The sequence below is a fragment of the Nicotiana tomentosiformis genome, chromosome 12, assembly GCF_000390325.3.
Source record: "Nicotiana tomentosiformis chromosome 12, ASM39032v3, whole genome shotgun sequence".
In the NCBI taxonomy this organism is placed as follows: Eukaryota; Viridiplantae; Streptophyta; class Magnoliopsida; order Solanales; family Solanaceae; genus Nicotiana; species Nicotiana tomentosiformis.
In genome coordinates, this window is record NC_090823.1 from 91,599,744 (window position 1) to 91,662,903 (window position 63,160).

General features: G+C 36.0%; 3 protein-coding genes and 1 long non-coding RNA gene across 5 annotated transcripts; 2 read left to right on the forward strand and 2 right to left on the reverse strand.

The window, feature by feature from the left end:
- Window positions 1-20,545: 20,545 nt before the first annotated feature.
- Window positions 20,546-23,839, reverse strand: LOC104107175 (cyclin-D4-2-like). Of its 2 annotated transcripts, none has more exons than XM_009615907.4 (6): window positions 23,298-23,839; window positions 22,351-22,437; window positions 22,176-22,274; window positions 21,706-21,907; window positions 21,462-21,586; window positions 20,546-21,310 (listed from the first exon to the last, which is right to left on the reverse strand). In XM_009615907.4, the coding sequence occupies exons 1-6, from the start codon at window positions 23,607-23,609 to the stop codon at window positions 21,065-21,067; spliced, it is 1,071 nt and encodes a 356-aa protein (XP_009614202.1). In that variant the 5' UTR covers window positions 23,610-23,839; the 3' UTR covers window positions 20,546-21,064. The 2 variants fall into 2 exon arrangements, with proteins under 2 accessions (XP_009614202.1, XP_033514809.1); XM_033658918.2 differs by having other exon boundaries at window positions 22,176-22,271; window positions 23,298-23,838.
- A 3,062-nt stretch (window positions 23,840-26,901) lies between these two features.
- On the forward strand, window positions 26,902-28,325 carry LOC138903034 (uncharacterized). Its single transcript, XM_070190942.1, has 3 exons — window positions 26,902-27,209; window positions 27,866-28,055; window positions 28,155-28,325. The coding sequence occupies exons 1-3, from the start codon at window positions 26,902-26,904 to the stop codon at window positions 28,323-28,325; spliced, it is 669 nt and encodes a 222-aa protein (XP_070047043.1).
- A 4,539-nt stretch (window positions 28,326-32,864) lies between these two features.
- Window positions 32,865-35,112, reverse strand: LOC138903035 (uncharacterized). Its single transcript, XM_070190943.1, has 2 exons — window positions 35,037-35,112; window positions 32,865-33,241 (listed from the first exon to the last, which is right to left on the reverse strand). The coding sequence occupies exons 1-2, from the start codon at window positions 35,110-35,112 to the stop codon at window positions 32,865-32,867; spliced, it is 453 nt and encodes a 150-aa protein (XP_070047044.1).
- A 20,662-nt stretch (window positions 35,113-55,774) lies between these two features.
- On the forward strand, window positions 55,775-60,692 carry LOC138903668 (uncharacterized). The gene is made up of 2 exons (XR_011413006.1): window positions 55,775-55,961; window positions 59,007-60,692. It is a non-coding gene; the product is annotated as an uncharacterized lncRNA (long non-coding RNA).
- The last annotated feature ends 2,468 nt before the right edge of the window (window positions 60,693-63,160 follow it).

Consider the following 63,160-nt stretch of genomic DNA (forward strand, 5'->3'; position numbering starts at 1 on the left):
CTTGACTGAAAGCGCTCTCTGATGCCACTGTTGAAGCTTGAATAGTTAAAATATATAGGGCCATCCTTGAAAGAATCGGAAAGTGTTTTTCTTTGTCCTTCCACCATTCCAAAATATTAAAGGAGCCGTCGGGATTCACTTCCTCAATTCCCTGTGACAAATAAATTTCAAGCTCATTTAGTTGTGAAAAATCACTAGTACTAGAACCTTGAGAACCCCTGAACCCTGCCCAAGCACTAAGTGCTCTTACTCCCGCAGTTCTTTTAGATTATTGAGAACTAGAAGAAGAAGAAGGAGTTGGAACATTTGGTCTAGCATGATCTAATGCAACTTGATAAGCATTATAAATAGTTTGAACATTTATTTTAATTGAGGCTATTGCGTTTGGAAGTTTAGACAACTCTTCATCTTCAAGTGCTAAACCATTATAAACAGTTTCATACCAAAATTGAGGATCTCCTAATTTCATAGTAGGATTTAACAATGCAGCAATACCATAAATAGGGGGAATAGGAAAAAAAATATTTTTTAAACTTTTTTCTTATGGAATCAATAGCAAGTTGATAAATTTCCCCACCATCTGAAAAATGATCAAACAAATTTGCAAGTTCTGCAATATAAACTAAACAGTTAGAAATAGTAGGATAATATTGCCCAGAAAATTCATTTGTAGCAATATGGAATTTTTTTAAAAAATTTACAAGCATTTTAACATTAGCCCAATCCACATTTGTAAGGTGCTCATCATCATCACTTACATGAGCATTAAACGTTGAGTTTATGGGGTTTCTATATTCATATGCAATAACTAAACTTTCATACATGTAATTCCATCTAGTTGGACAAGGTTTAGGAATCTTTCTTTCTCTTAGGCCAAATTCATCGCATCTTTTAAAATATTCTCTAAGTTTACTTCTACGATTTGAATAAAAAAGCCAATTAAGAGCCATTTTAACTTTTTCAATTTCAACATTTAAAATTCGCATGCCATCACCCACAATTAAATGGTAAATATGACAAATACATCTAACATGAAAAATATTACTAAATACAGGACTTAGTATCGTGGTAAGCAAGGCTACAGCATTTGTGTTACTAGTAGCATTATCCATTGAAACTGATATTATTTTATCACTAATGCAAAAATATCTACAAATATCCGCAATCGTGCTAGAAATAAACTGCCCTGTGTGACGTGAATTAATTATTCTATAAGCAATAATGCGCTTTTGCATTATCCAATACTCATCAATCCAATGACTGGTAACAGTAAGGTAATCACAGTCATTACCACTTCTACCAATATCAGTTGTAATAGCAAGACGACAATTTATATGAGTAAATAAATAGCACAAATATTATTCATATTCATGTTTATATTTATAAATATCACTCTTTACGGATGTGCGAGGAAAACCTTTATAAATAGGATTATAAAATTTTCTAATATAATACACAAAGTGGGGGTTAGAAGGAAAACTATAGGGTAAGCACATAACAGTGACCATTTTTGCCAATTCTTCCCGATCTTTTTTTGGATCATAATATAAAATACCACCGGTAACAGTATTAATTTCCGGTTGAAATTGATTTGACCCGGTACTAAGGTCAGCCTGACTAGATGCACTTGTCCCCTCAGCCAAAGCTTTCATACAAAAATATCTAGCTTTATCTTGAGGGTGTAGCAATATGTGTCTAGTTAAACTTCCCGTCCTCCCCACCCTCCCCTCCCCTCCCCCGACTTCCAACATATTGAAAAACTAACTTGTCAAACTAACTCTTTGCCACAAGTTTTACACTTAGCCCTATTTTTTTCTCTTAGTTGAGTAAAAAATTGCCAAACAAGAGATGTTTCTACCCGTTTACGAGATTGTCTAGAAAAAGTAGGGGCACTAATAGGAGGGTCAGATGGGGGATCATCTAGATTATTATTAGTTGGGTTAACTTCAGGAGCAGGACTAGTGGGTGTATCATCATCCGGTTGCGTTTCATCAAAATCTATTTCTTCATCATCATTTTCATCAATAGTTGGATTACCATAAAGAGCATTCATATATTCATAGTTTAATTGTTCACCGGGTGCTATATTATGGAAAAATTGACTCTCGGTAAATTGTAATAAACTATTATCGCTATCAAGAATAGGTGGTGTAGGACGGGTAACATGTTTGGATTGTGGAGCCGGGGGAAGTGGAGGAGGAACATATTGGCCACTAGATTCACCACTCTTCGATTTTCCCTTATTTTTACTAAACATATTTTTTAAGGAATAAGCCATCTTAATTAATCAAGCAAAGTAAATAAAACAAACAAAATTATAATATTAAAACTTAAGAGTTGGAACGAATTTACCGAATTGACGAACAACTTGTTGGAAATTGATTATCGTTGAAGACTTCAATTCACCAACTTCACAATTGTTTCACAAATTGTAATAATAAAGTAAGCAATAGTAGAAATAAATTAGAGAGAGATTGTGATAGATTGATGATTTTGTAAGAAAAAATAAAATAATGATGGGGTATTTATAGTTGAAAATAGGGAAAAAGTGTAATTATAAAAAGTTTGGGATTAAAACAAAGTTGAGGGGTTAAATGGCTATTTCATAAATAGCCAACGGCTATTTTTGACAGCCCAACGGCTATTTTTGACAGTCCAACGTTTTTTTTTTTTTTAAAAAAAAGAAAAAAATAAGAAGTGTGGTAACCTTTTTTAAAGTGCAGTCCATTGCAGCAAATAAATATGTCAGTTTACTAACATCAAGGGTAGCTTATCTGGTTCAAGTGTATCTTAAGCCCAATAATCAAACGGATGACATTTTTATCCTCAGAAAATTTTTGACCCTACTTGTAATAGATGGTAATAATTGTAGGTCTCAATTTATATCATTGGTAGGAAAGTACTCTTTGGGCCAAATGATATGGTCGAATGGACATTTTCGGCCCAAAACTTGTTTTGTTTGTTTAACTGCCCGCGTCTCATTTAAGGGAAATTTTCATAATTACTGATGAAATAAAAAAATATTCCACAATCTATAACTATTAATTAAATAACATATTCTACAACATAACCATAGTAAAGGTATAAAAGTTAACCCTCAGATAAGCGCAGATTTCCTATTAATTAGGAAACTGATTCTAAAAGTATCAACTTAAAACAAACACCCAAAAAATAAGGGAGTATCCTTATTTAGGGTAATATAAAGGAAATCAATATCAAATGCAGTCAATTATTTCCTAAACAATTTCCTTCTCCTTTGCTTCCTTTTCAAGCTATAGTTCTACGTACCTGTATTTCAACTCCAATATCTCCTTCTCCTTAAAATGATAGGGTATTTTTTATATTATATACGTATATGTCATCAATATATGTTTTACATTTGAAGTAATATATCACATAATCTATTTATAATTTTATATACAAGTATACATAATATATATCATTTATATTAGCACCAATATATAGCATTTATTCATTATATTTGTATACCAAATATATATATATATATATATATATAGTATACTATACCTATAGTATATATAAATATATTATGTGTATTTACAATATACTATATATAAATACGGTGATGAAGTAATATCATTCATTGAAAGACAATTCAATGAATTTATATTCATTCCTCCACCATGGAATTTAAATGAAGCATAGGGAAGTTAAGTTCAAATTTTTTTATTCCATGGCTGGAAAAGACCATGAAAAATAGTTGAAACTACCACTATTTGAAGAAAATAGAAAATCAAGTTTAAATCTACAAGTTTGGACTGGGTTCGATAGTGCTCACAAGAATGAAGCCCCATCGGCAAGCTCTAGGAAAAACCTTGAAACCCCAACTGAAGGGATTGTTGGCAACAACACCACATCACGATAAAGTGGATATTGAATGAGATAGAATTTTGATAAATTTAAAGTAAAAGAAATCCCTAATTCTATGTTAAGTGGAGGTACTTTAGGAGAATCTTAGATAATTATGCATTTAAGATTCTCATAATTGTAATCACAATCCCTATTTTCACGTTTTAAAATGAGATATTTAAGGAATATAAAAGTAGTATATAATCTAATTAAGAAGTTAAAAAATTATATTAAATTGTATATACTGTAATTAGTTTAAGATAGTTGTAACTCTAATAAATAACTCTTCAAAACATTGTATTTCGGGTAAATTTCTCCTCATTTAATGAAGCAATTATCACTTATAGCCATCCGAAAAAAACTAATGACAATCGATAGCCACAAAATAAACCATACAATTAATAGCCCAAAATCAATTACAAGGGTTAGCCCAAAATCACTCCCACTCTTCCCCCTTCAAATTTCAAACTTTTCAACTCCGTAACCACAAAATGCACCCTAGTTAAAAAAAATCAACTACATATCCCAATTTTCACTCCTTTTTAGATAATTTTTAGATAAAAGATCACACGGATTTCCCAGTGATTTGCCTGAAACAAAATTTGAGAGCAATATGAAGCATTTAAGTGAAAAGCCGCCGGTAACATCCCGAAAATATTTGTATAGGGTGGAGAATACGATGACGCCTCACGCGGAGAATCCGGTTCTGTGTGTGAAACCGGTGACGAACCGAATTCATCCATATGCAAGGTTGTTTATAATATCAAAAGCCCCAAAAACAGTAAATAAAACGAGAAGAAAGAGTCGCCGGATTTAATGAAGGGTCGTCGGTATTTGAGTTTCCGTCCAGATCTAAAGCCAACGAGATCGAGCACAGTGGGTTAGACTGACTGGGTTTTGATTTCGATTTCACGATTTGCGGTGAGGTCGAAACTGGAGCCTAGACACCATTAGTATTAATACTACGACTGCTGAGATATGACAAATCTTGTATTCAATTCTTGAAACCCTCAACTTAAAGACATGAAAGAAAATTACTCCAAATCAAATAGTAGTCCCAAAAGTTTGACCAATATAGAGGTAGACCTCACGTCTTATATTTTTAGACTATGTATTAGACTGGGGAGCATTTCCTTTGAATATTGGTATATTACAAAATATATAAAATAGACTGTCACTATACAAAAATTATACAAAATAGATTGTCACTATACAATTTATATGCAATAGACTATCACTGTATAAAATATATACAAAAATAGATTGTCATTTATACAAAAAATATACTAAATAGACTATCACTATACAAAAATATACAAAATATACTGTCACTATACAAAAAATATACAAAATAAACTGTCACTATACAAAAAATATACAAAATAGACTGTCACTATACAAACAATATGCATAATAGATTGTTACTATATAAAACATATACAAAAATAAATATTTTGGGCTATTAAATGTAATATGTTTGGGCCGAAGAGCCATTTTGTGTCAATGAAAAAAAATAATGGCTATTAAAATTTGGAGGGGCTATAGAGGGTCATTTTCTAGGAACTAATTATCCAAAGGGCCATATCAGCTTAGGGCCTTCATAATTCAATGGGAACCCAGCTGGCGAAGCCCAAATAAATGAGGTGTCAAAAAGGCAAAAGAAGAAATTAAACTGTAAACATAAGAACCGAGAATTCAAGCAAATTTGTTTGACATCCAAGTAAAAGTAACATAGCACTAACTTATTTTAAGGAAAACTACTTTCATTTTCCCTCGTGGTATTTTTAGCATCCAAAGGATAAGAGTCATTTTCTAAGAACGAGCAAATTTCATTTGTAGCTATCCGGGAAAAATTAATGACAATATGTAGCTTCAAAATAAATCATACAATTAACAGCCCAAAACCAATTAAAGGGTTAATCCAAAACCACTGCCACTCTTCCCTCTTCAAATTTCAAACTTTTCAACTCCGTAACCTACTTTAATCCGTACCTTCCCCTTACTCTGCCATCTACTTAGAGAAACTCGAAGTAAATTGTTTGGTTTAAAAATGAGTTTTTTCTCACTTGGCACTTGAAAGCTACTCCTATCTTGTTTTTATTTTTATCGCTACTTACTTGTTGTTCACTTTCGTAAATTGCAGTTCACAAAATTGTGGAAAACTTTTCATTACGGAGCAATGTCGAGTTCCTTTAATGTGTTTATGATATTTCAAATAATCATGTGTTAGGATTTTTGGCTCAGCAATTTTTTCAAAAATAAAAATATGACCTTTTTTATTTGCTTTTGTCTTGAATTTGATGGATCTGCTATAAGGTGTTGATTCTACCAATCAGGTGACAAACTTGACTTTACTGACTATCAGCAAAAGCTTTTCAACATGGATTTTTTTACAAGAGAAAATGGTCAAATTTATCCTAGAACTATGCAAAGTGATTTCAGATTTTGCTCTAAAAATAGAATAACAAAAATAGTAAAACTTAAATTAAGTTTGGAATAACAAGTCTATTGTATATAAATTGTATAGTAACAATCTATTTTATATATATATTGTAAGAGTGACAATGAATTTTTTAAGTGTCACTATACAAAATATATACAAAATAGACTGTCACTATACAAAAATATACTAAATATACTGTCACTATAATAATTTATATACAATATACTGTCACTATACAAAATAAACTGTCACTATACAAAATATATACTAAATAGTCTGTCACTATACAAAAACTATACAAAATAGACTGTCACTATACAAAAAAATATACAGAAAAGACTGTCACTATACAAAAAATATACAAAATACATATTTCAGGCTATTAAATATAATATGTTTGGGCCGAAGGGCCATTTCGTGTCAATGGAGAAAAACGTAGGCTATTACAATTTTGAGGGGTTATAGATGGTAGTTTTCTCCATTTAATGGATGTAAGGATATGATGGCCTGGTTTGTAAAACAATTAGAGAAATTTACCCGAAATACAATATTTAAAGAGTTACTTATAAGAGTAATAACTATTTTTAAAGAAGTACATATACATTTACTATGTTTATGTTATATAAAAGGGTGAAAATTATTTTGATCCCCTAGCTTCATTTTAAAAATCAAATTTCTCCTTCAACATTAAATAATTGACATTCTGCTCATTGAAACTCAATTGTATTTTTAAAATACCTATTTTATCCTCAATTTTATCATCGTTGTTCGATAATTTTTTTTACTTTTTTAATATCACGATATTTTTCTTAATATATATTATGAATTTACCTATAGTGAAAATTATTTTAAAAAGTGAAAAATGATAATCAATCATATATAATTTATTGAAATCGGATAATGAAAGAAATGGGCAAAATTAAAATATTAGAGCAAAAGATCGTGTTAGTATCAATCAAATAAACATGGCGCAGTAGTATAAAAATAATAATATTTATACCTTGGATGTTCTTTAAATTACAATTTCAAATATATTTTGTTAATAAAAATAAAAATTCATAAATACATACATGTGTGTGTGTGTATATATATATATATATATATATATATATAAAACTTAAAGACTTAATATTAAAGTAACAATAAAAAAGAGTAACGATGAATTTTGTTAAAGTACTATTCTAGTTAAATTTTATTGAGATTTAATTATAAAAATCATAATAAGATATTTAGATAAGTATTTTACCAATTTAAATATAACAAAAAACTTATATGCATAGAGGAGCAATTGAAAAGTCAAGAGTAAAATCGACAATGCATATGATAGGAGGAGCAGGATGTCTATTGTTTAATGTTAGTGGAAGAGTTTAATTTTTTAGACAGACTTGGGGGATCAAAATAATTTTCACCCTTATAGAATATGTTATTTAATTAATAGTTGCTAATTATGGATTATTTTTTATTTCATCACTAATTATGAAAATTTCCCCAATTACTACTATCAATATGCTTCTTGAGCCTAGAGCAATGGAGATATGAAGGGAGAAATTTAAAAATAGTCAAATTTATAAGTGGTAATTGAAAAATAGCCACAGTTTCAAAAGTAATCGAAATTTAGCCACTTTTCATGTAAAGATAAATCTGAACGAAAACGCTGTTCAAAATTCGGAAAAAATATTCCAGCATAATATACTGGAGTTCCAGTATAATATACCGGTCCAGCATAATATGTTGGAAGTTCATACACAATTACTCCAATCTCCAGTATATTATGCTGGAACTTTCCGTGTGTTAGAGTTCCAGCATAATATGCTGGAAGTTCATACACATGTGCACCAATCTCCAGTATATTATGCTGGACCGGTCCGTATTACAAAAAAATAGTGATTATTTTTCAATGACTTTGCAAATACGAAAACTGGCTAACCCGTGCTATTTTTACAGATATGAACCTTGTTCTATCACATGGGCTAAGATTTTGGGCTGGGCCATGACAAATCTTCATCATTCATTTCCCTACGCTATATCCAACTATGTTAATTTGCTGCAGTGTTTAATTTTCATATGCTTCTTTTCTTCATCTTAAATATCACATATCCTAGTTTTTTGTTTCTCTTTTTTCCCCACCAAAGTTTCAAGATGTGGAACACATGAGGTTTTTTGAAGTCAAATTTAAATCCGTTTATACTGTGAGCACCTAATTTTTGATCATACTTGTGATTTTTAAACACTTTTTAGTATGTAAATAATTTTAAGTTTAATCTACATATTTTAACCTTAACTTCATTTTTAGTAGGTTTATTTAAGAAAATTAAAAATCACAAAAATTATATGTTCATGTTTTTAAAATATTTAGCTAGTATTTTTATTCTACACTCTTTATATATATATATATATATATATATATTAATTAAAGCAAGAGTCAATGAGTCATTTCCATGTGACAAGATTCTTCCTTATCTTTTGTAACAAACTCACATGCTCTCTCTTAAAAAATGCACATGCCCATACACACTCTTTTTCTTGGCCACCAATTAATCCCTATACCTACACCTATATATTTTTCACTCACCCAACACACAAAAGGGAGGGACACCTGAGCCGAAAAAAATAGAAAAGGGGATAGGGTCTGAAGAAAAAAAAAGGATTTGGGGGAACTAGCACCCGATAGACCAAAAAGAGCTAATAGAAAACGGAGAAGCAAAAACTCGGGTCTTCCTCTTTGCAAGAGGAATGCGTCAGAAGCTAACTAAAATCACATCCCAAGCTCCATCAAAATCAGCTTCTTTTACCCTTTAAACTACCCAAAACCAACCATTTTTTTTCCGTCCATTTTTCACTCCCAAAACAGTCCCAAACTCCATTAGAAACCTCACTTTCAAACACCCTTTAAACCCAATTTCCAAACATCATATAAGTCACAAAAGTCACTAATTTCCCGTCCAAAAATACGTCGGAGTCGAGCTAAGGAATTCGCGGAGTTACGAGATTTCCAGCGAAGTTTCCTTTAGAGAGGTCCGTTGAAGTTTCCGATCTAGTTTCGGTCAAAGTTTTCAGCTTTCTCGGTTCGAGCTCATCCGCCGTTGATTTTAGATGCTGTAAATTTTAATCAATTGAAAGAATTTTATTTCGCTCAAAGGTTTATTTTCTTCACCTTATGCTATGAATTTTTATTTCTTAATTATTGTTGTTGTTTCTCATTAGTTAGACATTTTCCTTTTATGATTTGTTAAAATATTGTTTTTTCCTGGTTATTCTCCTTTAATTGCTTTGTTTATTCTTTTGATTTACTTAGTTTATTTGAAGCTAGATTAACAAATGCTTGAAACTGTGAGTTGTTCACTTACACGCTAAATGTGAGCATGATATTTCGATAGCTTAATAATTCTCTTTTCTAACCCATTTGATGTTATCTTGTCTGATCAGTTGTATTGATACGACTATTGTGTTATTCTGAGATTGGAGAGGGAATAAGAATGAGGGATTTTCATTTAGTTTGGGAGTAGGATGAGCCACACTCTTTTAAGATATTCTGTTGGGTCTTGGATAAATTAGACAAGGATTTGGGCTTAAGTCACTTTGGTTGGTTAACGTTTTATAGGCTTCTAGGCTTGAACGTATTAATCAAAACTATTCCCTTTCCTTCGTAACAAATAGTTTCGAATAGCTAAACCATAATGGGGCCTCCAACTCATTCAATGTCCATAATCCGTGACCTTACAATAATCTTAAATTAGCTTTAGAAAAATAACTTATAAACATTCGTAGTAATTTTAGGCACGATTAATAATAAATCATCACGGCTATGGGTACGGTTCTCATGGCATGGTCGTGATATATAATCCTCAATTCGAGTGTGTGTTTCACGTGACTCGATCGTAACTTCAAACAATAATAAAAATAAGCATGTCGTAAATCGCGGGTGCATTTCATGTGGTGCGGTTTGCGACGTGTGCCAAAACGACAAGTGTACGACATCGTGACTTGTTCCAGAAATAATTTTATAAGTAATTAAAAGCGGTTAAAAAGCTAAAATGCACAATAGGTTATAAATATGTATTAATCGGATAATTAGGCCAATTATTAATAGTTGAGCGACTGTGCTAAAATTACGGAATTCGGGAGTGCCTCACACTTTCTCCCGGGTTAACAGAATTCCTTACTAGGTCTTCTGTGTTCGTAGACCATAAATAGAGTCAAATTTCCTCGATTTGGGATTTAAAATAAACTGGTGACTTGGGACACCATAACTTATTCCAAGTGGTGACTCTGATTTTAATAAATAATTTCATTTCGAATATTGTCACTTTAATTTGAAAAACTCCCTTCTCCCCGCTCCCTTCGGAAAAAAGGAGGTGTGACAGCTCTGGCGACTCTGCTGGGCATCGAACCCAGAATCTCTGGTTCAGAATTCGAGCTTAGAATAACTGTTATACTTGGTTTTTGTCTATTATCTGATTTTTACGTGATTGAGCCTAATGTGCTAAATGCCGCTTTTTACCGCTTTGATATTGTTTGAACTGTATATAAACTGCTACAAAACCCTCCTTCTCTCTGAGTCTTCTAAATCTTCTAGGGAGCGTGCGCTTCGCGTGACTTCTTTTCTGTTAGAGTCATATCCTAATTTTAGAACGAGGTTCGGACAAGTTGCAAAGCCGGTGAAACTTCTGTATTCCCGGTACGCTGCCCTCCCCCCCTCCCGGCTCGAGTTGTCCGCTCGGGTAAGCCAGGTCTAGAAAAATACACCCAGGATTTAAAACTTAGAATAACACAGCCTCATGCCCGATCCCTAGTAGGTACGTTTGCTTGCATCACGTGCATTTGACTTAGGGGACTCAACACACGAGTTGGGTCCGTCTAGGATAGGTGCACCCGAAAATCAAAAGACCATCCTGATGCATTCTTTACGTGCTACTTGTGCATTAATTTGCTTGGTTTGTATGTTGACCGGCTTCTAGAGTAAGGAAAGAGAATTAAGAAAAAAAAAAAATCAAGAGTGAGGTAGGATAGAAAAATGCTCGGTTTTGATAATCCCGATATTCAAAAATCCCGTTACTCTGCCAAAGTTTCAAAAAAAAAAAGAAAAAGAAAAAAAAATTATTTCAAAATAAATCATATCTTTCTGTGCATCAATATGGACCGAACTACGCGGGTTTGATTCTCACCGGATGTGAGATACGTAGGCAACCCTCATCGGGTCCTGCCCCGTTTTTGCAAAATAACCAGAAAATATGAAAATACGTCATTTTGTCATAAATAAATTTAGGGGATGTCATTTTCTGTCCAAATAGCCAGAAACGTCCCGACGGGACGCAGGAAGTTTGTTTTACCAGAATAGCCACCTATGGCTCTTTTCTTAATTTTGGCCACTTAGCAAGCACATCTTTAAAATATTCATTTCTGAAGGGCTGAAGGGCCGTATTTGCAAAGGTGGCCTTGAGTTGTTTGAGTTTTATTTTGCAAAAAAATAATCTTTCTTTTGGGGTCAAAAATAAAAAACACACATAAAAAGTCACTTGTTTTTCACCAGTCGCCTTAAATAAAAATGTGCAGGATGAGCACTGTTGAAAATATACCTTTTCGAGTCGTAGACGAGATTCCACTAGGACTCCATATATGGTGGAACGACCTGGGGGAGGTCAGCAAACGTTCTGTGACAAAGGCTTTAGGTGGGCTCACTGGTCTTCTGGAGATTAAGCCAAGGGTTGATATAATCGAAGCTTTGATACCGTTTTGGGACCCGACACATAATGTTTTCCACTTCTCTGATTTCGAGTTGACCCCTACACTAGAGGAAATAGCATGCTGGTTTCGAAGGGAAGCTAAGGCATCAATATCCAGTAGCACCAAGAACTGTAACCCCTCATAAGTTTTTGGACCTCTTGAGTATTAGCCGGCAGGTTAAAGATGAAAATTTAGCCAGAGGATTCTGCACATTCCGTTTCTTATACAGCCGGTATGGGGACCCCCATGAATTTGAGGCTCCGGACACTAGTTTGAATCATCAGGGAAATAAAGACAAATGGGAAGCACGTAGGGGTTTGGCCTTTGTGGTGGCATTTTTAGGCACTCTGATATGCCCAAGGAGTGACAGACATATAGAATTGGGGCTCGTAGGAGTGGCCGACTTTATGATCAAAAAGGCCAATGGCACTATCATACCGATGATTCTCGCAGAAATCTACCGAGCTTTAACCGCTTGTCGAGCCGGGACAAAGTTTTTTGAGGGTTGCAACTTGCTTTTACAAATGTGGTTGGTAGAACATCTTTGTCATCGCCCAGGTTACATGAACTACGGTTTGACTGGACTCAATTGCATCGAAGAATATGAAAACCGAGTAAACGGTCATGAGTTGCCAGAAGGTACTAAGGCATGGTTCGAGTATTTGGGTTCTTTAACCGCAAATCGAATTGAGTGGACTTTCGGTTGGCTCCCGGTCGATAAAGTTATTTACATGTCCGCCGGAGTGTGCTTTCTTTTATTAATGGGTCTTCGGAGTATTCAGCCATATGCCCCGCATCGGGTCCTACGCCAATTGGGCAGATACCAAACAGTCCCCTTTGATGAAGATTTGAGTCCACAGGTTATTGAACTATGTCCAAAAGCTACACTTCCAGAAGAAAGGGTTCGCCAGATTTGGCACCAATGTAGGTTCCTGGAGCCACAAACTCAAGTGCGGGATTTGTCCATGGGTGAAGTAAGATCCAACTACGCCACATGGTATGGTAAAAGAAGTCGGGTCGATCAAGAGCCAGAATAGCCCGCCAAAAGGCCCCATGTCCAACAATTCACCGATGGAGTACGAGAGCAATGGGCTTGGTTAGCTAAAGAAAAGGAATACCGGATTTCAAGTTTTAAGTCAGCAGGCGCCCACCTGGAGAATGAGGGAATTTATTTCAGTTTTAAGTCATCAGGCACCCACCTGGAAAACGAAAAAATTTATTTCAGGTTTTAAGTCGCAGGCGCCCACCTGAAGAACGAGGGAATTTTTTCACTTTTAAGTCAGCAGGCGCCCACCTGGAAAACGAGGGAATCCATTTCAAGTTTTAAGTCAACATCAGGCGCCCACCTGGAGAATGAGGAAATTTATTTCTGTTTTAAGTCAGCACAAGCGCCCACTTGGAGAACGGGAGAATTTATTTCAAGTATTAAGTCAACATCAGGCACCCACCTGAAAAATGAGAGAATTCATTTCAAGTTTTTAAGTCAGCAGACGCCCACCTGGAGAACGAGAGAATTTATTTCAAGTTTTAAGTCAGCATCAGGCGCCCACCTGGAGAACGGGGGAATTTATTTAAGAGTTACTTCAAATTTCAAGTTAGTAGCAGGCGCCCACCTGGAGAACGAGGGAATTTATTTCAAGTTTTAAGTCAGCATCAGGCGCCCACCTGCAGAACGAGGGAATTCATTTCAGAGTTACTTCAAATTTCAAGTTAGTAGCAGGCGCTCACCTGGAGAACGAGGGAATTCATTTCAAAATTCATTCCAAGTTTAAAGTCAGCATCAGGAGCCCGCCTGAAGAACAAGGTCAAGTTTCAGTTTTCAAGTTCATGTCAGAGACGACAGGATCCCGCCTGAAGAATAGGGGCAATCTCCAGTTTTTATTTTCAATTCAAATCAGAAGTAGCACAAGTTGCTTGAGGAATAAGGTTTTTACCTCGAGGCACAAGGTTCAAGATGACCAAAAAAGAAGTCTCAATCCAAAATAAAGAAAAGAAAAGGAAAAGAAGTGAATCCGATATGCAGAAGCGGATGAAAGGATGTGGATTGCTCAAGACATGGCTGAAGTCACAAGCTTTGCATGTCGCGTCTTGATCCGAAGAAACCATAGAAGAATGAACTAGCACCTGCAGCTAGCAAGCATCAAGGTTCAAATCAAAAGTCTGCATGAAGAACCATTCAAGACTCAAGATCAAGATTCAGAAGACTTATAGATAGGAATCTTGTAACACATAGCTGATAGGGTTGTTTAGTTCCTTTAGATTTTGATTTTTATGTAATAACAGGACCACGGACCGGAGCCTTGACCGAACCTCACTCGATCCCTCAACCCATCATTCCATCACTCTCCTTGAACTACATGCAACCCGATTCCCTTATGACCCAGGATATGTAGGCTGTCCAAAACCAAGACTCGGTTGCACCCTTTCCTTTGTTTATTTTCTCTTTTGAACAAAGATTTGGTCAAAAAATTAGTCACACGGCTCACTTTGTCTTTGCCTGAAAACTCTTCATGTTCCCAAGCAAAGAGGGGCAGCTGTGAGCACCTAATTTTTTACCATACTTATGATTTTAAAACACTTTTTAGTATGTAAATAATTTTAAGTTTAATCTACATATTTTAACCTTAACATCATTTTTAGTAGGTTTATTTAAGAAAATTAAAAATCACAAAAATTATAAGTTCTTGATTTCAAAATATTTAGCTAGTATTTTTATTCTACACTCTTAATATATATATATATATATATATATATTAATTAAAGCAAGAGTCAATGAGTCATTTCCATGTGGCAAGATTCTTCCTTATCTTTTGTAACAAACTCACATGCTCTCTCTCAAAAAATGCACATGCCCATACACACTCTTTTTCTTGGCCACCAATTAATCCCTATACCTACACCTATATATTTTCCACTCACCCAACACACAAAAGGGAGGGACACCTGAGACGAAAAAAACAGAAAGAGGGATAGGGTCTGAAGAGAAAAAACGGATTTGGGGGAACTAGCACCCGATAGACCAAAAAGAGCTAATAGAAAACGGAGAAGCAAAAACTCGGGTCTTCCTCTTTGCAAGAGGAATGCGTCAGAAGCTAACTAAAATCCCATCCCGAGCTCCATCAAAATCAGCTTCTTTTATCCTTTAAACTACCCAAAATCAACCATTTTTTTTCCGTCCATTTTTCACTCCCAAAACAGTCCCAAACTCCATTAGAAACCTCACTTTCAAACACCCTTTAAACCCAATTTCCAAACATCATATAAGTCACAAAAGTCACTAATTTCCCGTCCAAAAATACGTCGGAGTCGAGCTAAGGAATTCGCAGAGTTACGAGATTTCCAGCGAAGTTTCCTTTAGAGAGGTCCGTTGAAGTTTCCGATCTAGTTTCGGTCAAAGTTTTCAGCTTTCTCGGTTCGAGCTCATCCGCCGTTGATTTTAGATGCTGTAAATTTTAATCAATTGAAAGAATTTTATTTCGCTCAAAGGTTTATTTTCTTCACCTTATGCTATGAATTTCTATTTCTTAATTATTGTTATTGTTTCTCATTAGTTAGACATTTTCCTTTTATGATTTGTTAAAATATTATTTTTTCCTGGTTATTCTCCTTTAATTGCTTTGTTTATCCTTTTGATTTACTTAGTTTATTTGAAGCTAGATTAACAAATGCTTGAAAATGTGAGCTGTTCACTTACACGCTAAATGTGAGCATGATATTTTGATAGCTTAATAATTCTCTTTTCTAACCCATTTGATGTTATCTTGTCTGATCAGTTGTATTGATACGACTATTGTGTTATTCTGAGATTGGAGAGGGAATAAGAATGAGGGATTTTCATTTAGTTTGGGAGTAGGATGAGCCACACTCTTTTAAGATATTCTGTTGGGTCTTGGATAAATTAGACAAGGATTTAGGCTTAAGTCACTTTGGTTGGTTAACGTTTTATGGGCTTCTAGGCTTGAACGTATTAATCAAAACTATTCCCTTTCCTTCGTAACAAATAGTTTCGAATAGCTAAATCATAATGGGGCCTCCAACTCATTCAATGTCCATAATCCGTGACCTTACAATAATCTTAAATTAGCTTTAGGAAAATAACTTATAAACATTCGTAGTAATTTTAGGCACGGTTAATAATAAATCATCACGGCTATGGGTACGGTTCTCGTGGCATGGTCGTGATATATAATCCTCAATTCGAGTGTGTGTTTCACGTGACTAGATCGTAACTTCAAACAATAATAAAAATAAGCATGTCGTAAATCGCGGGTGCATTTCATGTGGCGCGGTTTGTGACGTGTGCCAAAACGACAAGTGTACGACATCGTGACTTGTTCCAGAAATAATTTTATAAATAATTAAAAGCGGTTAAAAAACTAAAATGCACAATAGGTTATAAATATGTATTAATCGAATAATTAGGCTAATTATTAATAGTTGAGCGACCGTACTAAAATCACGGAATTCGAGAGTGCCTCACACCTTCTCCCGGGTTAACAGAATTCCTTACCCGGTCTTCTGTGTTCGCAGACCATAAATAGAGTCAAATTTTCTCGATTTGGGATTTAAAATAAACCGGTGACTTGGGACACCATAACTTATTCCAAATGGCGACTCTGATTTTAATAAATAATCTCATTTCGAATATTGTCACTTTAATTGAAAAAACTCCTTTATCCCCGCTCCCTTCGGGAAAAAGGAGGTATGACATATATCAACCAGAAAATAACTGTGCTTTTGATGGCCAAATGTCGTAAGTCCTACAAATGAATTGTTGCAATTTTTGTCGAGAGAGTCGAATGAAAGACCTTTTATTAGGATTTGTTATGAAAAGACATGGATTTCATAAAAAAGCCACAAATCACGCCTTGCTATTGAAATAGGAGTCGTTTCAACAGACAAGCTTTCTAATAAATGATTCGTTACAATTTTTTATTGAAAGATACGAGTTTTTGGTCAATATTGTCCTTTATCTTTGAGGGTTGATTGGTCCCTCAAATATAATTCTGAGCATATTTAGTTCCTTAAGTATGTTAAAGTGGAGCACCTTTAGTCTCACTCACACAATGTGTTCAAAAACTAAAGGTGCTACCCAACTTTTATTCATGAAGCAAATCTTCTGTTACGAAGCAAAACGTTTTCTCTCCTTTTATTGGATAACGCAAATTATCACTTTAATTTCTTATTTTTAGATAATGTCTTTTAAAATGTTGACCTTGAAAATATCCCCTTCTGTGCCAGTTTTCAATGAGAAAATGATAATGTATAGCTGCTGTAAAAATAATAGCCGAAAAAATATATAAAATTTATATATTTTTTGAATATATATATATTTTGTATGTTAATATATAAAAATTATACAAATTTTATATACTTTTTCCGTTACCAGATGTAAATAGTTTCTGGCACATGCTAAAAGTGATAATACAACCTGGTTATTCGTTTGTTTCAATAATATGCCTAGAAGTGATCCTGACAGCTCTATTTTATTTTTTAAATTTTAACTTTTCTTTTTGAAAAAATCAACCGAAATATTTAAATGTATATATATACAAATTTTATACATTTTTTCGGCTATTATTTTTGCAGCGGCTATACAGTGTCATTTTCTCATTGAAAACTGACACAGAAGGGGATATTTCCAAAGTCAAAATTTTAAAAAGTCATTATCTAAAAATGAAGAATTAAAGTGATAATTTACGTTATCCAATAAAAGGAAAGGAAACATTTTGTTTCAGAGCAGAAGATTTGTTTCATGAATTAGAGTTGGGTAACACCATTAGTTTTTGAACATATTGTGTCAGTGAGACTAAATGTGCTTCACTTTAGCATACTTAAGGGAATAAATATGCCTAGGGTTATATTTGAGGGACCAAAATAGACCTACCCTTAAAGATAAGGGACAACATTGGTCAAAAACTCGAAAGATACATCTGATTAAGAATTGTTACGAACAATATGAATCTTATCAAACTATAAATGCATTGTTATTTAAATAGGAATTGGTTCGACATAAATAATTTTAATTAATATTGCATTAATTTTTATCAAAATATTTTCATTCTTGTATTTTTTAAAATTATTATGAAAACTCTTTTCTTGAGCCGAGGGTCATCGGAAATAACCTTTCCATCTCACACAAGGTAGGGGTAATATCTGCATATATACTACTTTTAATTTCCAGACCCAACTTATGAGATCAAACTAAATATGTTATTCTTGTAGTACCTCTTCTAATTATCTTTATCCCTGGGAAGATACTAAAATTGAGTACAAGGAAGCATGAAAATTATCAATCCAGTTGTAATTGTGAACAGGAAACAAAAAGTATATTTCAATAGAGAACCACTATACATAGAATGAATTGGTATCCACACTTACTGATTTCGACAAGAGTGTGTTGCTCTAGTGGTGAGCATCATCCACTTTCAACCAAGAGGTTGTGAGTTCGAGTCACCCCAAGAACAAGGTGGGGAGATCTTGGAGGGAGGGAGCCGAGGGTTTATCGGAAACAACCTCTTTACCCCCAAGGTAGGGATAAGATCTGCGTACACACTATCTTCCCTAGACCCCACTCGTGTGATTATACTAGTTCACCTTTTATGGTGATGTAATAGATAGTAGTTATTAAAAATCGTTATAAAGAGACAATATCTGACATCGAATTAGTTGTAATGTAAAACCTAACAATCTACTTTTGTGCTCTTATAATGTAGTGAGTTGTCAATGGTTTAACATAGGAATAGAAAAATACAAAATTTATGAAGGTCAGATTCATGTTTATAATTCACATTTTCATGTACGACTGTGTTTATATAAAATTATATTAATTGGACGATAGCTACTCACATTTTCATGTACCACTGTGTTTATATAAAATTATATTAATTGGACGATAGCTACTCAAATTTTCATGTACCACTGTGTTTATATAAAATTATATTAATTACGTCCAACTGTGTTTATATCAAATTATATTAATTCAGAAACTTCTCAAAGGAAAAGAGAGAGGGTCCAGTAAATGTATTATTGGATCACAGAAGGGACATTCAAAGTTGCCTGCTTGGTTTATCTAAGGTCCAAAGGCACTCAATTTCAGTGACAAAATTTAACGACTCTCTTGAACAATATTTGTGCATATTAATATTGTACTTCCACTAATATATATCCTTATATTATGGCAGCTAATAATAGTTTAAATGTCACAATGCAAGTCAATAATATGCATTGTCAGTTTTGATCTAACAAATCTCACGAATTGTTCCCTAACCTATTCCATATCGGACCAAAAAAGCGCACGATCAAGTAAATCAGTATAGTAATATACGTATAATTTTATGCAAGCGATTATCAATATTTAAGGAAGTGAAAACACAAACAAATTAAATCACTGCAACAAGATTGGGACATAGAGAGCAATTGATTGCACATTGCTTTTAATCCTTCGAACTCAGAACCATGCAACTTAGCTCTCAATTTTTTCGACAGTTAAAACATCATCCAGAAAAAGGAACAACATGAAAACAAAATTAAATATTGCAAGTTGAGCATAGTCCCAACTAGCCGCCTAGAGAGAGATGATTATTATAGTAATAAATTAAATAATAGTAGAAAAACTTTGATCTATAAAGGGGGCAATGTATGTTATAGTTAAAAGAAAATTATATTATACTGTCCTCTGCTTCATCTATTGTCATATTTAGGTAGCTTTAATATCTCTAGTGGCCATACGTGTTCTCTCATTTCTCCATTTTAATACTAATAATGTTCAGGTACACCGACTGAATTTCACAAATGATATTATTTTGCTTTGGTTAGAAAAAGAAAAATTATCATTATTTGCAGTCCAAAAAAATATTTATATGATTTAACTCCTGCAAAGGTCATTTCCTACGAAAAAAAAACTTAAAGCCAGGGCCTTTTCTTGTTGTTAGTAGACCATGAGAAAGATTCGATGGAATTGATTCCAAAATTAAAGTTGAGAAATCTTTACAAAAAACATCAAACAGTATTCCGAGAATCGAGCAGAATCTGTTACACTTTGCTGTATATTGGTCCGAATTCCAACTAATCTAATTTCTCAAAGTAAGAGTTATAACACTCCCTATTGAAAGATTATCTATTCTAAGAACTCAATCTGAAACTTTTAATAGAGAAATAATTTATGATAATTTCTATTAGGCATAACGGCTAAACCTGAAGTCTGTCCAGACAATCAGTCAAACAAGAACTTATCACATGTGATTCCGAAAGGTACATGGCAGTGGAGCTATTTTACTCTTCATTTAATACTTGCTAGCCACTAGAATAGGTAAATGACCAAATATTACTATAAATCCTAAAATAAACCATGTTGGAACTTGTGAATGCAAACGATTCTATTAAAAAAAAGAATTCATCGGTCAGGATGGCAAAATGAACCGGAGATTAAAAATTCATGTATTTCGAAATCTAAGAAGTCATGAGTTAATCCGACAAATGAAATAAGGATGGAAAGAATAAATATAATTTGGCCGGCGAAAATTGTTTTTTATTACAAAATTTAGGACAATACAGTAAAGGACAAAACAAGGATTGCGTATAATAATACATTCTTTGTATATTTCTATTTATAAGACTTTAAATATAGTTATCTCTTCAAACAAGATATAAAAAGTATAGATTGAACGAAATCTCAAAAAGTCCCACGTTTACTCAGTAAAATTCTCCGAGTTCCCTCATACTAATGGCATAAAGTTGCCTTCTTGACATGAAGTGCTCGCAAATTGGCTTGAACACCACTTTTACAAAAACGTGGCATCAAATTCTTTGGCGTATGATAAATTATCGACCTCCAAAAACGATCCAACTACTTGCAATCTCTTCCTCACAAAATTTTATTTTTCTCCATATTATTATCTTATTATTATTATTATTATTATTATTATTATTTTTTATTATTTTTTAAGTTCTGTTTGGGGATGCAGATTCAAGTATCACACCATAACTCTCATTGCATCAAATCCTTTTGAAAGGGGTAAAAGGCTTTCACTCATTTATCCATTCCTTTATGTCCACTGCATAGGTTCTATTCATCTTTCTCCTCTTAGTATCTGGGCTATTAGGTGTGGAATTTGCACATGACTCAGCTCCTGAATCATCACTTCTGTAACTTAGGCATTTAGCATCCAACACACCAATTGGACTTTGAGGAACAAAAGGGGTTAAACCTTTATCAAAATCACTTAGCAAAGATGATTCTTGAATCAATTCAACACACTTCTTTACTCTATCCTGCAAAATAGTCACAAAAAGAAAGGAGAAAACTTTACCATTTTGATCAAATGTGAAGTTAATCAACATGAAATGATAGGATTGAAAAGTAATAAATGATCTATAGTACTACATTTCATTTGCCTTAGCCTTTTGGACCAACAAATTTTACCTTTTGTACTTGCTTCACTAAAGCAGATAATGCTTTCTCAATGTCCATTGTCTCAGTTTTCACCACAACAGAGATTGCTACTGCTGCTGCAATCTCAGAGTGCTTGAATTCTAAGAAGTGAATTCCTGCATTCAATTTTCACCCACCTAAAGTTTCAGTAACAATCTTCCGTTTTCACTTTCTATAGTCAAATTTTGCGAAATTCAATCGTAGATAGGATAATCTCAATCAAGGTTAACTTTACCTTTAAGTGTTCTTAATATAACTTTTACTGCTTTAGTGATTAAAGATCTTGAAGCAGTTTGATCACCATTTATCTTCTTAATGAAATAATCAATGAATGTGAATGGAGTGATTGCATGCATTCTCCATTTCAATGTGCTTAATACATGAAGCTCCATTCTTTGTATGGTTCTTGCTTCAAATACAAATTTTGCTTCCTTTATCTGTCATTACAAATTATTAGATCAGTACCAAATTAATAAGATTAAAATAATCAAGGTTGTCTTGGCGTAACAGGTAAAGTTGTTATCATCATGTGATCAGGAGGTCACGGGTTCGAGCCGTAAAAACAATCTCTGGTAGGAATTCAGGGTAGGGCTTCGTACAATACACCCTTATGGTACGGCCCTTCCACGGACTCCGCGCACAACGGGAGCTTAGTGCACCGGGCTGCCCTTTTTATTCAAACTTAATTTTGATGTAAATGTTCACCTGTAGATCTAGAGATAGAGGAACTATAGTCTCTTCCATTTTAGCTGCCAGAGACAAACAGGCTATAGCCAATAGCTGAATCATCCATGCTTTTCCCTTCTATAAAACAAGCAAATATTATTAGGAATGTGATTAAATAAAGCTAAAAATAAAATCTTGATAATCAAAAACTTACAGGTAAATCATAGGCAGAAAGAAACCTATCAAGGTAGTTCACAGATAAATATAAACAGAGTGGCCCAAAATTGAAATGTGAATGAACCTGCATGCAATAACAATGTTTAATCAAGCATTTTACAATGTGAAACTAACTCTATGTTTTACCAGTCAAGCAAAACAAAACTAAGAATAAATGTGAAAAATTCAGTCAAAGACAGCTTAGAATTAAATGAAGTAGGAAAAAGGTGAAGTATATAGAAACATATTTAACGTACCAAATTTACCTGACAATTCAACAATAAACAAAAAGATCCTACCAAACGTTCATTTCACATTTCTTGTAAATAATAAATATACTGTGAGTGGTTTTGCAGTATAAAGTAAAAGCCAAGAATTATACTATCATCATATCCCTTTTCCCACCCCCTTCAACCCCATCTCCCCTACAAATTACAATACCAAAATACAAAATATAATACTCACATGATATCAACCTCCTCAATTATTCTTTTTTTTTACTATTTTTTAAGGATTTCCTTGATTATTCTATCGGATACATGCTGTTAGGATCGGATCTACCATGTTAGCTATAGGTTAACATGAATCCAGTAGCTTTTACCTATATATGTATCAAAAAATTCATTAAATATCTACTATAAACATTTGACTGTAGATCCAATTATTACTATATATATAAACTTGAGATCGTCGTAAAAAACTCATAAACTCCAGATCCTGAATCTGCTGCTTCTACCTCCCATAAATAGCTTTGCCTCCGATATCAACCACCCCTTTTGAAACAAGAAAATACATCATGTAAATTTTCATTCACTATTCACTACCGATCTAAACTTTAAAGTGAGATCTACTTAACTAAAGTAAATAACAATCACTGATGAAAAATTCGCAGTAATTAATCATCCAAGATCTGAATTATAATGGATTAGTAAAAGACCAACAAACCTTGCCAATCAAATCAAGAATCTGCTCTCTAATCTCAATATCCAACTTCCCATTTCTCAACTTGTCAAGGTAATCACCACAAGGCATATGTTGATTCTCTTTCTCAATCATCAAATCCACACACTCTTCACTCTGTAATTGCATAACAGCCAAAAAATTCTCTTCCCCAAAAAAACTATGGTTTTGCTTACTGCTTTGATTATTCTTAAGATACCATTTTCCAACATCATCGTTATTGTCATTGCCAAAAATGATATTGTTATCTTCTGCACAAAGGAGGCTAGAAATTGCAGAATTCATATTGGCTGCCATTGAAATAAATACCTTAAAGATCGTATGTTTATATATATAAATATATATACTCTCACCCTCAAAACAAGTATATTTAATGTATGTAAATCGATCTCTAGTTTAATGAGACATTGCAAATAAACAGAAAGATGAATTTCTAGTAGAATAATAATGAAAAAATGGAAATAAAAGAGGAGAAAATGAAACAAGAAAATGAAGCAGTGAAGTTGTTTTGGTGATAGAACTGTGAAGAGATATAGCGGCAAGAACAAAGGGTGTCCTTTATATAGGATTTTAGAGAGAGAAATATGGGGTGGGGTTTAAGGGGTGGGTGGGAGGTTTATTTAAATTTTTATTTTATTTTAAATCAGTAATGCAAGAGGAAAAATGGGGTGGGAAGATACAGAAATGAAGACAGGGACCAACGTAGATCTATAGGTATGAGTATTGAGTACCCAAAATCAATAGCTTTTACTTGGGTCGTACATTGCGTTAAAAATTTGCTAAACAAGTATAAATAATTAATTTCAAACAAATTAAATTAAATGAGTTGTGATAGAATTCTGATTATAAGGTTAAAATTCTGGATTCATCTCTGCATAAAGAAGTGAAAAACATAAAACTAAAGAGCAAATTGTTTGGACATTATGTCATATAGCTAAAATAATATTTGTAATAAACTACAAAATAATAGCATAAATATTTAAAAAATAGCCATTTAACACCCCCTCCCAACTTAGTTTTAACCCCAAACTTTTTATTATTACACTTTTCCCTATTTTCAACTATAAATACCCCTCATTCTTTCATTTTCTTACAAAATCACTATCAATCTATCACAATCTCTCTCTAATTTTCTTCTATACTTGCTACTATTGCTTACTTTATTCCAAAAATAGTTAAAAAATATTGAGGTTGTTACAATTTATGAAAAAATTATGAAGTTGGTGAATTAAAGTCTTCAATTCTTCAACGATAATCAATTTTCAACAAGTTGTTCGTCAATTCGGTAAACTCATTCCAACTCTTAAGTCTTAATATTATAGTTTTGTTTATTTTATTTATTTTCTATTACTTGATTAATTAAGATGTATTCCTTAAGAAATATTTTTGGTAAAAATAAGAATAAGGAAAAATCCAAGATTGGCGAATCTAGTGGTACTGATATTCCTCCTCCGCTGCCCCCGGCTCCCCGAACCAAACCACATACCCGCCCTACACCTGCTATTCTTGAGACTGATAATAGTTTATTATAATTTATCGAGACTGAATTTTGCCATAATATTGCACCCGGTGAACATTTAGACCATGGATTAATGAATGCTCTCTATTCTAATAATTATAATACTATTGATTAAAATGATGATGAGAAAATCGATCTTGATGAAACTCAACCGGACGATGATACACCTACTAGTCCTACTCCTGATGTTGACCCAACTAGTGATAACACTGCTAATCCAAATGATGACCCATCTGATACTCCCGTTACTGCCCCTACTTTTTCTAGAGAACCTACAAAACGGCAGAAAATATCTCATGTTTGACTATTTTTTACTCAACTAGTTCCAAAAGATAAGGCTAAGAGTAAAACTTGTGGTATGGAGTTAGCTTTTAAATATTTTGGATCGCGGGACGGGATCTTTGGCTAGACACATAAAAAATACCCTAAAGATAACGCTATATATCAAGGTCTGAAAGCTTTGGTCGAGGGGAAAAGTGAACCTAGTCCTAGTCAGGCTGACCCTAGTACCGTTTTAAATCAATTTCAACCGGGAATTAACATTGTTACCGGTGGTATTTTATATTATGATCCAAAAAAAGATCGGGAAGAATTGGCAAAAATGATAACCGTTATGTGCTTACCATATAGCTTTCCTTCTGACCATGCGTTTGTGCATTATATTAGAAATTGTTTTAATCCTACTTATAAAGGTTTTCCTTGCACAACCGTAAAGAGCGATACTTATAAATATAAGCATGAATATGAACAATATTTACGCTATTTATTTACTCATATAAATTATCGTGTTGCTATTACAACTGATATTGGTAGAAGTAACAACGATTGTGATTACCTTACTGTTACATGTCATTGGATTGATGAGGATTGGATAATGCAAAAGCGCATAATTGCTTATAGAATAATTGCTTCACGTCACACATGACAGTTTATTGCTAGCACAATTACAGATATTTGCAGATATTTTTGCAATAGTGATAAAATAATATCGGTTTCAATGGATAACGCTACTAATAACACAATTGCTATAGACTTGCTTACCACTATGCTAAATCGTGTATTTAGTAATATTTTTCATGTTAGATGTATTTGTTATATTTACCATTTAATTATAGGTGATGGTATGAGAATCTTAAATATTCAAATTGAAAAGGTTAAAATGGCTCTTAACTAACTTTTTCATTCAAACAGTAGAAGTAAACTTAGAGAATATTTTAAAAGATGCGATGAATGTAGACTAAGAGAAAAAAAGATTCCTAAACCTTGTCCAACTAGATGGAATTACATGTATGAAAGTTTGGTTGTTGCATATGAATATAGAAACTCCATAAACTCAACGTTTAATGCACATGTAAGTGATGATGACGATTACCTGAAGAATGGGGATTGTGCTAATGTTAAAATGCTTGTTGATTTTTTAAAAAAATTTTATATTGCTACAAATAAATTTTTTGGGCAATATTATCCGACTATTTCTAACTGTTTAGTTTATATTGCAGAACTTACAAATTTGTTTGCTCATTTTTCTAAGGGTGGGGAAATTTATCAACTTGGTATTGATTCTATGAGAAAAAAGTTTTAAAAATATTTTTTCCACCTTATTTATGGTGTTGCTTTTTTGTTAAATCTTCGTATGAAATTAGGAAGTCCTCAATTTTAGTATGAAACTGTTTATAATAGTTTAACACTTGAAGATGATGAGTTTCCTAAACTTTCGAAAGCAATAACCTCAATTAGAATAAATGCTCAAACTATTTATAATGCTTATCAAGTTGCATTAAATCATGCTAGACCAAATGTTCCAACTCTTTCTTCTTCTGATTCTCAATCTTCTAAAAAGACTGCGAAAGTAAGAGGACTTAGTGCTTGGGCGGTGTTTAGGGGTTCTTTTGGTTCTAGTAGTAATGATTTTTTCACAACTAAATGAGCTTTAAGTTTATTTGTCGTAGCAACTTGAGGAAGTGAATCCCGACGACACCTTTAATATTTTGCAATGGTGGAAGGACAAAGAAAAATACTTTTCAGTTCTTTCAAGGATGGCCTGAGACATTTTAACTTCAAGCTTCAACAATGGCATCAAAGAGCGCTTTCAGTCAAGAAAGACTTCAAATCAGTGATTATAGAGCGTCTATGAGGGAGAGCTTGGAAAAATCAGTACTTTTCAAAGATTGGATCCGCTCGAAAAAAAAAAGAAATTTTGGACTTGCTGAATCACAACCAGAGGATGACGAAACTTACGAAGAAATGCTAGCTGAATTTGCTGAGGATGCTGCTTCGCCCGACAATGAAAGCGGCGATGACCAAGCTACTTTTCCACCACCACCAACGGAACTTCGTCTGAACCTTGACGGACTTATGAAGTTTGTAAGAGATGGAATGTAACTTTTATGAACAAAAATTAATATGTATTATGTAACTTGTATTTTGGCATATCTTGATTAGTTCCTTTTTCTTCTCAATGGTGGTATTAGCACCTTGTTGTGCTCATCTCATAGGGGAGGAAGACTAAGAAAGATATTGCCATATTTTTATTGCTATAATAAAATTACAAGGCATTACTTTGAATATCTTTTTATAATTTTTTATCTTTAAATTTGAATTAAAAAATTAGGTCGCAATTCTATAATAAATTTACAAGGCATTGCCTTAGATATTTTTTTAACATCTTTTTATCTCTAATTTCTATTTAATTTTTTTAAAAAATCATTGCTTAGCCGTTGGGCCCATTTAGTCTGTTGGGACCGCGGGCCCGACCTGTTTAGCCTGGGACCATGAGTTTGTGGGCCTGGTCCCGGGCCGATTCCTACAAAAAGACTGTTTAGCCCGAGACTGTTTATTTAAGGACTGGGACCGTCCCGGGACCGCGGCCCACGAGACTGGCCTGTTAGGCCCGTATAGGGCCCAACCCACTTTCCATCCCTAGCCAAGAGATTGGCCCTCTTAGGGTTAAATTTGACGAAGCCAGGGCCAAATGGGTTAAAGTCCATAACATCGTTCTTGCTGAAACATAACATGAGGTTGCTTCCGCTGAAAGAGTGATTAACTTAGAGGCAGCCTTGAACTCCAAAATTGAAGAGCTTGCTGCAGTGGGAGCGAGACACGCCCAGTTGGAAGAGAAGTACATGAAAACTATCGAGCATAATAGGCTCTTTAGTTCAACTGTTCGCGACCTTGATATCAGTCTCAAATCTGCTAGGTCCGCCCGGAAAAACCTTTCTGCCGAGGTAACCCAACTCAAATAAGAACTCAAGCACCGAGCGGCTTCCCTCGTTGTTGAAAAAACCTATGCCATGTACAACATGATGAGAAAAACCTTGGAATAGTCCAAAGCTGGTGTCATTGATTTTGATGCCGAAATTGCTAAGGCCCGAGAACTTGAGTTAGCTGCTAAAAGTGGACTCCCATCGAGTTCTGATGCACCTAGTCCTTCTAGTTCCGGTTCCGAGTTTTCGGGAACTGAAGAAGAATCGGAGGATGATGATGTCGAAGGCTAAACTGGTGAAAATATTGAGCCATCGGTGGATCCATCTACTTCTTCCGGGGATGAGGACACTTCTATTCCTCTTGGTTCTAGAGACAATGCAGTTTAGTTTTTCTTTTATTTTTTCAGTTCTCGTATCTATGCCATTTTGTCATGTTTTTGTAAATAAAAATATCTTTTGCTCAAGTATCGTTTGAGTCTTCTCATTGTTAGAATATTCATACAAGACTTTAATCTTTGCATTTTCTTTAAGAATTTTGCGTAGACTTTTTTGCATCTTATTATGTGAAACTTTTGGATGCATTCTCCCCGAAAGTATTTTTGGCTCGGCCCATCAGCCCTTTTCCGTGAGGCCTTTGATAAGTATTTGCGCAAATTTACTTTGGGGGTTTTTTTTCGTGTGCGGCTTCCCGTGTATTTTTCTCCGATGGCATTTTTGATTCCGGGCATAAATCCTTCCGGAACCAGCCCTTTACCGTGAGGGTTTATATAAGAGAGACCCCTCTTATGTTTACGGTGCTCTTGAAGAGGATGTCTCATGTTCATTACGACACTAGCATTTGAAGTACTAGTTTAACTTTCAAATGACAAAGTTAATTCATCGTTCAGACAAGAAACAAGATAAAAACAAAAGGATTTTATTTTATTCCTTCTATTTTCAAAAAATATATAAGCATTTGCTATGCTAAAAAGAAATTGCCATTACTTGTGACTAACTTGTATAACTTGTTTTTACGGAGCTGTTCGCGTAGTCCTCGGTCCCGATGATGCAATTATATTTTCAATCGACATGGCAGTCATTGTTGTCGTATCCTCATATCATTCCCCCTAGTGTTCGAATGCGAAGAATGTGAATTGGAACACTGGAAGTTTTGTATCTTCGAAGATTCCACTAATGCATTGCTAGGTAATCCTTGACTTGGTAACACACTTTACTTCCCCTTAGGAATATATGCTATCGAGCGAAGAACTATCTAAAAACTCTCTAGTGGTTTGTGCTCGTGTATGATCAGATAACCTTTGCTCAATAGCAAACTTAACTTCCCGGTGAAAATTTACTATAGAGCAAAATATTATCTAACCATTCCCAAGTGGATCTCTGCTTGTGTGACTTGCTATTAAAGGTCTTATTGTTGTTGTCTTCGTAGTATGCTTTCTGTCACTGCCTCGTTAAAAACCTTGCCAGAAAATTCCAATTAGGAAAAAAACTGAACGAAGGGAAAAAGAGCACACCACATACTTTCTGATCGGATAATGTTCATCAACATTAATATCTTTTGAGATGTGCCACATTCCAATTGTTGGGCAACTTCTTTCCATTTTGGGTTTCCAACTCGTATGAACCTTTTCCAGTGATAGCTGAAACCCGGTAGGGGCCTTCCCACGTTGGACCTAGCTTCCCCGTGTTGATATTCCGGGTATTGTGAGTTACTTTCCTTAGGACCTAGTCACCTACTTTGAAATAACTGAGGTTGACTCTTCGATTATAATACCGCTTCATTCTTTGCTTTTGAGCTACCATTCTTCCATATGCCAATTCCCGACGTTCATCGAGCAGTTCCAAGTTGACAAACATTGCTTCATTGTTCGATTCTTCTTCTGCCTGGAAGTATCTCAAGGTCAATTCCTCTACTTCCACCGGGATTAAAGCTTCTGCATCGTATACGAGGGGAAAAAGGGTTTCCCCTTTGCTCAAATTGGCCATAGTTCGGAATGCCCATAGAACTCCGGGTAATTCCTCGGGCTAATTTCCTTTAGCCGCTTCCAACCTTTTCCTAAGGTTTTGAATAATTACTTTGTTCGTCGATTCCGCTTGACCGTTTGCGTTTGGATGATAAGGGGAAGATGTGTTCCTCTTTATTATCAAATCTTGGAGGAACTTTGTAACTTTTGCGCCGATAAATTATGGTCTATTGTCGCATGGTATCTCTTTTGGTATTCCAAACCTACAAATTATATTTTTCCACAAGAAATCCACCACTTCACGTTCTATAATTTTCTGATAAGGACCTGCTTCCACCCATTTAGAAAAATAGTTAGTTAAAATTAAAATAAATCTTACCTTTCCGGGAACCGGTGGTAATGGTCCGACGATGTCCATTTCCTATTTCATGAACTGCCTCGGAGATAGGACCGAATGTAAGGGTTCTACCGATTGATGCACTAGTGGCGCGTAGTGTTAACACTTATCACATTTCCGTACGAAGTCCTTGGAGTCTTGTTCCATGCGGGGCCAGTAATATCCTGCCTTTACCAACTTCAACACCAAGGAATTTGTGCCCAAGTGGTTGCCGCATATCCCTTCGTGAACATCTCTTATGACATAGTTAGCTTCGGACGCTCCTAAGCATCCGGCCAGCGGGCCTTGGAAAGATTTTTTATACAATTGGCCTCCCTTGAAGCTATATCGCGTTGCTTTGGCGCGCAACGCCCGGGATATTTTGGGGTTTTCAGGTAGCTTCCCATGTTTGAGATAACCGATAATTTCATTCCTCCAGTCCCAGACTAGACTAGTTGAATTTAACTCGTAGTAACTATTTGTATCCAAGACTGAGTTCATCAGTTGTACTACTGATACGAACTCCGATCCCTTTGCTTCTATTGATGATCCTAGGCTTGCCAATGCGTCTGCTTTTGCATTTTCTTCGCTTGGGATATGAGTAATTAAAAACTCTCGGAATCGCGCCAGCAGAGCTTGAACCTTTATCACATATTGTTGCATGCGCTCCTATTTGGTCTCGAAGATCCCGTAGACCTGATTTACCAGCAGCTGTGAGTCGCATTTGATTTCGATGACCACGTAGTCAAGTTCCCGGGCCAACTCGAGTCTTGCAATCAAAGCTTCATACTCTGCTTTATTATTAGTTAAATGGACCGTCCTGATAGCTTGCCTCAGGGTTTCCCCTGAAGGCGTGATTAATACTATACCGAGCCCGGACCCTTTCACGTTGGAAGCTCTGTCCATAAATAAGGTCCAAACCCCTTATGTCGATTCTGACATCATCATTGCTTCCTTGGTTGCCTGAGGCAATAATCCCGAACTGAAATTGACCACGAAGTTAGCCAAGACTTGCGATTTAATTGCAGTCCTCGATTTATATTCTACGTCGAACGATTATGGAGGACGTTCCGCAAAGGGAAAGTAGACACCACGACTATCGGGTGGCATTAGAAATAGGGCCTCAGCTTTCAAGCGGCAACTACAAGAGCTAAGGCCAATTATTCCAAATGTGGGTAACAAGTTTCTTCTCCCGTTAAAATTTTACTAACATAATAAATGGGAGATTGCATAACTTCGTCTTCTCGGACTAAAACCGCATTTACCGCAACTTCCGAGACCGCGAGGTAAACCAGCAACGTTTCCCCTTCTATTGGTTTTGAAAGCAATGGAGGGCTTGACAAGTACTTCTTCAAATCCCTCAAAGCCTGCTAGCACTCCGGGGTCCATTCAAAATTATTTTTCTTTTTGAGCAGTGCGAAGAAACGATGACACTTTTCTGACGATCGGGAAATGAATCTGCTCAAAGCTGCCAATCTCCCCATAATCCTTTGGACTTCCTTCACGCTTGTCAGTTGGTCCAGGATATCCTCTAGCTCCTTGATCTTATCGGGGTTTACTTCAATCCCACTTTGTGATACCAGAGCTGACCCCGAACACGTGTTTCTCAGGATTAAACTTCATATTATGCTTCCTTAGAATGTCGAAAGTCTCTTGCAGATGTTTAAGATGATCACCTGCATTTGAAGACTTAACGAGCATATTGTCTATATAAACTTCCATAGTTTTTCCTATTTGATTTTCAAACATTTTGTTCATGAGCCGTTGATAAGTGGCTCTGGTATTTTTCAACCCGAAGTGCATCATATTGTAACAATATATACCGAAACTCGTTATAAACGAAGTTTTTTCCCGATCTTCCGGGTTCATGTTAATTTAGTTGTACTAAAAATAAACATCGTGGAAACTCATTAACTCGTGCTCATCTGTATCAATCATTTGATCGATGTTTGGCAGTAGAAATGAGTCTTTCGAACACGCCTTATTAAGATCTTTATAATCTACGCACATGCAAAACTTATTGTTCTTTTTAGGAAATACTACTACATTAGCTAGCGAGTCTAGATATCTTACCTCCCGTATTGAACCGATATTAAGTGAGCAGGTTACCTCTTCTTTGACAAATTTATTCATGGCTTCGGCGATCGAGCTCTTCTTTTGTCTTATCGGAGGTATGTAAGGATCCAAGCTTAACTAGTGTACGACTACCTCTGTCAGGATACCTGTCATATCCTCATGCGACCATGCAACACAATCGGCATTAGACTTAAGGAATTTAATGAAGTCGGACCTAAGTTCCGGGTGCAGTCCTGTTCCCATGTAGAATTTCCTTTCTAGGAATTCTTCGAACAATGCCACTTGCTCCAGCTCTTCCGTTGTGGACTTCATAGCATCGGTCTCTTCTGGAACTTGGAAATATCTTAGCACCTAATTATCTTCCAACGCTTGGCTAATTTCATCTAGTTCAGGAGTAGGTGTCGGGCCCTGTAATTACTATGCCACGTGTTCCCTTCCTTTGCTACTGGAGACCGAAATTGCATTCATCTCCCTTGCCGCCGGTTGGTCATCCCTTATCTGCTTAATTCCCTCGGGTGTTGGAAACTTCAGCAATTGATAGTATGTTGATGGTACAAATTTCATCTCGTGCAACCATGGCCTTCTTAGAATAATGTTGTATCCCATATCACCATCTACCACTTCGAAAAGAGTTGTTTTCATTACTCTTTCAGCATTTGTGAGTAATAAAATTTCTTCCCGAGTTGTCACACTTGCGAGGTTGAATCCGGCGAGGAGCTTTGTGGCCGGAATAATGCTTCCGATGAGTTTAGCTTGCTCCAATACTCTCCATTGTATGATATTAGCCGAACTCCCTGGATCCAATAAAATATATTTAATCTAAAAATCTAGCACATTTAAAGAAATTACCAATGCGTTGTTGTGTGGTAGCAGCAATCCATCTGCGTCCTCCTCCGTAAAAGTGATATCGTCTTCTCGAAGCCTTTTGTTATGCGTTATTGATACTTTTGTCTTCATTGCTACTGAAAAGGTGACCCCGTTAATCTCGTTCCCTCCAAAGATCATGTTGATTGTTTGACGTGGGGGACGTTCTCCCGCTTTCAAAGGCTCCGCGTTATCTCGGTTACGACCATAATTGTTCTTATCTCGGTCACTCAAAAATTCTCTAAGGTGACCATTCTTTAGTAACGTTGCCACTCTCTCCCGGAGATGTCGACAGTCCCCTGTCCGGTGGCCATTCATCCAGTGGTATTCACACCACAAGTTGGGATCCCTCTAGTTAGAATCAGATCTCATCGGTCTTGGGAACCGTGCTTCTTTGATATTTCTCATGGCTGATACCAATTTCACTATACTGACGTTAAAGTTGTGTTCTGATAATTTGGGGTAGGAAGGATCCAGTGATTTTGCCACTTCTTTATCCTGCAGTGATCGATTATTCTGACCGCTATCGGTCCTCCTGTTGATCGTGAACCTATCCGATGTACGGAAACCTCTACTACGCCCTTTAGTTCGTTCGTAAGGCAAGAATCGGCCCCTCGAAGTCCGCTTGTCCGCATCATAATCATCCTTTGATTTTTCCTTATTCTTTTCCCGTTCTTTGATCGACGATGGAAAACTAACCTGGTCATCTTCGATCCTTATTTTTGATTCATACCGGTTGTGGACGTCCGTCCAGGTCGTTGTTTGAAACTCGAGTTGGCTTTCTTTCAATTTTTGGGAAGTGTCTGAACTCCCCGGATTCAATCCTTTGGTGAACGCCCCAACCGCCCATTCATCCGGGACAGCCGAGAGCATCATTCTCTCCTTCTGGAATACGGTAACAAACTCTCGTAGCAGCTCGGACTCTCCTTGCACTATCCTAAATATGTCGGCCTTTCGGGCATGTACTTTTTTGCTGCGGCATGAGCCTTGATGAAAGAATCCGCAAGCATTTTGAAGGAATCTATGGAATGCTCAGGTAACAACGAATACCACGTCAAGGCCCCCCTTGTGAGGGTTTCTCCAAATTTCTTTAGCAGCACATATTCAATTTCGTGAGGAGCTAAATCATTCCCTTTTATCGCTGTTGTGTAGGTGGTAATATGCTCCTGGGAGTCTGAAGTTCCATCATACTTTGGCATTTCAGAAATTTTGAAATGCTGTGGGATTAACTCTGGTGCCGCACTTGGCTTGTATGACAATTAAGTATACTTCTTCGAGTCTGGGCCTTTCAGCACTGGTGGTGTGCCGGGGATCTGGTCCATGCAGGCATTTACTTCCCTCATGAACCGTAAAATTTTATTCTTGAAAGAATCGTTCTCGTTGTTGAGACTGGATCTGTTCCCCCGCCCTATCGGAGCCAATTTCACCCCTATGAGTGTTATTGTCGATCCTCCGCGTTGTTTGATTCGTGGGAATCCCGGGAGGGATCGGATCTCTTTTGGTTTGCATTATTTGAAGCTCCCGACGGTGCTTGCTTCAACCCCGTCATAACTTTATCTTGTCGCGTGAGGTGGCCTAGAATGATCGCTTGTTTCTCTTACAAGACCCTTACCGCGTCGACGACATGCTCTTCATCAACATCATCGGGAGTGGTCCCCCGAACATGTCGAAGATACTATCTGTCATGCACTGGTATAGCGTCACTCTCTTTCTTATGGGTATCACTGATTGAGTCATCTGAATGAGGTTGATCCCCTCTAATCTCGGGGTTGTGCATGTCATTAACAGTGTTATCTGCCATTTTTTATGATTATTTTACGACAAAAACGATCAAAACACGTTAGTAAAAAAGGCAAGGATCAATTTAATTACACGACTATCTAGTCCCCACTGTGGGCGCCAAATTATTTACCCGTAAAGCGGTACAGTTGAATTTATATGTAGTTTTTAGATAAGTGAATTAATTTGATCCTGAAATAAATAAATAATTGAAGAGTTACACAATACTTAGCATTAAGATATAGACGAAACAGTAGAAGCAACAATTTCGGGAATAAGGTTTCCGGGTATAACAACAAAAGAATTGAGAAATCAGAAGATAAAATTGGATTGGGCTTTGTATAAAATATAGTATAAGTTTGCGAGAAAATTCATCCTCCTTACAATGACAACTGAGCTCACTATTTATAGCTATGAAGAAAGTTCTAGGGTCTTACCCTTCTTTAATGTCAATTATGAGGGTTATTTATGAAGATGTAATGGTGAACATAAATGCCAAATTCCTTATAACGGATAACTGCTCTTAATGCTATGAATATTCTCTATTGAATGCTACCGGGAGAGGAACATTTATCACATCTTTATGAGCATTATTTTTCTCGGTGACAAACAAAACAGTTGTCTTCAGTCTTCAGTCATCTCCCTGTCTTGGGCTCCACGTATCATAACATATTTTGCCTTTTCGTTTTGAGATTTGACCATATGCGCTTGGGGTTAAATTTGAATTAAGTTTTACTTATGCCTATATTTTGATCTTGAAATCGAGTCCTATAACTTTATTTGACATCGAGAAGTATTAATTTGTAGTCTTGCATGTTTCACCATCATCTCTTTGATAATTGGGGAAGGAATTCGAATTAATTTTCCGATTTTTCATTTTACTTTCACGATTCACGGTTTTATGTTCGCAGAGATAGAAAAATATACAGTCAGATATCTCCATAACATCGTCTCTATAGAATAACTATTCACTATAAAAGTCAAATTTTCCGTAGAACCAATTTTTTAAATTATATTTTACCTCTCTATAATAACTTTTTATCTATAACAGCAACATCTATATTTATAGCATAATTACTCCTCTATATAAGCCATATAGAATCATTAAGATTACTAATAATAATTTTAAAAATATGCCTATAATCATTTCCATTGAACAAAATTTCTATCTTGCATAAGATATAATGAAAAATTGCACATGATATCTTTTCCATTAAATAAATTTTAAAAAATATTTAAATAAAAAATTTAATTGTTAAGCTATTAGATTGTCTGCAAGGAAAAGTTATTGAATACATTTTTGCTAAAATTCTGGACATGAATCTTCGCTAATTCAAGCGTTATATCGCTAGTAAGAGAATGAAATCTACGAAAAGATACAATTACAAAGTTCTTCTATCAATCTTGAACGATTTTATTTTTCTAGGTAGCTTTAAAATGTTTGCCTTAGAGTTTAAATCTTTATTAGTTGAGTTATGAATTTATTAAGAATGTATTAGCTTTCTTCAATATTTAACTAGTGAAATATGCATATCTTTTGAGATTTTAAATTTGAATAATTTTTTTATCTTTTATATGTAACATTAAAAAGGAAAAAATAATTAATTTTTGAATAATTTTTATCTATAATAGCCAAAAAATATTTAAACGTCAAATGTTATTATAGGTATATAACAACCATTTATTATAAAAGCCAAAAAATATCAGAACAAACGAGACTTTTATAGAGATGATTGACTTAGAGAGGGTTACTGTACGTAGAATAAGCATTAATATGATCTTGATGGTGATCAAATTGATATTTGCCTATATATTTAGTTGAAAAGACATGTGTACATTTTCCTTTAACTTCCTTTTTCTTTATTAAGTTAGCCTGCGCCGTATGAGTCACTTCGGGGGCATCCGATCAACAATCTGCCCCTTAAAGATGCATTTTATTAAATGACCAATTGACCATTAAGAAAAAATGTTTTACAAAAAAGGACACCACTTTATTGGACTATAAATACAAGATTTATAGCTTCAAGCTTACAGGATTTATTTCAGGTGACAAGGCTAAAGTTGGTAGTCTCTCTTTATTTAACTTTCTCTGATTTGTGAATTGGGTAATTTTGTACTTTGAAATTTATTTTCAGATGATCGATTCTTATCTCCGAGTGTAGCCGCCCACGATATAGCTACAATAGACTACTATTTTTGTTCCATTAAAAAAGTTATTTGATATTTGGACATTAGACTTTTAAGAGAACTCGTCGTTATTTCTATGATCACAATTCACAAAGTCAGAATGTTCAGTCTTACTCTGGGGTGAGTTATATGAAATTTACCATCAAATTATTGTTTCAGAGATAAAATCTTTAATTTTATTAGTAACTATGTTTAGAGACTTTTGAAATTTAGAAGAAATGGTAAATGAAAAATGAGAAAAAAGACCCAAAAAAAAAAATTACTGGCGCAAAAGATGTGCTGCCTAAATATTTCCGCCAAAAAAAAACATAGAGAAAAAAGAGCATGGAAATGTCAAGAAATAAGGAAATCTAGAGACTTTTGTATTGTATTATTTTTTTAAATACAATGTTTGTTTTGATTGTTACTTCAATTTTATTGTACTGTATCGTTAAATTACTCGTTACGTAAAGATGAAATGCATCACTTTATGCAACGACCGATTTGGTGTGGTCGCATCATTACCTTTTTTTTTTTTTCTCATTTGCTATTTATTATTATTTAATAATCCTATTTTATCTTTTCTCCTGCCTCTTTATATAATAACTCTATCTCGTATCTTACCCTTTTTTTTTGTAATATTACAAGTTTATTTTTCATATCATTGGTGCATGACATCATGAAACGACGTCAAATAATATGATCTATCCAAATATTATATACATCATAACGATACAGTGCAATACAATACGATACATAACAATCATCCAAACAAGCTACTCCTTCTGGTCCACTTTAAGTAAAAATTTTGGTTGTTTTGACACATATTAAGGAATCAATATTTTAATATTAATTAACAATGTAATTAATCATATTGACCTTAATTTGTTTATTGAAAATACAACAAATATTCCTAGGCTCTTTATTCTAAAGGCAACTTTGAATTTTTTTTTTTTTTTTTTTTGATATTTGAAAGTATCAAATATTATGTATCATAAAAAAAGGCCAAAAGATCAATTAAAATGGACGAGAGGAAGTAAGGTACAATGAATCATGAAATTTGCCATCATATCATTGTTTCAGATTAATTATTATTATTGCAAATAGTGTTTATTAGTAACTGTATTTAGAGCTTTTGAAATTTAAAAGAAATGGTAAATGAAAAATGAAAAACCAAAAACAAAAAAAATAAAAAATAAAAATGGGGGGGGGGGGGGGTGCGGGGTGCGGGAGAAAGGAATAAAAGTAATCGTAAAATGAAAATAGCAATTCCCGGGAGATTTGCATAGAACCCGCGAAAAGCAAAAATATTTATGTCATAGGATACTAGTTAAGCTGGCATAATGTTGTCCATCTACTGAAATTGATAGATATTACTAAAGAAGACAAAAAAACAAAAAATAGAAAAAATAAATAGGGACCAATCCTCCGTCACGTGCTGGACTTATTTTAAATTGGATTATCTCAAAACGTTACAATCAAACATGGGTAAGGGACAGCATATATATATATATTTGAAGACACATTCATTAGACCTCACTCTGAGAAAATTAGTATGATCTCAATCCTAGGGATCGACAAAAGTTTGGAAAAAACTCTTTTAGTTCCGAGAAATTGATCACTTACTCTCTCCGTCTCAAATTATTTGCCTTTTTTTTTTCTTTTACACGCTTTTTAAGAAAATACTCCTTTGATCTCAAATTATCTGTGATAATTCTCTTGTATACGCCCCTTAAGAAAAATTAATCAGGATATAATTTTGATTACTTTACCCTTATTCATGTGTTAATATTTAATCTTTCTTCATTGGTAGTTGAACAAAGTTGTCCATAATTGACATGTTTATAGTCTTCAAAAATAATTATTACTAAGGGCAAAAAAAATGAAGAAAATAATCAATTTTATCTTGAATTTCTAAAATAACAAATAATTTGAGACAACTATTTTTAGTAACCACGACTGATAATATGAGATGAGGGAATATTAAATATGAGAGTTTTTTTTTTTTTTTTTTTACTGTTTTACCCTTATTTATGTCGTAAGATATAATAACTCTTCATTTAATATTTACTCATAATTGAGGTATTTGTAGTGTTCAAGACCAATTAATATTAAGGATAGAATAGGAAAAAGATAACTAATTTAGTTTTGAACTTCTAAAATGACAAATAATTTGAAATAATTATTTGTAGAAACTACTACAGATAATTTGAGACGGAGGGAGTATATTATAGGAGTAATAAATAAATACAAAATTACCATAAAAAATTATAATGAGATGAATAGGATTTTTTTATTTTTAATCAGAGGTTCGGGTTCGACTTTGAGAATGAAAAAAAAAATTGACCGAGAGCGCTTATCTTTTAAAAAGCGAATCAAAACTAATCGAAACCATTATAAATATCGGACACCCCAAAAAAAATATGGAAGATAAACAATGATTTCACTTATGAAAATACTTATTGGATGTTCCCTACTTTATAGATGGAATGAACTACAAGTTTCCTGAATAACATGGTATTTCCATGATCACAAAGTCCAGGCTTTGCTCTTGTGTGAGTTAAAACGAAATTTACCATCATATTGTTGTTTCAGTGATAATATTTTATTGCAAATAGAATTTATCAATAACTATATTTAGAGACTTTGGTGATAAATAAAAATGAGAAAATAAGAAGAACAAGAAGAATAATGTGTTCATCACATCTTCCACACACTAAATGCAAAAATTGAAAAGTCAAAAATATTGATATGACTCTAAATTCACAACCATTTTTTAAATTTGAGAGGATCTCTTCATGTGAAGCCAATATTTAATACAGACCTCCTTTCTTGCACGTTCAATTGCAATCTCAACATATAGTGAAGCTTCAATTAATTGAAATTTATGCGCCTAAGCTGGGGCGACTCGATATACTTTGGGTCTAAAGCACAACTACAATTGAAGGCCCAAATTTTTTATAATCGATTTCATAGTAATTATTTTTTAGTTGGTAATATAGCTAACCGATTTAATTATTCTTGAGACGTTATTGATCTTGTATAAGATTTTATCTATTTTTATTTTGAAAATCTTCTTTTCGTTGAGGCAATTGTTAGGCATTTAAAAAAGACTAAAGTCTTTTTATGTAATTAAGTATTTCAATTAGAGTATTATCTGCTACTTGTACTACTTTCCTTAACACTGTACTTCAAATACCAAAATTTATTTTCAAATACCAAAATTTAAATAAATTTTGATTATTCAAATGATGTTTACCCTCACAATGTTCTCAATTACTAAATACGCAATACTATTTTGAGTTACTCTCGATCTTCATTTTTTTATAAATAAATATAACTTTAATCAGTTATTTGTTAAAATTTTTTGAGGGACAAGAGTTCTAATTAGGGAATTTGGTGCATCATTTACGTTAGGAACTGTTAGGTGAGCCCGATCAAAGAGCATTACGCGTGTTTCAAACGCATAATCGGACGCTTGAGATGTAACACTCACGGAACTAAACCTCATAGGTGAGCCTCAAGGCGTAGTGCTCCATCTCGAGACGAGCCCCGAAACGAGTCTACAAAAAAGTCTTAAAAAACATTGTTTAAGACCTCCGTTAAAGATGACGTTTCTAACCGTTGGCGATAAATCCCTTACCATTGACGAGGCATTAGATTTTGCCACATGTCCTATATTGGCAAATCTAGTCATGTAGTGCTTCACTCTCTTGATCACATGGAAAGATGACAAATACAATAATTTTCTCAAAATATACCAACTTTCCACAACAATAACTAATGACTAATTGAAAATGTTCATACATGAAAATGCGTCATTGGATTCTCTTAGGGAAGAACCACTTGTTTATATAATAGTAATGACTTTTCAGCTTCTTTTACATCAAATGCCCCCTATGTTTTATTTTTGTACTTCTAACATAAATTGAAAATGAGTGGAGAAAATATGAAAAAACAAAAAGAAAAGAAAAAGATAAATAGGGTTTTAGCATATGTAAGATGCCAAGTTACCTTCTCCACTACCACAAAAAGATAACAATAATAGTACTAACTTTAATAAAACTATACACACATTTTGTGACAGAGACACCATTTAGCAAGGGTGTCATTTGACGTCACTTTACAAAGAATTTCATTTATTTATGTAAATAATATTCTTTTTATATATATATATATATATATATAGTACCGCAATACTAATTGAAAATAATACAAAATATCAAATTTAAAAAAATATCCTTAAAAATTAAAAGTAGCACAATTTCAGACACAAGCTACTTAAAAATCGAGTTGATGATATGTGATAATAAGCCGACATGAATCGATTGTGGAAAATTGCCCATCCACACACGTAATTTGTCTAGGATTCCAATTAGATAATGGATAGACGTGCATCTCTCCAAATAGATCTCGATCTAGGTCCTCGATTTATAAATAATAAATTCTATATGGAATTATGGAAAAAACAAATACAGAAAATCTCACATGTATAAAGAATCAGTCTTGGAAAAGCTTCTCATTTACTTATCAAAGTCGTGAAAAGAAATACTCTTTGTTACTTTTTGAAAGGTTTGCTTTGGGCGTTTCGAATTAATATTTGATACTATTTGTCATGAAAAAGTACAGCTTTCCTATTTTTTATCAGTGAAATGTTTGGTGATTAAGACAGTTTAGAATGCTAATTAAGCAAGATATCTGGATGATTTCCAATGAGAGTAATTATCACACTGATTCTTTAGTCTCTCCTTGATTTTAGAGGTTCCGCCAAACTCAATATAATTTTGATCCAAATTTTATATTTTTTTTAATTATGTAGTATATATTATTAGTTCCCAGTAATTAAAAAATATTAAAAATATCAAACACTTAAATTTCAAATTCTATAACTCTGCCTCGCTAATACTTCCTTCCTTTTTACCCTAGAGACGTTGCATGAGGAACATACAACTTATATGCAGGGGCGGATGTATCATAAAAGCTACCCGTTCAACTGAACTCATAACTTTAGACACATAACATAAATTAAAGTGTAACATCCACAAAAATTATAAAATAATATATATATATATATATATATATATATATATATATATATATATATATATATATATATGAACCCATAACTTTAAAAATATAGTGGGGTCAATAAAATTTTTAAATATTGATCAACCCCATAAAGTTTAATTCTTGGATCCGCCTCTACTTAAATGAGTGCTAATTAACACAACATAACCACAATCTTAGGAAGGTTCAACATCAAAGGATTAGTTTCAAATGGAGTTGTATAAGGGTGAAGTCGAGCTCATGGTGCATCCCGGCCTCCGACAAAATAAGCCAGGCTCGAGACACGGCGGCAAGGGACTAAAATCGAGCCAAAGTCCCACCGGGCCAGAACCCGGGGGCATGCCGTTTACCCTCAAGAATATCGAAGCCACGGTCTCGGAATCAATTCTAGCCTCGAATGACTTTGAAGAACATTGTCAAACAATCCATCATAACCAACAAAAAGCCGAAGTATCCGTGACCGGTCGAATATCACGGCAGGGATCTCGGCACGTATTGATAAGGAACCGGCAATCAGTGAATCTGAAGATTTTTTACCTTTTATAGAGTTGTGCCTAAAGTAGGACTCCCCTACTATATAAAAGGGGTCTGATAATTGATGAAGGACATTGTAACACGCACTCAAAATCAATATATTATTATTTTCTCTGTCTTTAGCTCTTGCTCTTTTCGATGTGTACTGGTCGTGGTGAGCTCAGCTCGAGAGTGGATATTTCACTAAGGCTGAAACTATCCAACTCGTGTGGTTTGAATTTATTTTATCTTTGTTTGTTTAATACTAACTTAATTTATCGCTTTGTATCAAGTTAATCCGTGTATCCTTTAAAATCACTTACAAATTTAATTGTTATCTGATTTTGGGGGTAAATAGTTCGGCGCCCACCGTGGAACTAAAGATAATAGCGGTAATTTAATACAAATTCTCGTAACATACCCTATTTTACACTTGTTCTTTTATGTGTCTTTGATTCCAGGTTAAAGTCAAAATGTCAAACCCCTAGTATGCCCCCCTAAACATGGATTCCCACTCCAGTCACCATGGCTAGAACAACAATGTAGCACCCGGTAACGAGGTGCCCCCAATCGATCTTAGCGGAGTTTCGATCGCGGAGCCTATCGACGCCAGTTCACATGTGGCCATCAATACAAATTTGCCTACCGATCCTGAGAACAATGTGCGTAGGGAAGTCTGATCGATTGCCCATAATACGCACATCGGTGAAAACTATGTGATCAATTTGTGGGTGATCTTCAAAATGTTACAACCTCAACAGGTGGCAATAGCCTAGTTGCAGAACCAAAGCCGAGCGTCGAACAGGGTTGAGCCTGAGCCATCCTGGGAAGTCACACGCAGAAATGAACTGATCACGGAGAGGACAAATGAAAATGAATCGGGGACTAACTCCGAGATCATAAATATGCTCGAGGAACTGACAAAACGGATAGAATCGGGGGAGAAGAAAATTGAAGCCAATGACAAAAAGGTGAAAACCTACAATTCTAGGGTCGACCAAATCCTAGGAGCACCTCCGATATTGAGGGGCCTAGATTCCAAGAAGTTTGTTCAAAAAACTTTTCCTCCGAGCACAGCTCCGAAGCCGATCCCAAAGATGTTCCACATCCTCGAGACTCCTACGTACAATGGAACGACCGACTCAAATGAGCATGTAACTTCCTACACATGCGCCATCAAAGGGAATGACTTGGAGGATGATGAGATCGAGTCTATCCTGCTAAAAAGGTTCGGGGAAACTTTATCCAAGGGATATATGATATAGTATCATAACCTACCTCCTAATTCTATTGACTCGTTTGTTATGCTTGCAGATTTCTTCATAAAAGATCATGGCGGGGCTATCAAGGTCGAGACCAGGAAGTTCGATCTTTTCAAAGTGAAGTAGAGGGATAATGAGATGCTTAGGGTATTCGTGTCCCGATTTCAAATGGAACGGATGGACTTGCCTCCGGTCGCGGACGATTGGGCCGTTCAAGCCTTCACCCAAGGACTCAATGCGCGAAGCTCGTTGGCTTCACAACAGTTAAAACAAAATTTGGTGGAGTATCCGGCTGTCACTTGGGCTGACATGCATAATCGATATCCATAAAAAATCAGGGTCGAAGACGATCAACTCGGGGCCCTTTCCGAGTTCGTTTACCCCGTCAGAGCCATCGACGGAGTCAAGAGAGATGTCGATCGTGAACCGAGGTCGAACATGGATCGGTATCAACCATATAATGGAGATCGAAGAGGTAGTGGATCTGGGTGAAATCCCATGAAAAGTGAAAGAAGGAGTGATCGAGGTCAAAATAATCGCGGACTCATGAGCAAAAAAAATTTTGACAGGCTCATCGGGCCTAAGGAGGCGGCAAGGCTATCAGAGTAAAACTTTAATTTAAACATCGCCGCCATTGTATCATCCATTGGACGAATCAAAGACACCAAATGGCCTCGACCTCTATAGTCCGACACAACCCAAAGGGATCCTAATCTAATGTGCAAATATCATGGCACTCACAGCCACATAACAGAAGTTTGCTGACAATTAAGGGAGGAAGTAGCCCGGCTATTCAACAACGGACACCTCCGAGAGTTCCTCAGTGATTGAGCGAAGAACCACTTCAGGAACAAAGATTGTAGTAAAAAGATTGAGCATGAGGAACCTCAGCACGTCATTAACATGATCATCGATGGGGTCGACGTTCCCCAGGGGCCGATGCTGAAGCGCACTAAAGTATCCATCACAAGGGAAAAACGGACTCGGGATTATGTGCCGAAAGGAACATTATCCTTCAACGACAAAGACGTTGAGGGGATCGTGCAGCCCCACAACGATGCACTGGTAATATCAACACTCATAAATAAATCTCGAGTTAAGCATTTGTTAATTGATCCAGGTAGCTCGGCCAACATCATCAGATCGAAGGTCGTGGAAAAGCTCGATCTACAAGATCAGATCGTGCATGCGGTATGAATCCTAAACGGGTTCAACATTGCACGTGAAACACCTCTAAAGGGGAGATAACATTACCGGTGAACACCGCAAGAACCATTCAGAAAATAAAGTTCTGTGTGATCGAAGGAAACATGAGGTACAATGCTTTGTTCGGAAGACCATGGATTCACAACATGAGGGCGGTACCCTCAACTATGCACCATGTGTTAAAGTTACCGACGCCGGAAGGACTAAAAAAAGTTGACGGAGAATAACCGGTCGCAAAAGAGATATTCATTGTCGACGAGGTGGTCTCGATATCCATACTTTCGACACCGAAGGAGCTGGGTCCGGTCACGAAGGGAGAAACAAAATAGCAACTACTGACACCGACTCCGTCCCAACTGGAGAAACAGGAGATGGGTGAGGACAATGACTACGGGGTTCCCAGATCTTTCATAGCTCATGTCGATTCTGACGCTACTAAAATGAAGGGTCGAGGAACTGGAGCAAGTCGTACTGATCGAGCACTTGCCCGATCGAAAGGTATACCTGGGCACGGGGTTGAGTCCTGAGCTCAGGAAAAAACTCATTCAATTTCTTATAGCTAACGAAGATTGTTTTGCTTTGTCCCACCTTGATATGACAGTGATCCCGCCGGAAATAACCACTCACAAGCTGAGCCTAGACCCAAAGTTCCACACGGTTAAACAAAAGAGGAGACCCCAGTTTGAGGTCAAACATGCTTTCATCATGGACGAGGTATCTAAACTCCTTAAAATAGGGTCCATCCGGGAGGTTAAATACCCGGTATGGTTAGCAAACATAGTACTAGTCCCTAAAAAGGGGAACAAATTAAGAATGTGTGTGGACTATAAATACTTAAATAAAGTGTGTCCCAATGACTCTTGTCTCTGCCTAATATCGATCGCATGATCGATAAAACAGCCAACCACGAGATCCTCAGTTTCCTCGATGCTTATTCCGGGTACAACCAAATTCGGATGGACCCATTGATCAGGAAAAAACTTCTTTCATCACCAAGTACGACACCTACTACTATAGCGTGATGCCGTTCGAACTAAAAAAATGCCGGCGCCACTTATCAATGCCTAGTAAATCGTATGTTCGAAGAACAAATAGGAAAATCAATAGAGGTTTACATTGACGATATGTTGGTTAAGTCCGTGTGAGAAGAGGACCATTTGAAATATTTACAGGAAACCTTCTAAATATTGAAGAAATACAATATGAAGCTGAACCTAGGGAAATGTACATTCGGAGTCAGGTGCGATAAATTTCTCGGATTCATGGTATCCAACCGGAGAATCGAGATCAACCCCGATAAGATCGAGGCCATCAAAGATATCACTGTTGTGGACAGTGTGAAGGTTGTACAAAGGTTAACCGGAGGCATAGACGCCCTAGGATGATTTATTTCGAGGTCCTCCGATAAGAGCCATCGGTTCTTCTCACTATTGAAGAAAAAGAGTAACTTCTCATGGACCCCGGAGTTCTAGCGAGCCTTGGAGGAGATCAAGCGATATCTATCGAGCCCACCACTGCTTCACATGCCGAAGACAGACGAACAACTGTACCTGTACTTGGTAGTATTGGAGATAGTGGTAAGTAAAGTCTTGGTCCGGGAAGAAAAAGGTATGCAATTTCCAATTTACTATGTTAGCACGACTCTAGGCAAGGCCGAAACTAGATACCCTCACCTAGAAAAATTGGCGCTCGCTTTGCTAAGCGCCTCTTGGAAGCTACAACCGTACTTTCAATGACACCCATTTGTGTCGTAACCACTTACCCTTTGAAGGATGTAATGCATAAACCTGAGCTCTCGGGACGGTAGGCCAATTGGGCCGTAGAGATCAGTGGGTACGATATCGAATATCGGCCTTGGACCTCCATTAAATCTCAAATTTTGGGAGACTTTATGGCCAACTTTACGCCAGTCCTAATACCTGAAGTCTAAAGAGAGTTATTGTTGAACTCACGGACTTCTTCGGGAATCTAGACCCTCTTTACGGACAGTGCCTCGAACGCAAAGGGGTCCGGACTCAGCATTGTATTGAAGCCACCAATAGGTAATGTAGTTAGACAATCTATTAGGACTGCAAAATTAACTAACAATGAGTCCGAGTATGAGGCCATGATTGCAGGTCTCGAACTGGCCAAAAGCTTGGGGGCAGAGGTGATCGAAGCTAAGTACGACTCACTATTTGTGGTAAACTAAGTTAATGGGACGTTCGATGTCAGAGAGGAACAAATTCAAAGATACCTGATTAAACTATAGGTAATGTTACATCGGTTCAAGGAGTGTACTATACAACATGTGCCTCGGGATCAAAACAGCGAGACTGATGCCCTTGCTAAGTTGGGATCGTCGGTTGACGAAGATGACTTCAACTCGGGGGTAGTCGTATAACTCATGAGATCGATAGTGGAAGAAGGTCACGCCGAAATAAAATCAATAAGCCTAACTTGGGACTGGAGAAATAAATATATAAAATATCTGAAATTTAGAAAATTGCCCTCAGACCCTAAGAAATCGAGGCCTCTGCGTACGAAGGCAGCCTAGTTCAACCTGTCCGAAGTCGGCACACTGTTCTGGAGAATGTTCGATGGCCAACTCACAATATGTCTAGGACCAGGGGGCACCAAGTATATTCTGAGGGAAATCCACAAAGGCACCTGTGGAAATAATTCGGGCGCCGAATCATTAGTTCAGAAAATAATTAGAGCCGGTTACTATTGGATTGACATAGAAAAGGACACGAAGGAGTTCGTACGAAAATGCGACGGATGTCAAAGGCATGCTCCGATGATTCATCAGCCCGGGGAGCTGCTACATTCGGTCTTGTCACCCTGGTCGTTCATGAAATGGGGGATGGACATCGTCGGCCCCCTTCCATGGGCAACCGGTAATACTCAATTTATATTGTTTATGACTGACTATTTTTATAAATGAGTTGAAGCCCAAGAGTTTGAGAAAGTCAGGGAGAAGGAAGTCATTGATTTCATCTGGGATCACATAATATGTCGGTTCGGAATACCAGCCGAGATCATGTGTGACAATGGATAGGAGTTCATCAGCAACAAAGTAAGCAAGTTTCTCGAAGATCATAAGATCAAAAGAATCTTGTCAACACCCTATCACCCTAGTGGGAACGGGCAAGTGGAGTCCACGAACAAAACCATGCTCCAAAACCTCATAAAGAGATTGACCGATGCCAAAGGAAAATGGAAAGAAATCTTGCCCGAAGTCCTATAGGCATACCGTACGATCTCGAAGTCCAGTATCGGGGCCATCCCGTTCTCGTTGGTTTACGACATCGAAGCTTTAATACTGGTCGAAGTCAGAGAATCAAGTCTCAGGTTCCTATATGCGACCAAAGAATCAAACATCGAGACCATGAATAAGAGTCTGGAACTGTTAGATGAAAGGCGCAAAGTCGCCCTCGTCCGGTTGGCCACCCAAAAATAACGGATCGAGAGGTATTACAATCGATGATCCAACCATCGATACTTCAATGTCGGGGACTTATTGTTAAAGAAGGTCACATTAAACACTCGTAACCCGAATGAAGGGAAGCTGGAGACGAACTGGAAAGGTCCGTATCAAATTATCGAGATCACCAGAAAATGGTCGTACAAACTCAGAGTAATGGACGGTGAGCGACTACCGAACAAATGGAACATAAATCACTTGAAATGATATTACTGCTAAGGTATGACCTCGTTTACTTCTTTTATTTATTTAAATTTTGGACTAACACTTGCAGGTGAGCGTCAAAGAACGATATAATTTTTTAGGCCTGAAAGCATGCGTTGCACTCTTTTTTCCTCGAACCGGTTTTTTCCCAAATGGGTTTTCCGGCAAGGTATTTAACGAGGCAATAGTTGATCGTGCTAACTCAGAATCGAAGAGCAGTTGTGAACCAATGTCAAGGATCACATCAACAAAATTCGAGGCTTCTCTATGATCAGACTCGAACACTTGGGGGCATCACCTTCGGATAATGATTTTGGCAAGTGAATGAACTTTGTGCTTGAATAGACTAGGCTTGATCGATAGGATTTACTGTAAGGGCTAAACGGTCAAATGAACTGTTCCCACATAGACCGCCCGAGCCCGGACACAAAGCTTGAACATATGTGTAACTTTGTATATTACGCAAAAAAAATGAACGGATGTTTCTACCTTGCGGATAAATATTTCGTCCCTTGAAATTCTTTCTTTCTTACATTTGATTCCCTAAAGACATCGAGCCCAAGGGCCACCTCACTTAGGGACTTTCGCCCAAGGCAGGTTCGGACGACCCGAGATAATCAAGCCTAGGGGCACAAAGCTTATTAGGTAGTGCCCGAACTTTAAAGGCTACGGCCACCCCCATTCGGGGACTGTTATCTCGGTTAAGTCGGATGACTCGGAGTAACAAGCCTACTGGGCAACACCCAAACTAGAAAGGCTACGACTATCTTAGAACGGCTCGGAGATGTCCGAGACCCGTAACCAAAAACTAAGGCCTTCAAAATTTCTAAACCGGTTACCATCGGGAAATTGTAATCCAGAATATTCTAAGTAATTTGGGGAAAGCTTCCAGTCATACCGAGCCTCCCACGAGTCTTATGCAAAATAATATCAAGAGCAAGGTCTGTCCGAACCTCCAAACAAGACCTAATTATTACGTGTTATGGCATTCAATATCATTACAATCATAAAGAAAAGAACGAAAGGAAACAAGCTTAAAAACTGTCGAAAGGAAAAAGGGCCTTTTATATATATATATATATATATATATATATATATATATATATATATATATATATATATATATATACAAATATATCTTTACAAAGGCCAAACAGCCTCAACAAAAAGTACAAAGGTGCAAAAACAAAGAAAACTTTACAAGGCACTTAAACGGCTTGGTCTTCGCCAGATCCCGTCTTATCACCGGGACCATCAGAGTCTTCTCCACCCCCGGATCCGCCTGAACCCTCGAAGGCTTTTTCGTCCTTGGGATAAGCCAACTTCTTGGACTCAGCTTCGAGCCCCTTAGCATTTTCGACCTCGTTAGACAAATTAAAACCTCGAGCATGAACTTCCTCGAGGGCCTCCATTCGGGACTGCCACTTCACATATTCGACAATGTCTTTCAGGCGGTCCTGGGATGCCTCGACATCGGCTTTATACTGGGCCGCCATCCTATCGGCATCGTCTTTGGTTACTTCAACCACCGATTTGTCCGCTTTAAGCTCCTTGGCAAGGGTCTCTCGATCGACAACAACCGAACTTAGTTGAGACCGGAGCTCCTCAATTTTCTGAGACCATACCTCAGCCTTCTACCTCATCGCTTGAAGTTGGGCCTCCATCGAGTTCAATTGCACCCGGGCGGTCTCCTTTTCCGAGGCCAGGCGGTCCATCTTACCTCTCCACTCTTTGGCCTCGACCTTGATTACATTTATCTCGGCTCGGAGTTGGTCGATTCGATCAATCTTCTGTTGGACTTGCGGGTTTTGACCATTAGTCATCGTGTCTAGCTCATCGTCACTAACTTCAAAGATTTTTATCCATTCAACCAGGTCAGCATGTTCTTTCCGAACCGCTTCCAACTCAGCTTGAAGTCTCTTAGACTCTCCTTCACGTTGCTCACTGAGAAGTTTGTACATGTCTCTCTTCTCAGCAAACACTTTGACTTTGGCTTCGAGTTGATTCAGATCATCCCGATACTGGATGAAAGTTTCGTGGTGAAGCATCGAGGCCTACAGATACGAAGAAAGATATTAGAATTGTCAATAAATTAGTTCAAGTATCAAGGGAAAAATTAAAATCATCAAGAATTATCTACAGTTACCTGATTCAGCACCTGTTGTGCTTCGTTGAACATGCAGGGCGCATCTATCTCGTTCATTTTGGCCTGGTCTTCTTCGTTCACCAGGCACCGGAGGTAATTGGCCACCCCTACGGGAGCGAAAAGAACCGGGGTATCCTCTGAAACGATGATGATAATGGACCGCTTCCAACCAGGATCCACACTCGGGGCAGAGAACTGGTTGATCAGTTTCAGGCTCGAGTTAGGCCCACTTGCCCCCGAGGACAAACTTTTCCTCGGTACCTCTAAGTCACCTAATCCGATGACATCCTACATGGTGGTGGAATCCACACCATCAAAAAAGCAGCAGAGGGGGTCGTCTGCTCCATGGGCCCCCTCGTTGGGGGCGCTCTTTCACCGTTTTGGGCCTCGTTATATATGGACCCGGTAAACGAGGGTGACTCGGTGTTGTCAATCACGCCAAGTGCTTCCTTCGGGGCACTGCCCGCATCCCAAAATGCCTCAGTCCCGATTTTCTCATCGACCTCCCTGGCTTGAGGCATATCATGGATCTCTGGTTCAGAGGTCCATTGCTCTTCGAACTGCGACGGCTCGCGAGCCACCAGAACGAAAGATTCTTCTTCCTCGGACTCGTCCCTCAGCCAATAGAGCAAATCTAAAGCTGGTGCTCGGGAGCTGATGTTTTCCTTTGACTTGCGTACCGGCCTTCTCATTGTTTTCTTTTTCTCTGAGCTCGGGGAACTCAAAGCCCTCTTCCTTCTCCTCTCTTCGGCCTGTCTCAGAGCAGGGGACTCGACAGGTAAGCCCTCACCACCGACTGGAGTCCTAAGCTCGACATCCTTAGATAAACCTACAAAAAGAAGTAAAGGGAGTAAGAGTTTAATGTTAAAAGGAGAATCCTAACACAACCTACTCAGGAAAGAAGTCTCACCATGGGAACAGGCCTCCCAACGGCCCTTCGAGAGTTTGCTCCATGAGCATTCGGAGTTGGGCATATGTGAAATGATAACCTCGACCTAGTCTTTGATTCGAGGGACAACATTTGGGACCTGAGCGACGGTTGCACCACCACAAAGCACCGATAAGGAAAATAGAAGTAAGTATAAAATTAGTATTCGAATGTAAGTTCTACTAACGTGACGTATGCCACTTCTCGGGGAATGGCCAGCACTCAGCAGGTATCAAGTCTAAAGTCCTCACTCGGACAAAACGACATTGCCGGCCTCGATCCCGGTCCTTATCAATACTTTAGAACGGAGATTTACTGGCCCGACACACAAGCTTTATCAGCCCCCTACGGAAGAATCGGGGACTGTATAAGTAGAGAAGATGATCAATGGTTAACGAGCACCCATCAATTTTTTCACAAAATACAGGAGGAGGATCACGATCCTCCAAAGTGATGGATGAATCTGGCCTAGGCACACGTTGTACCTCTTGCAGAAATCCAATATGATCGGGTCTATCGGCCCCAATGTAAAGGGATAAGTGTAAAAACTTTATATCCCTCGACATAAGTGGTAATGGACTCTTCAGGGTCGGGGACCACTATGTCTTTATCGCCCCAGCTGCAGTCTTTTCGAACCGTAGAGAGGACCTCTTTGGTAATCGAGTAGATGTATCTCGGGACCTCCTCACACCGACCTTGTACGGAGGAAGGCTTTTCAACCTTGAAATCGATGTTGACTGAGCATCCCCCGGGGATGAACATTTTCAAAGGGGGTTCAGGTACTGGTTCACTGATGGCCGCGCGTGGGGCGGTCTCCTCGACTCAGTAACCGGCCGCGAAGTGGAAAGATCATCTTTCTGGGGAACGGGTTTGGAAGTCTTTGCCATTTTTTTAGAAAATGAAGATGGAGGAAAATCTGAGAAAGATGAAGAAAGAAAGGAAGTTAAAGGATTAGACTTGTTGGCTTGAGAAGAATATGGGTAAAATTTCTTGCAAAGGACCTCGAATATGGGTAACAGTGCTAAAGAGTATTGAAATCCTGAAGGTACGAGGGTAGTAGGTTTGATGTAAAGTAAAAATGAATAAAAGAGGGGGTATTTATAGTAGTTCAACGGCGTTTCACATTCAGGGACGGCCGACTGGCGGCTGACATGCATTTAATGCCATTATGACTTGACTGACGAGATATTTCGGATGTTTTGTCGTTTCTGTCACGATGTGTCGAAGTAAGAATCGAAAGCTCATGTCGTTTCTCGCCGTTTACTCTCCGAAAAATGAGGGGACTATCTGTATACTGGTGAAGTCGAACTCATGGTACATCCCAGCCTCCGACAAAATAAGCCAGGCTCGAGACATGGCGGTAAGGGACCGAAATCGAGCCAAAGTCCCACCGGGCCAGAACTCGGAGGCATGACGCCTGCCCTCGAGAATATCGAGGCAATGGTCTCGGAATCGGTCCTAGCCCTGAACGACTTTGAAGAACATTGTCAGACAATCCAGCATAGCCAACAGAAAGCCGAAGTATCCATGACCGGCCGAATATCACGGCGGGGATCTCGGTACGTATCTACAAGGAAACGACAATAAGTGAATCAGAAGATTTTTTATCTTTTATAGAGTTGTACCTAAAGTAGGACTTCCCTACTATATAATGAGGGTCTGATAATTCATGATGCACATTGTAATACGCACTTAAAAGTAATATATTATTATTTTCTCTATCTCTAGCTCTTACTCTTTTCCATTTGTACCGATTGTGGTGAGCCCGACTCGAGAGTGGCTATTTCACTAAGGCTGAAACCATCCAACTCGTGTGGTTTGAATTTATTTTATCTTTGTTTGTTCAATAGTAACTTAATTTATCGCTTTGTATCAAGTTAATCTGCGTATTCTTAAAACCAATTACAAATTTAATTGTTATCCAATTTTGATGGTAAGCAGGAGTAGTGTAGGGTAATATTTAATCTCTGTGATCATAGATAGCCACAAATAATTTAAAAAATTCATAGGGTGTTATGGATTTATGAGATATTCATTGTAAGAACGGATAAATTTCATAAAAGGTCACACCCCTATGTCTTTTTTGTCATTAAAGTTACACAACTTTGTATCGTAACATAAAAATCACATGACTTTCACCAACGTCTCAAATAATATGAACGTATATATATCGAGTATTTAACTCATATCTTTAAAGAAGGTCGCAACTGTTAGAGGGTGCACTTAAGTTTCTACGTACAGTAATTCTTTATCACCTCCTTAGTCCTTCCCACTAGTTTCGTAGATATTTTGCTGGTTTTGATCAATAATCATAAGTAGTTGAAAGAGACTAAGGCGGTATTGACAAAGCAATAATTCAGTGAAATTGAGGAGATCTAGTGAATCATCATCATATAAATATATTTGTTTTTCATATAAGTTTTGAAAAATAATATGTGGCTATACCAAATTAGCTGGTACATAATTTCCAATATTGTCAATTACTTCAGACTTGGAGGACTTAAATCTTGCAACTACATACTACTATATATCTTGTAGTATCATAGGTACGTTCCTTTTAAATTAATTCTATTGTAGGCGTTTGAAAAAAATATAAGCTTCTAGCACATATATGCTAAATCGATAATTGTTTCGTTAACTATTATTAATTGATTAACCGATAATCGATATCTTATTATTCCGTCATCTATTTAGCATATTTATAAATTGATAATCAATAAACCTAAACAAAATGCTCAAATACTTTAATATGACCAAAGTTTTGACATTTTCCTCGCCTAACTTAAGTTACACTCTTGACCAAAAGAAAAGAGGGAAAAAAAAAACACAATTATTGCATTTCAGTATAGTCATAATAATTATAACTCAACGATAGATCTTGAGGATGAACTGGATTAACAACCTTGTGGGGGTGGGCGGAGTTTATGGATACCTAATTTTTGCATCTCTTCAATTCTCTCAAAGGAAACAACTTTTCACCAATTTTGTTTCAATTTAAAGTATTTTTCTTGTTGTGTTAGCATTTTTTTAATTAAATTTTTATTTAAAAAAATACCAAAAAAGTTCTTTATTTTGTGCATTTTTATTCTTAATTAATTATTTAATCAATTAATTTAGTTGAATAATTAATTAATTAGTTAGTTTAGTTTTCAATTAAGCTTGATATTTTAACGCGTGCTAACAGATATTAGAAATATCATTTTGTGTGTCAACGATGACGATAGAGAAGGAAACATGTTAATACATGTGTAACATGGTAAGAAGGTACATGAGTATGAATATTTAATTACGTGGTAATAAGGGAGAAGGTACTCAAATAAAAAATAAAATAAAAAGAAAAAGAAGTTTGAAAGTGATGGCTTTGCACATAATGCACACTATTTTGGGCCGGGGCGGAGTTAGCATAAAACTTGCGGGTTCGGCTGAATCAAATAACTTTCGTCCAAATTCTGTATTTATCTAAAAAAAATCTATTGAATATGTATAAATTATTAATTTCGAACCCAATGACTTAAACGTACTAGCTAGAATTCCGAACTCATAAACTTAAAATCCTGACTCCGTTTCTGATTTGGGCAGTAAGCTGGCACCAAGTATCCACTAAACTCCATTTATTTTATGGGGCATGCCAAGCTTTAAAAAGTAAGTAATTAAAGAGACCACAAATTGGTCCTCCAATATATAAGTGTCACAGCCGACAAACAAAGAGCAAAGGTTAGCATTTCTTTTAAAATGCCTCATACTCATAGTCGTCTATAAATGTATTTATCCTGAAAGCCAACCAAAGCTCATTCCAAGAGCTAAAATACTTTGCTTTAAAAAGTTTTCTTGGAAGCAAACAGTGAGAGTGCATGTCTTTGTTTTTGGTCAACGTGGGTGCATGCCGGCCAACCTCTTCTTGGAAAACATCAAGGTAAATTCCTACAAATTATTATGTTAATTAGAGTTAGTTAACATTTACATCTATATCATTATATATTTGGATTAATAGATATCAACAAGAATTTCAAGGACACCCACAAGAATATAGCTCAACTTAGGGCTTAATTAGTTTGGATGAGCTAATTTTTTCACCATGTTTTTTAATATAATTATGGATTCAGTATTTTAATGATATCATAAAGTAGAAATTATCATTTTATTGAAGTTCTATGCAATGTCTTGAAATGAGTTATGTTCAAACCTGAGATAAATTGAGGAAGAAGATGAATAGTATTGGGTTATATGAACGATGTCATTCAGGATTTCTAAAAAAACGACTAGACTCACATATAATGAACTAATTGGAGGGTCAGGTTTCTCGGAGTGCTAAAGTATTTTCCCCCAAAAATTACTTTTTAAATTTTTTAAATATTTGTCCATGAAGGAGAAATGCTTTTAAGCAGAAGTAGAAGCATTTGGAAAAAATATACAAATTTTAGTTTCTTCCAAGAATAAGAAACGTAAGTAAAAACTTATTTTTTTAAGACAAAATATCTTTACCATACATTTATAATTCTCAAATTATCCCTTATTAATTTAATCTTCTTTTTTATCATCCCTTTTCCTTCTCTTTTTATTTTCATTATATTATTCTCTTTCTCTTGCTTTTATTTCAAATAGTCTCTTTGCTATAAATATATCTTTGACGTTCCTGTTGTTTCTTCTGTCATCCTCTCATATTTCACTTTTTTATTTTCTTTTCAAAATTAAAACTCATATTCCTCTTTGAAATAATTAAGCTAATCATTATACTGAAATATTTTTTTCACAAGGTATAATTTCTTTATTTTTTTAAAGTATACAAGATGGTAATATTACTGTTTCGGTAAAATTATATTTTATATTGATTATAATCTGTAATATATATATTTTAAATTTATATTTTATATTTTAATTAAATAAAAATAAAAATAAATTATTTTATAATAAATCTTTGAATACGTTTTTCTCTTTTAATTAATACTAATAATAAATTGAATCTTGATATTATTCTTTTTTGTTGTTTGATACTCAAAAATACTTTTTATAAAGATTAACCAAACATGATTTGCTTATCAAATACTGTAAAAAGCACTTCTCAATTAATGGATTGGCCAACACAAACTTTTACTCTCCAAAAGTAATTTTGTCACTATTTTGGCAGAAGTACTTTTCAAAATTGGCAATTTTTGAACTTGGCCAAACAAACTCGTAATTGGTATTGTTACAATATGTTGTTTATATATGCTATATGAGTTCGTATATGCTGATTAGGGGTGTCAATTGATATTTAAAAATCGACTAAATCGACTAAACCGATCGAACCGTACCGTAGCGAACCGATTATTAGGTTTTTTAATAAAATCGTAGGTTTTAATATAAATCTATAACTGTACCGATAATTAGGATAGGTTTTTTATTTTACAAAAATAAATCGAAAACTTACCAAACCGTACCGAATAATATATCTATACATTAAGTTTAAAAATAATAAATTATTAAATTTTTCCTTGGGCGTTGGAATTATGAAAACAGTTACAAGCCACAAGTAATTAAACTCAAAATCCTAATTCCCAAACCTATTATGCTATTCCTATTGAAACTAAATTATTTCCGGCATATTCACTCATAAGATACAAGGTATTCTAGCGATTATAAGTAGCAAACTATAATATGTTGAGTATGTTCCTTTCATATGATTTAGATTTATCTTTTTGAATATTAATCTTCTATAAATTTTATTCTTGAGTCCCAACTTGGTTAATATCTTTTCACTCGTGATATATATATAGAGTATTTGCTTAATTTCTTTTACGTTATTGTAGAATAGTTGATGATCTAGATCTATAATCTGGTCATCTTTCATGTTTTCTTAATTTATCACTCTTTAAACAGTAAAAATATTTAGAAAGTTTGGCTAAGTCCTATACAAGTACGTATTTTATTGCATTCTACTTCTAATAGTGACTTTTATATGACATTAAAAAAATACCGAAAATTAACCGAACCGTATCGATACCGAAGAGTAACCGACATGGGACGGTTTCGAAAAGTCTAAGTTTGGTTATACATAATAGAAGAATCGAAAATTTGGTATGGTACAAAATTTATAAAATAATCGACCGAACCGAACCATTGACACCTCATGCTGATTGAAGGGTTAGATACAACTGGAATGACCGGCAGCGCAACTTATAGCTAAATTAAGGGACTTCGATGAATGTCGAGCTTTAAATTATATCGTGTATGTTCACAAAAACACTTCATGTCTTTGATAAAATAGAACAAATAAGACTTCATCATGTGCACAACAAACTTGCAGGTTTATTCTATAATTTAAAGTAATAAATAATTTGGCATAAATTACTAAGTGTTGAAAATGATTAGAAGCTGGATGATTCTTTAGATGAACTAAATAACTTGATTTTAATACACTGTGATATTTAAATATTTTCTTCACCTCATTAATAATAAAATCTGTTGAAATGATAAGTTGACAGTTAGATGACCCCTATATCTGTGAAGCATGTGCAGTGTTTGGTAACAGTCTGTTAGAATAGCTGGTACATATTAGAGAGTTAGTGGTAGTTAATTAAGTAGCCGAGGTGGTTATATATACACACACGTATACAGTGCAATAGCTTAGAGAATTGTATTTTCATTTCTTAACTTCAGTTGAATAAAGCTTCCAGAAAATTCTCTCTCTAAACCTCTCTCCTTTCGATCTGTCAACCAAGCTCAATTCTCACCTAACAATGGTGAAATTTAACATGGTATCAAAGCCAGAGTGAACCGATCGGAGCTAGAGTTTCGTTTTCTGATTTGGTAACTGAAAGGTGCCGCTGCAATTTCTCAAATCAATCTTCGTCTTCTGAAATTTTCTGATTCTGAGAAAATTTTCCAATAGCGAACTTAGATATCGATAATCCTCAACATCCTTTGTATCTTCAACCGTCTGATTCTCCAGGGAATGTGATAATCTCGGTTCTATTGACAGGAACTGAAAATTATTCCGTATGGAGCAGAGCAATGAAGATTGCATTGCGAGCCAAGCGCAAATTGGAGTGTATCAATGGTACCTGCACTAAAGCACAATTTACTGCTGATTTGGGCGAGGAATGGAAACATGTTAATGCCACTGTTCTCACTTGGATTATGAACACCGTATTGCCGGAATTGGTCAATGGGATAGTCTATGCTAATAACGCTCATGAGGTGTGGACAGATCTTCAAGATCGTTTCGACAAAATCAACGGATCGAGAATTTACAATCTCCATCAAGAAATAACTACAATTTATCAAGGTACTTCTAACGTCTCTGCCTATCATTCGAGACTCAAACTGTTATGGGATGAATAGTGCTCTTATTCCTTCTCTCCCTATAACACCTAAGACGAGAGATTTCATAGATCATTTAGAACAGCAGAAGCTGTTTCAATTCTTAATGGGCTTAAATGAAAACTATAACGCCATAAGAAGTAAAATTCTACTCATGTCTCCATCACCTAGTGTGAGTCATGCCTACGTTATGCTAATACATGAGGAGAGTCAGAGGAAAGTTTTTACATCTGGAACATCCATGAATGAGATAAATGAGTCTACTGCATTGATGAGTTCTAGGGACAATTCACAGAAATTCAAGAGGTACAACAATATGTATTGTGAGTACTGTAAGAATAAAGGTCACACAAAGGATGTTTGCTATAAGCTGGTAGGTTATCCTCCTGGTTATAAAGGAAAGAAGAAGCAGGAATATTGACTAGCAAATGCAACCATGAATGATATCTTCTCTGTGAAGGATGATGCAGCTCAAGCTGCTACAAAAGCAAATAATAATGGACCAAATCAGGGTATGCACAACTATTTTACTGATGAGCAATACAATCAGATATTAAGGTTGCTGAATCCGGACAAAGGAGAGGATTTTGCAGTAAATATGGCAGGTAATGCTGATTCACAATTGTTAGCAGGTAATGCTAATACACAGTTATTGCAAAATTTTAAAACCTCCTGGATCATTGACATTGGGGCAACAAATCACATGACCTCTAATATTAATTTGCTGACTGATGTAACTAGTTTACTTGATTTAAAGAAGAGTAATGTCCATCTTCCAAATGGCAAATCAACTTCAGTTGCTTTCCAAGGAAAATGCACAATAACTGGTGGTGATTTAATTCAAAAATGTTCTGCATGTGCCTGATTTCAAGTACAACTTATTATCAGTCTCGAAGCTTACTAAGGAGTTACATTGCTCAGTATTTTTCTTTCCATCATTCTGTGTGTTCCATTACCTATGCACTGGGAGAGTGAAGGGGAATGGTAAGAAAAAAGGTGACCTATACCTCTTACTCCCAGATGGTTCAGATAGGAACAAAGTCACACAGAAAATCAGCAGTTATTTAGCAAAGGATACAGTTGAAGACAGTCATGTATAGCACAGGAGACTTGGGCATGTGCCAGCTAAAGTCATGAAGCAGATAGCCTCCTTGAAGGACAAGATATCTACTAGATGCAATTTCAATAATTGTACTGTTTGTCCTTTAGTAAGATAAACTAGGAGACCTTTCCAACTTAGCAATAGTAGAGAAAAATCTATCTTTCAACTATTGCATGTAGACATTTGGGGGCCATATAAAGTGCCTACTAATAATGGACACAAATATTTTTTGACACTTGTTGATGATCATTCTAAGATGATTTGGGTTTTCTTGATGAAGTTGAAAAGTGATACACTGATTCTTTTGAAGGCTTTTGTTAAAATGGTGCATGTACAGTTTGACAAAACTGTTAAAATATTCAGGACTAATAATGGTGCTGAGTTTATAGTTCATACTGTAAAACCTTCCTATCAGAAAATGGCATACTGCATCAAAGTAGTTGCCCACATACTCCACAATAAAATAGAGTAGTGAAAAGGAGACATAGACATATTCTAGAAGTGGCTAGAGCTTTGAGGTTTCAGGGGAGTATTCCATTACACCTTTGGGGAGACTGCGTATTGACAATAGTATATCTGATGAATAAATTGCCTTCTACAGTTTTATCAGGGAGGTCGCCATATGAAATTTTTCATAAGACAAGTCCTTCACTACACCATTTAAGGATCATAGGATACCTTTGCTTTGCCATAACTATTGAAAAGCCTGATAAGTTCTCTTCCAGGGCCATAGCAACAGTCCATATGGAATATTCAACATCCCAAAAGGGTTATAGACTATATAATCTCAAGGACAAAAAGGTTTTTTTTAGCAGGGATGTAGTGTTTAAAGAGGATATATTCCCTTTCCAGTTATTAAAAGAGGGAAGAAATCCTCCTCTGTGTTTTGATCCAGAGAAGTCTTCTGCAACACATCCAAGCTTCAATAACCAACAAAATTTGCCTGATATTAATGACAATGACCAAGTACAAGTTGGTGTTGAACAATTTCAACAGTTAGAAGAACCAACTGATATTGCTGAAGGAATAGAGCAACCAGTTGATGTTGTTGATGGGCCGGAGCAATACCAAGTTGACTCTATTGATGAGGAGCCTGCATGTTCACAATTGAGGAGATCTTCTAGAGGCTCAAATCCACCAATCTGGTCAATCGACTACATTTGCCCAACTATGAAAGCATCTTCCTCAACATGTATATATCCCATATGAAACTACATGAGTTATGACTCCCTTTCTAACAACTATCAGTCTTATTTTGCTGCAACTTCCTCTGAAATTGAGCCAAGGTCTTACACTGAAGCCATGAAGGATCCATGATGGATGGAAGCCATGCAAGATGAAGTTGAGGCATTGGTTAGCAATAACACTTGGGAGGTTGTTACTATTCCAAAAGGAAAGGTTCCTATCAGGTGTAGATGGGTTTACAAAATCAAATATAAATCCGATGGCACAGTTAAACGATATAAAATAAGACTAGTTACCAAGGAATACAGTCAACAAGAAGGCCTCGATTATCAAGAAACCTTTTTTCCGGTCGTCAAAATGGTAACTATTAGGACTGTTATTGCCCTGGCAGCTATGAATCGGTGGAACTTATTTCAAATGTATATTTATAATGCGTTTCTTCATAGTGATTTTGAAGAGGAGGTCTATATGCAATTACCTCCTGGTTTTGGTAGTCAAAGGGAGAATAAATACTGCAGACTACTCAAATCATTGTATGGGCTCAAACAAGCATCTTGATAATGGAATTTCAAGCTCACTACTGCTCTCTTGAAGGCTGGTTTTATACAAAGTCAACATGATCACTCGTTATTCATCCTGAAGAGACACAACAGACAAGTTATAATACTTGTATATGTTGATGATCTTCTTATTATAGGTGATGATGTTAACTTGATCAATGAAGCCAAAGACATTCTACAACATGCCTTCAAAATGAAGGATTTGGGAATTCTGAAATATTTTTTAGGAATTGAAGTATGTAGATCTCAAAAGGGAATACTGCTATGCCAAAGAAAATATGCCTTAGAGCTCATATCTGAGTTAGGCCTGGGAGGCTCTAAACCTGCACTAACACCCATGGATTATAATAGAAAGGTGACAACTATTGAATATGATCTACATTGCAACCTTCATGATGATGTAGCATTAACAAATGTGAGGGATTACCAGAGATTGGTTGGAAAGTTATTGTATTTGACATTAACTAGGCCAGATATTGCATACAGTGTACAGAATCTAAGTCAATTCATGCAATCACCCAAGAAGTCACACTTGGAAGCAGCCTACAAAATAGTGAGATATATAAAGAATGAACCAGGACTAGAGATATTGATGAGTTCAGAAGGAGGTACTACTTTGAAGGCATATTGTGATGCAGACTGGGCAAGCTGTCCAAACCCAAGGAGATCAATAACTGGTTACCTATTAAAGCTTGGTGGTTCATTGATATCTTGGAAACCAAAGAAACAAAATACAATAACAAGGAGCTCAACTGAATCGGAATACAGGAGCATGGCACTAACTGTAGCAGAACTTGTTTGGTTGACGAGATTGTTCAAAGAGTTGGAGGTCAAGGTTCCTACGCCAATTCAATTGTTTACCGATAGTAAAGCAGCAATGCAGATAGCTAATAATCCTGTATTTTATGAAAGGACTAAGCACATAGAGATTGATTGTCACTTTATAAGGGAAAAGGTCCAACAAGG

What these genes read in the sequence shown, in the direction of transcription:
- LOC104107175 (XM_009615907.4), bottom strand. Translation starts at nt 23,609, where the DNA reads ATGGCAGCCAATATGAATTCTGCAATTTCTAGCCTCCTTTGTGCAGAA. An exon ending in TTCTTGATTTGATTGGCAAG is followed by an intron (nt 22,438 to 23,297) that starts GTTTGTTGGTCT and finishes TATTGCATGCAG; the next exon opens with GTTCATTCACATTTCAATTT. An exon ending in CTCTATCTCTAGATCTACAG is followed by an intron (nt 21,908 to 22,175) that starts GTGAACATTTAC and finishes TTGTAATGACAG; the next exon opens with ATAAAGGAAGCAAAATTTGT.
- LOC138903034 (XM_070190942.1), top strand. Translation starts at nt 26,902, where the DNA reads ATGGCATCAAAGAGCGCTTTCAGTCAAGAAAGACTTCAAATCAGTGAT. An exon ending in AAGTTTGTAAGAGATGGAAT is followed by an intron (nt 27,210 to 27,865) that starts GTAACTTTTATG and finishes TTCCGCTGAAAG; the next exon opens with AGTGATTAACTTAGAGGCAG. An exon ending in GGAAAAACCTTTCTGCCGAG is followed by an intron (nt 28,056 to 28,154) that starts GTAACCCAACTC and finishes ACCTTGGAATAG; the next exon opens with TCCAAAGCTGGTGTCATTGA.
- LOC138903035 (XM_070190943.1), bottom strand. Translation starts at nt 35,112, where the DNA reads ATGGCAGATAACACTGTTAATGACATGCACAACCCCGAGATTAGAGGG. An exon ending in TCATTCAGATGACTCAATCA is followed by an intron (nt 33,242 to 35,036) that starts GTGATACCCATA and finishes TATTGGATCCAG; the next exon opens with GGAGTTCGGCTAATATCATA.